The following is a 72,089-nucleotide window of genomic DNA, read 5'->3' as shown; positions in this document are numbered from 1 at the left end:
GGTGCCCTGCTCCCATAACTTTGGACCTTAGCATTCATTGTGCTGACTTTCAAATGCTAGCATCTGCATGTCTTTAACTGCAGGCTTCCTTTGGTGTCAGAAATCTGTTTTAGCAATGTACACAGCAGGTCAGAAATGCTAGAAGATAACATTTTGGGGGCCATCCCTCAACCTAACGCTGATGGGAAAGGCCCCTACCATCCTCACTCATTTGTTGGGAAAACTCCAAGGTACATGTATTAAGCCATTCTCACACTGCTATAAAGAAATCTGTGAGACTGGGTAATTTATAGAGCAAAGAGGTTTAATTGGCTCGTGGTTCTGCAGGCTGTAGAGGAAGCATAGTGGCTTCTGCTTCTAGGGAGGTCTCAGGAAACTTACAAGCATGATGGACGGTGAAAAGGAAGCAAACATGTCTCACATGGCCAGAGAAGGAGGGACAGACAGAGAGGGGGAGGTTCTACACACAGTTAAACAACCAGATCTCAGTGAGAACTCTATCTTGAGAACAGCACCAAAGGGGAAAGTCCACCCCCATCATCCAATTGCCTCCTACCAAGCCCCATATGCAAATTAGAGATTACATTTCAACTCAAGATTCGGTTGGGGACACAGATCCAAACCATATTGCATATATTTTAAATTGCCTCTTACTGTTTTGTGTGCAGGATTAAGCACCAGTAACTTGCTTGATAACACATTGCTATGAGCTTCTTCTACCTCACTTTTCATGTCAGCAATCCTGTACCTTTATTGGAGGTTTCTTGGAATGACCCTCAGAATACGTTCATTTGAATCTTTGTCTGATGATCTGCTTGGGAGAACCCAAATAAGACCAAAGAGAAATGAATAATGTATAGGAAAATAAAGATAAAAGGCCTGGAGGCACTCCAAAATAAACGATTAGGTAGAAGAGCTTTAGACTACAAAGGGGACATGATGCATAGATCAGTTATCAGCCTAGGGCACGATCACTCATTCCCATGAAAAACAAGAAAGCAACAAATGTGATCATTCATTTTATCCAGACCTTTCTGTTCCCATTCCTCTTGGCATAAGAAAGATATAATTCCATGAGAATGGAATTATTCTAAATAGTAGAATTTGAGTAAATAATTAACAAATAAATATATAATGAGTGAATTAACATAAAAAGTACTTTGAAGTATATTTTACAGTTGACAAGGAAGTATATTGGAAATACTGAACCCACATAAAGGAAAACTTATTGTCAATGACATTTTTCTCCAATAAGAATTTTATTTCTTAAAAAATGTTAAGAAATATTAAAGAGTTTTAATATTGTAGCATACATCATGGATATATAAAGAGTAAAAATCTTGCTGCTTATAATACCTGACTCTAGAAATCATGTACAGTATATATTTAGGAAGAAGTGAGAGATGTCAGAAGTTATATTTTAAAAGTGTAGTTTTGGGAACTTGGAGTAAAATTTCCGAATGTTGGCTATCTTTTCCATACAACCAAAAAAGAGTACTTTCCTTAGAGTCAAGATATAAAATATACCTATTCTCAGACTTAGGAAGGTAAATTTTTAGTTGATCTCAGAGCCACTTACCAAATCATATGTAGGTTGAAATCATTTAGAATACATATGAACTTGGTATGAGTGCACAATTCAAGCAGCTCTAAATGACTAAAGTAGCTTTAGATAGGTTCAGGGTAAGAGTACATATTAAAGTTATTATGTCTAAGAAGTATATATCTCAAAGGTTCAATAGTTCGAAGTTCCTCAATATTCATAAACCAATGTCAAGTGACAAATTATCAAATCCATTAGTAATAAAATCCTAGCCAGTATTTTATGCATTGCTACAAACACGAGTCCTCACTTTTCTCTTAAGGCTAAAAAATACATTATTTAAATACCAAATTATTTTTTGTGTCATTATAAGCTAAAGCTTCACCTAACAACATTATTGAAGAAGAGAAAGTCATACAAAATCACAAATAAAAAGTCATTTTCTCATTGCATTTAGAAAACAGTTCTTTCCCTTCACTACAATATTTGTTTCCCATTTCCTTTATTTTCTAATAGAGAGAAAAAATATGTTGTTTTGGGTATCCCAATATTTTATTACAATATTTTGATTCAACGTATCTTGAGCTTTCCAAGAATGTGGATGACAGACTTATTTATGTCTATATATAAAGTCTCTCAAAGGATTACTGGATACTACAGTAAATCAGGCACTATTTATAGGACTGTAGGTGTCAGATCCCCTGGTACTGAAAAGGAAAGGAAAGGAAATTGTTACATGGCAGTAGAGAGTCATGGTGTGGAAACAAATTTGAACTTAGGATGAGCATTAGTCAGTTGTGAGCAACTTAAGGCACAGGCTGGGAATAAACCCGTTGGCCCCATCTCCTGCTCTGGCTACCATTTGGCCAATCAAATATATGATTTCCTGCACAATACTCTCTAAATGTCTGGTGAAATAAAGATGGAAGAAATGAAGACATTTGCATCTCCCTTTAATTTATGGAATAATGATTATTTCTGGTCACTTTTCAGCCGTAGATATTAATATATATTCTCCTTTCTTTTTTGTCTCTTATTATAATTCCCCTAGAGTTAGTTGAGAATTTGAAAGAATGCTATATCCAGGATGCTTTCTGAAGTGGCAATCTTATTCTGAATGCCAGAGACTCTTACCTGATAGTCTTAGCAGCTGCACGACTATCTGCTAAGGATGGTAGAATCAATAAAATATTTCTCCTTAAACAAGAAGTCACAATCCTCCTAAACTTAAAGTATCTTTGTCTATTTTGTTAGCAAGCAAATGAATGAGAAGGGCACCATTCAAGATCCTGGGGTAATCACTCTGAATTATTTAGTGAAATAATATGAGGTGGATAAAAACGTCTGAGTACTTGGCACTCAAGTATTGACTTAACTCCAGCACTCCATAGTCATAGAGTAGCCAGTTTAAAATTAGCATACAGAAAGATTTTTCTTTGAAAGCTACAGTATAAAATAAGTAATGTTGGGAAGACTAGGCCAGTTTGTCTGTGATTCAATGCACCTTAGCGCCTAGCCAAGGTGGTAAATTTGGGGTAAATTCCAGCATAGGCATAGTTTAGTAAGTGCCTGTATTAGGACATGCCAGGAAGGAGTATCCTTTGCAGTTTTTCCAAAGAGGCAATTCCTTTCTTCTCATAATAATACAGAGAGCACATTTTTCCAATCTGTAAGAAGGCATAAAAAATAGGAACTAGCAGAAGTCTTTCCGAGAATTCATGAAAAATGTAAGGGAATCTGAAAATAGGGCTAGAGAGAATTCCTACTATAATAGTAAAGAAACATGTGGATTTATAATACCTGAAGATTGCAAGGCCGAGAAACTAAGTTCTTAACTGTGAATGGAGCACTTATGCTATCTAATATCTCTAGCAGACAAAGCTAAGACACTTTGAAAAACTTACATCAGTTCTTGAAATTAAAGATAAACTATAATACAATAAAACGAAAACATTTTCTATCCAAGTCTAAGCTCCTCATCTTAAGGCCAAGCAAAAGGAAATGAGTGCAATGAAGTGAGACTCTGAAGAAAAGTCAAGTTATTACTTCTTCCAAAGCTTCAGGTTATTTATAATCAAAAAGTCACATCTACTTGAAGATTAAAAAAAAAATCAGTCAACCATGTATTCAATAAGAGACAACAGAGCTATTCTATTTAAGACAGACTTAACAATGTGGAAAACCAGGAGGTCAAAACGTTTCTGATTTGTTTATTATTGTTTTTTATTATTATTTTGTTCTAATATATGCTTCTTGATAATTGGTAGATGAGTTTACTTTATGCTTAGCTCTCCTACAATCAAGAGTTCATGTTTATTGGTGAACTTATTTGATTGTTAACATAATCAAAACCAGATTAAAAGAATATAAAATATAAAATGTCTTAAGACATCATTAAGCCCACATTTCTGCTTTCTAATTTTTACTTTCAGAACCATAATTTGAAAGGAAAAAATCTCTCCTAAGAATAAAAATGTATTTGGAAATCACTTCTCATTTAGATTATTTTTGAGAATCTAAAGAGAATCTGAGAGATTTCAAAATCACTTCTCATTTAGATTATTTTTAGTCATAACATAACATTGAATATATTTTAATTGAGTTATACTGAGTTACAATTAACTCAGTGTATATTAATAGTAAAATTGATAAGCCATTATGCTAGTTAAAAAGCAAATTTGGCCACATTTGAAAGATACTTCACAAAACATCTTAGTTTCCTAACTACATGATAACTTTATAAATTGATCAAGGAAAGATGAATGAATTATGGTTTTTTTGTTTGTTTGTTTGTTTGTTTTTTGAGGCAGAGTCTTGCTCTTGTTGCCCAGGCGTGAGCTCAGCGGCATAATCTTGACTCACTGCAACCTCTGCCTCCTGGGTTCAAGCAATTCTTCTGCCTCAGCCTCCCGAGTAGCTGGGATTATAGGCATGCACCACCATGCCCGGATAAATTTTTTTGTATATTTATTAGAGACGGGGTTTCACCATATTGACCAGGCTGGTCTCAAACTCCTGACCTCATGATCTGCCCACCTCAGCCTCCCAAAGCTGCTGGAATTACAGGTGTGAGCCACTGAGCCCGGCCTTCATATGTGCATTTTCAACTAGCCACTTTTTCCTACTTATTCTTCACATTTGGATACATTTTCTTCTTAATAGTGAGTTGTTCCTAAATTGAAGATTAGAATTGATTACATTCCTATCTTGATAATTGATCTTAATAGCTAGAAGGAAATTAAATATTTCATAAAATGAAGGCAAAAGGACATGGAATATACCTGTAAATTTCCTCAAAATATAACTTTTCTAGTTAAATGAAAATGATGTAAATTGTATAATGTGTTCCTGCTTTTTTAATAAGGAACAACACACAACATCAGTTTAAAAAGAGTTGGAATTTAATCACAATTGAGCTACTGACATTTTCTATTTACCCGTGGAGGTGGTACAAAGCTTTATACAGGGAAAAATAGTGATGTTAAGTAACCACCACTGACACCAGTATCAAAATAACTGAAATGAGAATTTTTGTGAAATGATTTTAGGTGTCGGAGGAACTTTTAATAAATGGGAAAATAAGACATTGAGAGTAGAAAAATGAATAATAATAAAACGCAGTGTGGTATTAAAAGTTGGGAGAGGCCATGTACTTTGGATATGTTTGGTGTGGAGAGATTTATGCTAGCTGCTTTAATTAGGAATAGCTTAATGAAGAAATTGAGATATGACTTACATTTTAAAAAATGGTTGTCAAAAAACAAAAAATAAAACAGAAAGAAAGAGCATCTGTCAGTTTTTAGTATTGGGACTGGAGTGATTGAAATATGATCCAGAATGATGTGAAGTGTCCCACCATACAGAGTCGGTGCCTTACATACTCTCCTTAAAAGTCAGCAGAGAAAGCTACTTAGTCTGCTGTAACCAGCAGAGAGACCAGAGCTCTTAGCAAATGAAAAAAAAAAGGAATGTCCAATTAATAGAGTTCATTAGACTAATACCAAAAGGAGTTGCTTAAAACTGAATACAGAGAAGGTGTAACACCCAAGAAAACATAGTAAAGAAAGTGAAAAAAAATTAAATTAAATACAATTAATATCTGGGAAAAGGCCAAGATACATGAAATTAGATATTTGAGCATTTAATGTAATTTTTAAAATAAAAAATTGAACTGGGCGTGGTGCCACAAACCTGTAGTCCCAGCTACCTGGGGCTTAGGTGGGAAGATCATTTGAGCCTAGAAGATTTAGAACAGCCTAGACAACATAACAAGACACTTTGTCTCAAAAAAACAAAAATTCAAAAATAAAAGCTATTGTAGATTACACTCATTAAAAAAATAACATATGACTAAATAAATGTATCAGCTGACAAAGGATAGGCAGGAATTTCACAGAAGGGGAAAAATAACAATTCTTGAAGATGATTTTGTCTTTATCTAGCAAAACTGAAGACACACATTGCACACAGGAGCTAACTATTAGAATATTCACAGCAATATTATTGATAAGCACTAAGCACTTTAACCAATAACACTGTCCTTTTTCATTTGAGTAGGTAAATAAATTGTAAGTATTCATAAAATCCTGAGCATAATAACACCTAATATGTTAAGTGGAAACACTAGTTGAATATTCATAAAATCCTGAGCATAATAACACATCGTATGTTAAGTGAAAAACACTAGTTAACCAAGGAAATACTCAAACTTACCCATGTAAATTTTTACAACTTTTAAAATTAAATGAACAGTTTAAGAATACACACATATTTGGTGTCCGTAAAGAAAATAAAGCCCTGATTAGTAGAGAATAGAAGATAGTACTTATTATTGAGGGTGTGTAAATGCAACCAGATAATGGGAAACAGAGAAGTTCAAAATTATTAGTAGTATTTCTTTACTTATTCTGAATTAGGGATGTGATGATTTTAATTGATAAACAAATTTGGTGCATTAAAATTGAGATAAGCTTTTGATTGCATATTTAATGTACATCTAGAGTTATCTAAAGTAAATGAAAATAATATGATAAATTGAAAAATATATTAGGTATATGAAGATGGATTCTAATAAGATATTCAAGCTAACTGAATAATAAGTGAATAATTGTGTAGGAAATTTAGAATAAAATAAATCAAATATCTAATGATAAGAGTAAATTACTCATGTTCCTAAATCTGAAAAGTGCAAATTAATGAAAAAATAAAATATGTTTTATCACTTGTCAAAATGGCAAAAATGAAAAAAAAATTAAACTCTTGCAAAGATAAGGAAAAAGGAGGAAGAAATATGATAAATGAATTTTGGAAAGCCATCTATCATTATTTAATTAAGTTATAAATACACCAAATGTTAAAGTGAGTAATGTCATGCCTGGGAATCAGATTCAAAGAAATAAATCTACCAGGTTATAGTGAAAATGGAATGCTACATACTGTGCTAATCTAGAATGCAGGTGCTAGAATCCAACACTAGTTATATATTTGGTCTTGGAACATGTACTTATCCTTACAGTATTTCATCTCTTTATCTGTTACATAATTATAGTACTTTGTGAACAAATTTTAGTATTTCATTTTAACACCGTTGGGAGAATTATATATAATGATATCACACATATACATGATGTTGTTAATGTTGATAATAGAAATGGAGATTTTGATATCAAAAACATAGATGTTGATGATTAAAAATAGCAGGTATAATAGCATTTATAAATGTTTCATATTCAAATATGACGCATTTATGTACACATATGCATAAATGAGATGTATAAAAGGATAGTTACCAAGAAAGATAAAAGTAAAAATAATACAAACTTAAAATAAATAGATAAGTTTGGAAAAATTGAAAGATGGAGGATATGATCAAAGCAAAATAATAAAGATAGACAAGGTTTGTTGAATGATGTGCTTCTAAATTTTTAATTTTTAAAAACATGTACCCCATAAATACATTTAATTGTAATGTACCAATAAAAGGTTTACATTTATTTTAGATTGCTGTTTTCTTTAGTTTATGTGATAACTGACCACTACATAGCAATTCTTTTCATGTGTCTTCTCTTTTGACATCTCTGTCTAACCAACACAGCAAATCATTTAATTTCTACTCCCCTCACATTCTTCGGAAAGACTTCTCTTACTTTCTCACCTAATGCTTTTTTAAATTTCTTTTCATGCCATCATGTTTTTGAAGAAAACCTTAAAACAATAACCACGAAATTGACTAAAACAAAGAAAAATTACGACTAACAAATAATAATGGTCTGAAACTGTGCTAGAGCTGACTCGTAATGGATTGTGAGAGACAGTATTTAAATTTTCAGAAATTCTGCAAGCCAGTTGATATCACAGTGGTAGCTTGAAATCAACAATAGTGAGTATATTTATTTCCTAAGGCTGGTGTCACGAGTAACACAAATTGAGTGGTGTAAACAACAGAAATTGATGATCTCACAGTTCTGGAGGCTGAGATCATGGTGCTAGCAGAGCAACCCTCCATCTGAAGCTTCTGGGAAAGGATTAGTTCTCTTCCTCATTCCTAGCTTCCTGTAATTCCTTGACTTGTGGCATCATAATTCCAAACATTACATGGTGTTTCTCTGTGTATGTATCCGTCTCTGTGTCAAAATTTTCTTTCTTTTTCTTTTTTTTTTTAATAAGGACAGCATTCATATTTAATTAGGGCCTACTCCAATGATCTCATTTTAACTTGATGATTGCCCTAAAGACACTATCTACAAATAAGCTCACATTCTGAGGTACTGGGGGAATGGACTCCAACATATCTTTGAAAGGAAATACAATTTGACCCATAAAGGTGAGAATATTTACACTGTGGATATTGGCAAACACTACACATAATTGCTTTTTCTTCTCCCAAAGCTGGTTACACAGAGTTATTCATGCTTTTATTAAGCATTGGTTTTCCTCCTGGGGCAAAAAACAATATGAGAAACAGAGAACAGATTGAGTATTAAGAATCTAAAGCCACTGGTGTGGTCTTCACGTTATTTAGAAGCACATTCTGTGAGAGTAAGTGAAGAGTCAAATATCTGTAGATTAAATAAGTGTCACACAATTCTTGTATACATAGTCACTTTCTATTCTGATTGTAAAATATTTATATTGGATTTTGATATATTATAAATTAGTCCTGAATTTCAACAATATACTTATCTGGTTTTTGTAAGTTTGTGTTGTTGTTGTTGTTCTAACCTTCTTGGCTTTTGAGGCACAGCACTAGCCAAGTTTATTAAGCTAGAGGATATATAATAATGGTGAAATAGACTAGAATACAAAGGAAAGAATAGAATTGAATAGAATGAATATAATATAAACCAACAAAACAATGAAGTATAACATTGATAATTACTTGTATTTCTATTACAACTCATTTTTTATGAACACATTTTGGTGTTATTAAATAGTTACAAAATACATTGTTGACACGTAAGAATCAACACAATCTCTTCTCAAAGTATTTTTTACAGGTCAACACTTGAAAATATCTTATTTTCTTCAATTTCCTTCAACTTTTGCAGTAGTAAAAGATTGACATTATGCAGCCTTCTTGTTAACTTGTTAACATTAATCATGATTTTTTAAAGAAGTTGTGCTTTCCACATTTCTTTTTAGGATATACATATAAAACAGTTAAGCTGGAGGTATTCTTGATTTATCAGAATATTGCTTATACACTACTTCAAAAATGCCTCCAACTAAGAAATGATTGGCACAAATTCCATTGTTTGCTGAACTATGCGGAGGAAGACAAGAAATAAATATATAGTCTCCTGTGGAGAATAAAATGTATGTATAAGTGCCAAAGTTTCATGTTGGTTGCCAACAAAAGCAATTTCCTGGTAAAGTATTTTCTTCCCCATTTCATCTCTTCACATTCATGTATCTTATGGATAATAATCTACTTATTTTTCCTTTCATTTAAAAAGGCATTGAAATGAAACTCCTATATAAAATGAATTTGTGAATTTATAAATAGGATGAGTAATTTATTGTTTCAATAAATATGGAATAAACACCTTCTATTTGAACACCCTGAGCTAGTTCTATATACACCAAAATAAAAGAGATTATCTTATTCATGAGAAACATACTGTCAATTTAGAAAGGTAAACAACAAATAATTACAATGTAACATAAAACAAAATAAGTACCATCAAGTAAAACATTCTATAATGTATGCTTACTAAATAAAACCAATACTTCAACAGAAAGCAAATAATTAAAAACCAGATGATAAGTGTTTTTTTTAACTCAAAAATAAAGATTTATGGCTCTTATTATACCATAGTGTTGATCATGGTAGCATTTATTCTTCTGAAAAAACATTTTTGTTTTATTAAAATTATTTCCCTTAGCTACCATGTTAATCCACACAGGCTTCTCAGTATGGGTGTTAAAGAAAGTCAATACAAAACAAAAGATTGTAATAAAAGGGCTCTTTTTCTTCTACTATTTGTTTTCAAATGCATGAAATAGAGAGAGACTCAGAAAAGATGCTTTGTAATCAGAATATCCATAAGAGGAAACTAGGAAGCTGTATGGAGGGAAGGAGACCTCTGGGAAATAGATAGGTGCTCATTCTTGCTCTCACCTTTACTCTGCACCTCTCAGAGTTAAGAGATTTGTGACATTTGTCTACTGAAATTACAGTTTCTTCCCATACTCCCACTTAATTATCTGCTCTTCACTCAGCCTCTGTCTGTTATTCATGGTTCACACTTCTTTCTAACTATAACCGTCCACATATCTATAATGGCTGCTCTTGCCTTTCTACTTATGAAGACTAGTTCTCTACATCTCAAACTTCCAGAAACTATCCCCTGTATACTGGAGGGCAAATTCTAGAAAAAAGAAAATTGGATTTATTCTGCTTTCAACCAACCTCGACACTTTCCAGTATAGCAGTGTGCCTCTGGCAGAAACAGATTTCATTAAAATGGAACGTGAGTCCGGGAAATAATAGATACTTCCCCAATACAATACCTCAGGGTAATCTTATTTATTTTAGAAATTTAAGAAAGCATGTTATTAGCATGTACTTGAACAAATAAAAAACAATTTCCAAAGTATAACTGGAAAACTTCAGAAGAGACATATTACAGAGCATACATTCTTGTAACTACAGAGCCATGAAATCAGTGCCAGTTGGACATACATTTGGAATCGACCAAAAGATTCTCAGAGGATGTGTTCATTATACTAGCTTAGTTAGCTTAGAGAATATAAAGAAGGCAAAACAACCCAGAGGAAAAGAGTTGTGTTGGGAGGTCCTACCTTTGTCAAACGCAACCTCTGCAGCCCTCCACACCACTGGTCCCCTTGTTTTCCCCAAAAGATGATTCTAAAGCAGGTACAGACCACTTCAGCTCAGGGAAGCCACCTCTCCAACTACGAACTTTCTTTATATGCCACACTCGTCAGGAAACCCCTGGAGGCACATGAGCCAAGACCATACTACCAGTGTAGCCGTGACTCCTTCATCAGGAGTACTCCAGAGAAGAATTCTAAAAACCAGAGAAAAACTGATGGTGGTCATTCCACTTTTCATTCAGCTCACTCTATTCTGCACATCAGTTCTAGAAGCATGAAAATTCAGGGACATCCCATGCATCCCTGGGTCTGGGGTAAACCTTTAAACCAACTATTAGCACAGCTTTAAAAACCAGTTGTAGCCACTCACTCCAGGATTTCTGTAATGATACATGGATGAACTTTGTGGGTTGCTGGTGAACCCACTGAGACTACCTGCTCAAAGGCGTGTACATATTTTGATTTGTTTGGGGAAAGAAGAATAACTTTCATTAGTTTTTCAAAGGGATTTACGATGAAAAGAAAAAAAAAAGCAGCAGAATTCTGCATTTAATACCGAAGGAATTGACACAAAGGTTTATATGAGGCAGTCTCAAAGGAGCCAAAGAGCACGCTCAAAAGTCCAAAGCACTTATCCACATTGCTTTCTGGGAGAAACATAAGCCCAGATAGAAATTAAGCAAACACTTCTCATTTCACACCTAACTAGTACAGTGGCTCCAAATCTCTCTGGAATTAACACTGGCATGGAAGATAGTAATGTCATTTAATTGTAATTCAGAGGCAATTCCCTATGGTGTTGATTTTTGAAATTTCTATATATTTCTCTTTTTCCTCCAAAGGGAATGTCTGACAGTAAGTTAATTTCTTAGCCACAAAAGGCCCATTAATATTTATTTCTTCTGTGCTCATACTGAAGCATGATTTAATAATGATGTTTGTGTCTTCAGAATTCTCCGGCCCTCTGTCAAAAAGATCACATCTATCATGTTGATTTGTCTCTAAAAACCAGAGGTTAATGAATAGAGGTACCAAAGGTGATACAACTTCTAGTATCTTGTGTTGCAACTATTTTCATTGAGGGCAATTTAGCAACAAAGATTTCGTTGATTTAAATTGCCTGTAAATACATAACTCATTATTCTTCAATTGACTGAACTCACTTGGGAAAATTTACAAAGATAAAGCCTGGAAAAATGATTGATTACCCTTTTTCATGGAGAAGACGTGTTGATGTTTTTAATGAACAGAAGTCATGCATACTTGATAGAGCACGTTTGTGATTTAAAAAAATCTTTTTGATTTTTTTGAATGGTACTAATATATTTTTAATTAAAAACCTAAATTATTAATAGTTATTGAAACCTTTAAAACTAACATATGCATCTAAAGTTCATAACACCTCTACATAAACAGACATGTTGAAAGTCTAAATTGTGACATTTTATATCACTGCATAAATTTTTTTTAAATAAGTTTGAATATGAGTGTTTTAGCAAAGTACAATTCATTGAACATTTTTTCTAAAAGGTTTCCTATTGAATTTGATCAAAGTTTAGCAATATACTTTTTCTAAATTTATAAATGACAAATTAGAAAATTTACATTAATGCATACAGCATGTGAGGAAGAGTCTTTAGGGTGTAATTTTGTTATTTTACTACTCATTGTATTATTATTATTATTGTTTTTAATTTCATTTTATTTAGGTAATATTTATTATTATTTTATTTTCCTTTTTTTTTCTTTTTTTCTTTTTATTATACTTTATGTTCTAGGGTACATGTGCACAATGTGCAGGTTTGTTATATACGTATACATGTGCCATGTTGGTGTGCTGCACCCATTAACTCGCCATTTACAATAGGTGTATATCCTAATACTATCCCTCTCCCATCTGTCCACCCCACAACAGGCCCCAGTGTGTGATGTTCCCCTTAGTGTGTCCAAGTAATCTCATTGTTCAATTCCCACCTATGGGTGAGAACATGTGGTGTTTGGTTTTCTGTTCTTGCGATAGTTTGCTGAGAATGATAGTTTCCAGCTGCATCCATGTCCCTACAAAGGACACGAACTCATCCTTTTTTACGGCTGCATAGTATTCTATGGCGTATATCTGGCACATTTTCTTAATCCAGTCTTTCATTGATGTACTCATTGTATTATTTGTTTATTTCTATTATTCTTAGAAGCCACACCCATTTCCTAAAATATGATACACAAAATGTATTACAATGGCATGCTTTATCATATTTAATCTAAACAAAAAAGAAAATTAATTTTTAATATTTTATGTGCAAATCACTGTATCATATAATATTCAGCTTAAGAAGGAACTGGAAACATGGGCTCCATCTAAATGTATCAGACTCAGTTTTATAGTGATGCATTTATTTGAGATTTGGGAATCTTTCTGATGATCAAAAGTTTACATGCATTGTTTTCAACTTTTTAAGGTATGATTTCATTTCATTATGATTGACTGAGTTATGCTATGACAACAAAGCAGTTTCTAAATTTAGTAACTTAAAACATTAAAGTTTACACAGTATACATGAGGCATGCCCATACCGTGTCAGCTGAGGACTCACCTTGCTGAAATCACTGAAGAAACAAGGCTGATGGGGCTACAAGTAGCCACAGGCTTCTGTGATCACAGAGGTGGGAGTAAGAGGATAAACTGATGCACAAGGTGCCTCCGTAAGGCTTCTTCCCAGAAGTGGGATATTTTACTACTGTACACATGTCATTGATTGAAACAAAACATGTGATCCACTAGGATGGGATGAGCAAACTTTCCTTATCAAAGAACATCTAGTAGTTTATTTTTTTTCACAGAAGTACAGTCTATCCCAGGTAAATTACTAGAGAAAATCATCGAATTCTTTCTACTTAATTAAAATGGTAAGTTTATTTCCCCACTGTTAAGAAAAGAATATTGTAATGATTCCCATGCATATTTATCCATAGTGAATAACATAAAGAGAGCTGCAAAGTGAACTTATGAAATGATCACTGGATTTCATATATAATTTCCTAGTTTGGGTCATAGCTATAATACATATAAACCCTTGATTTTGGAAAACCTGGGTTATATTCTGCAATCTTTGGGTTCTTATACCTAAAATGTGACTACTTGTATTTATCTTACAGAGTTGTTCCGAAGACCACATAAATTGATGCGTACAAAGCCAGAAACTCTAAAGACATGTAAATTAGGCATGGTGTTATATTTTACTGTTCAGATAATCTCTCTATCTCTGTGTGTGCACATACATACACATTCACATATTCATATATGTATATATACATATATGTACATATATACACACATTCACATATACATACATACATATGTAGTTGTGTGTGTGTGTGTGTGTGTGTATACCTCCAGTTTATCTTGAGAAAATTGAGAATATGTAACTGAATCCTATCAGACAAAGAATAATTCACCAATCCTAGGTGAAATATATAAAAGAAAAAAAATCTTTGATATGCTATGTGGACATGATGTGGTTCATAAATGATTGCCTGATGTCATATAAGAGCAAAACCAGTCATTATTCTACCAGCTTGTTTCTCTACAGGGGCTAAAATCCTAGTGAAAGAAGTATTCCAAATTTCATAATGGAATGATTGCAAGCTGTAAAGAGTCAGAATGGCATTGAGTGATAAAGAACAGAGGAACAACTAAAGCAATGAAGAAAGTACTTCGGGGACTAGATGAAATATGTCTTCATGTCACTTGGTAATCACTTCAGTGAGATGCACCACTTTCATACCAGTGGAAATTCTAGGAATGACAACTAGAAAGAAAATGAATCCTGTAGAAACTGTTGCAGGTATGCAGTATCAGAGATTCCTCAGCTTTATTTTCAGAGCAAAAGCAATAAGTAAGATTTTAAAAACTGTTCAAAAGTTATGTGGGTGCAGGAATGCTAATAATGTTAGCAGTGTGAGGAATAGCCACTGCCATTAAATATCTTAAACTCTACATGTGGAAAAAAAGTTTAAAGACATTCAAATTTAAATGAAATACAAGACTCACATTGAAGAGTTGTTGTAATACACTACTAACTTCTACCTGGGTTGTATATATGCATACATATTCATATATGAGAGATATTACCAGGAAAGGGGAGATTTTTTTCAATTATGTATCACATTAACAAATATTTTTGCATATCTGCTATGTACCAGTAACTGTAGATTTTAGGATCACAGTGAGAAGAAGAGCAGGCTATGTCTTCATTGAGCATTGAAGCTAATGGGTGATAAAGTTAAAATAAGAAGTACACAAATTAATAAAATAATTATAAATCTGAGTAAGAACTATGCCTAAAATAAACAGACAAATAAAAAGATACAATGTAATGTGAAAACCCCCAAAAAGGCACAATTGGGGTAATGTATAAGAAAGCTGTTTTGCTTTTGTTTTGGTTTTGGTTTTTTTGCAATTACAGACAGTGTGTGTGGGTACAATCACAGACACTCATCTCTCACTCATGATTCTGCAAATTGGCAGTGGCCCTATTTGGCTCTGCTCATTATGTTTTACATCTTAGATTTCAGGCTGAAGAAGCAGCTCCCAGCTAGTACATGGTGTTCTGATTGCAGAAGGCAGGAACAAAAGGCTGAACAAATGCACAGAGGTGCATTGAAAAGTTAAGCTATGAAATACACATAACCCCCTGGAAAAAGACAGACACACAGTGAAGTTCAACAAGGGGCATGTCAAAGGTGGTATGTAAAATACTCTTCCAGGAGAAGATGAAGAAAATTGGAGAAAATTGTACAATATACCACTCTGCTCTATTAGTCCTAAGTATCCATTTATCTCCCGTATGAAAATGTAATCTTCTTCTCTGCAGGAATTAACCCCAAAAATGTCTCATCTAATCATGATACGAGGCTCAAAGTTCAGAGATTTTTAATATGCCTCAGTTCCAGATGCAGCTCTTCCTGCTGTAGCTGGCTAACAAGTAATAATACAAGTTACATAACTCTCTTCAAACACAGCATTCAATAATACAGAATAGCTCAAATGAGCACATTCAGAAAAGAGAAGAAGTGCACCTTTGTTACTGGTCCATAACAATTTTGAAATCCATCTGGGATAATACAGTACTTTTCTCCTATTTGTGGGTAGGGAATATTCTCCTATTAAGCCCATTGTGCTCCCTGGGAGCACATACTCTGCCCATTTTTCTCTATGGCTCTTGTTTCTGCCTCTGTGAGACTGTCATTTTTCCATTCATCTCCTTGGTAACATCTGAATTTGAGAGACTATGTTATTTCTGGAAGCTAAGCAAACTTTTTAGTTGAACTTCTTGTAGTTAGAAATGAATGAAAATACAGTGATTTTTTTCCTGAAATGGTCACAGATATTCTTAATCAGATGACAGAGTGAAATATACAATAAGGTCAAAATGTTAACTTTTATAAAAATCAGTAAATTTGGGGAAATTTATTATTTATTATAATTTTTTATTCCACACAGCCCCATGTGCCAATCGTCATACTTATTTGCACACTATTTTCGTAGTTCTCCTTGAAGAGGTCCTTCACTTCCATTGTTAGTCATACCTATGATTCTTTTTGAGAATCTTGTCACATGCTTTTTCTGTTTTTCTCTCAACTTGGTAAAAAGTATGTCGAGCCTATCAGGTTTCAATGGAAGTATGGCAATGCTCTAACTTCTCTGTGTGATTTTGTATAACTGAAATATTTACTGGGGACCACATTAAGGTAATTATGTGTCTTAGCAAAGGGGACACTAGCCAGTCTTTTGAATTTCTGTCTTTCCTGAGTGTAAGTTTCATTCTAAATCTTAATAGGCATTTGTAAATAGTAGCACTTAATAACTAATAATTTTAATTAGTCATCATAGATATGACTAACAGGGAAGTGAAGGACCTCTTCAAGGAGAACTATAAACCACTGCTCAAAGAAATGAGAGATGACACCAAACAATAGAAAAACATTCCATGGTCATAGATAGGAAAAATCAGTATCATGAAAATGGCTGTACCGCCCAAAGCTATTTATAGATTCAAAACTATTTTCATTAAACTATCATTGACATTCTTCACATAATTAGAAAAAAATATATTTTAAAATTCATGTGGAACCAAAAAAGAACTCAATTAACCAAGACAAGTCTAAGCAAAAAGAACAAAGCTGAAGGTATCATGCTACCCGATTTCCAACTATACTACAAGGCTACAGCGACCAAAACAGCATGGTAATGGTACAAAAACAGACACATAGACCAATGGAACAGAACAAATTACTCAGAAATAAGACCACACATGTACAACCATCTGATCTTTGACAAACCTGACAAAAACAAGCAAGGGAAAAGGGGAAATAATTTTCTATTTAATAAACAGTGCTGGGAGAACTGGCTAGCCAACATGCAGACAATTGAAACTGGACCCCATCCTTACACCATATACAAAAATCAACTCAATATGAATTAAATACTTAAATGTAAAACCCGAAACTATAAAATCCCTAGAAGAAAATCTAGGTAATACCATTCAGGACATAGGCACAGGCAAAGGTTTCATGAGGAAAACAAACAAGCAATTACAGCAAAAGCAAAAAATGACAAATGAGATCTAATTAAACGAAGGAACTTCAGCACAGCAAAAGAAACTATCATCAGCGCATACAGACAACCTTCAAAATGAGATAATTTTTTTTTGCAATCTATCCATCTGACAAAAGTAAAGTAATATCCAGCATCTACAAGGAATTTAAACAAATTTACAAGACCCAAATAAATAACCTCATTAAAAAGTGGGCAAAGGACATCAATAGACACTTCTCAAAAAAAAAAAAAAAAGACATATATGTGGCTAACATATTTTTAAAAAGCTCAGCATCACTTATTATTAGAGAAATGCAAATCAAAACCACAATGAGATACCATCTCATACCAGTCAGAATGGCTATTACTGAGAAGCCAAAAAAGCAACAGTTGCTGGTGAGGTTGTAGAGAAAAAGGAAGATGTTTACACTGTTGGGGAGAGTGTAAATTAGTTCAATCATTAGAGATGACAGTTTGGTAATTCCTCAAAGACCTGGAGGCAGAAATACTATTTGACCAAGCAATCCCATTGTTGGATATATACCCCAAGGAATACAAATTTTCTATTATAAAGATATATGCACACGTAAGGTTCATTGCAGCACTATTCACAATAGCAAAGACAAGGAATCGACCTAAATGCTTCATCAATAATAGACTGGATAAACAAAATATGGTACATATACAGCATGGTGAAACCACCTTTGCAAAATTAAAACTGAGACAGTAAAAGAGATCTAACATAACCAACTCCATCTTCCTTCTAACCTCCAAGCTGTCTTTGTTCATTCCTGGAGGCAGGCTGAACTAACTTTGGAAGAAACTCAGTTTACAGTTTATAGTTTAAATCAAAGACAATAACGGTCCTTTCCCAAAGCAGACCTCCTTCTTGCCTGGGGACTAGATTTCCTTTGTAGGACCAACATTATCCATGAGATTAGAAATTATGGTTTAGGAGTCATGTAGCTGGAGACTACAAGATTCTGATCCTCCCTTAACTGCTCCTAAGATCAGTGTTTGAGATATTTTGCAAACTCTGCACTTGACGGATCAGTTGGCACCACCCACATGGATAAACTGACTCATCTGATCTTATGACCCCCACACAGGAACTGATCTATTGCAAGAAGACAGCTTCAACTCCCAATGATTTCTTCTCTGACCTAAACAATCAGCATGCCTGACTCACTGGCTTCCACCACCCACTAAGTTGTCTTTAAAAATTCTGCTCCTTGAATGCTCAGGGAGACTGATTTTAGTAATAACAAAACTCTGGTATCCTGCCTAGACAGCTGTTTGTGAATTAATCTTTCTCTGTTGCAATTCTGCTGTCTTGAGAGATCGGCTTTGTCTAGGCAGCAGGCAAAGTGAACCCATGGGGCAGTTACAATGGAATACTATGCAGCCATAAAAAGGAAAAAAATAATGGTTTTTGCAGGGACGTGAATGGAGCTGGAAGACATTATCATCAGCAAACTAGCAAAGAAATAGAAAACTAAACACCACATGTTCTCACTTATAAGTGGGAACTGGACAATTAAAACACATGGACACTTTGGGGGGGAACAGCACACATTGGGGACTGTCTATGGCAGGGTGGATGGGAAGAGGGAGAGCATCTGGAAGAACAGTCAATGGATGCTGGGCTTAATTCCTAGGTGATGGGATGATCTGTGCATCAAGCCACCATGGTCCACGTTTACTTATGCGTTTACCTATGTAACAAACCTGCACATCCTGCACATGTATCCCTGAACTTAAAATAAAAGTTAGAAATCAAAAAGTAAATACAATTATTTACAAATAATGTATGAGAATCAATTATTTTTCCAATCACACAATATCCAGAATTTCTGGTATTTATCTCTACTTTTCTTTTAATTCTTTCCTGCAATTAGACCAATTACTATTTTAGCTCATATTTTTATAGCACTTCATCACATAAAGTAAAGAGAGGTTCATTAGTATGTTCAAAAATGCAGTTAAATAAAAGGAATAAGTTCTAGTGTTTAATAGCGCAGCAGGGTCTCTAGTTAACAATCATTTGAAATACTTTAAAATAGCTAAAAGAGAAGATTTGGAATGTCCCCAACACAAAGAAATGATAAATGCTTGAGGTGGTGGATAGTCCTATGACCCTAATTTGACCATTACACATTGTTTGTATGTTATAAATTATCACATGTATCCCATAAATATGTACAACTATTATGCATCATTTAAAAAATGAATCAACCAACGCTCACTACCAGCATTCTACTAATTTCCAGGTTTGGTAGATACGATAAATTTTCATACTACAGGCAGATTGTATTCCTGGTAGAAATTTCTGTTTAGTCAGGTTTCAATACAGAAACAACACACACATGTGTTAGCTTATAGAAATGAAAATTCGTTTCTCATTCAGCTGTTGCCAGTGACTCTGCTAGGTTCTGGTTCTGTGTGACTCCGCTAGGCTTTACTAGACTCTAAGAAGTTGACCCAAATCACCCAAGCTCATTTAAAGTGCCCTCTCAAAAGGGGTGGCATGAAGTCTGTTCCAGTTTCATCTCATGCGACAATCAAATGGTAAACACATATGATGAATGTAGTGATAATCTGCCTATAGGAAGGGATAACGGACTAAATGTCATACCAAATCCATGACCTAAAAATCATTTATGTATACTTAAAATTTGTTCAGGATAAATCATCAAAACTAATTCTATGTTAAGTGTATTCATAGTTAGTGTAAGGTAATAAGAATAAAGTATTAGTATTTTAAAATAGAAAGTGCAACTAAATTAAATGATGAGTGCAAAGAAAGATAAACTTGCATTTTTTTAGTAATAAAAATTCTGTCACTTTGTTTTTCAAACTGTTTGACCTAACAAACAGTAAAGTATAGTATTAGTATTGTGATGTAAACTATACACACGTATATGAATGTATGTATGAACATACATATACATGTAATTCAAACAAAAAAATTACAAAATAATACTTATTTCTACTATATTTGATGTATTCTATTTTATTTTACTCTCTTTTATATTATGCTTTATTTTATTATTTAATAATTTTGGATGAACTCCATCCAGCATTTGCAATGCTCACCAATGGGTAAAAATCAGCAGTCTAAAACTCTCAGACTTTGATTATAAATTGATAACACACACTGCCACTCCTAACCAATGCTCTCATTTATGAGACAAATGTTTTCCTATTCAATTTTATATTTTAGTAAAAATGGACTGAAAAATTACGTGTTTCTCTGTGCATTCTAGATGACTCATACTTAAAATCATTATAGTAAAGACCATCTAAGAAACAAAATATTACGTTTTTAGGTCCTTAAATTATATGAAAAATTAAATATATTTCATATATTAGTCCAAGTAAAATCAGAATAATAAATACATTTTAAAGCAATTCATGTAAATTAGCTTCTTTATGTTTTATAAATTAATAGTGACTTTCAGAAAAAGATGAATTTCCTTTTAATGTCAGCCTGTCAGCATTAGATGCTGTCTAAGGTGTTGCATTGGCACTTACTAGTTAATTTTTAATCTGTACCCAAATTTTGAAAAGTCTTTAAAATAATATATTCTTATGCATTTATTTTCCTTATAGTTTATATAACCTTTAAATATATAAATTAAAAAATATTAATTTTGCAAAAACAGCTTAAATATACCATAAGAAGAAAATAATTATATTAATTATCTAAAACAAAAAGTAAATGATATGAAACATTTAAAGAATTAACTTTTTAATGTTTTGACTTGACAAATTATAGCATATTTTTATCAATCATTAACAATCATATGAATCCTGGTTATATTATCTATAACAATCATATGAATCCTGGTTATATTAAGCAAGAGCATAGTATTTCAACTCTGCTCTTAAAGAAATAGTTAAAATGGTAATAAAGTCTTTCATTTGTTTAAATAAGAAGTCAATTAGTTCTCTTAGAAAATAAGTAAAATTTTATTTTGAAAGCATACTACAGTTAAAAAATCAAGAAGGGAAAAGAATATAGGTTTTTTTTTATTTCAGAGGTAGTGTATACGAAGGGGCATACTAAAGAAACATCAAATGGTTAGATACAAAGCATACAAATTTGTATCCTTACAAATTTGTTAGATACAAATTCTCAGACACCAAGAAAGAATTGTGTCTGAGAATTTCTCTCTCACTGCTGGACACTCCTGAATCCCTATGTTCTGACATCTGAGCATAAGTATTATCTGCTTCCAGAATACGAGTGTTTGTGCTTGAGTCTCATTGCTAAATTTATCAATTCATGCCTTCTGCATCTTTTCTGGAGTGGAGATATCAAAAGGTTCAACAATGATTCTAGGTCTCCAAATTGCCCTAACATCATAGTATTTTGAAAATTTATTCAATTTAGAAAAAATAAAACTAAATCAAATTTCGTGGAAGAATCTATTTTTAGGAATAATAATATTTGAAAATAATCAGTTATATCTAATCAAGATAAACAGCTCTCCATATGACAGTACTTTAAAGAAGTTAAATAATACAGAGATAGCCAGTGTATAGTTCAGTGCATTCGAGAGACAGGATAAATGCTTCTAGAGAACATATGACATAATGAGATGTAATTTGGAAAATGATATTGTATTAATTCCAAGTGCTAGAACAAAGTGTCATAAACTAGGTGCTTTGAGCAACAAACATTTATTTCTTGCAATTCTTGGGACCAAAAGTCTGTGATGAGGCTATCAGTTTGGTCAGGTTCTACGGAGGGCCAACTTCCAGGTTGCAGACAGCCAACTTTTTGTATCTTTACATGGTGGACAAAAAGCAAATTAGCTCTCTGGCTTCCTACGTGGATACTAATCTCATTCATGAAGGCTTTAGCCTCATGGTTTAATTGCCCCCCAAAGACCCAACCTTCAAATATCATCACTTTTGTGAATAGATGTCAACATTAAATTTTGGGAGAAAGACACAAATATTCAATTTATAAAAATTATCTTGGTAAGTAATTTTGAATTTTCTCTTCAAATGCTAGCCCCTGAAAATGTTTCGTATATGTGAACAAAGAAAATTTGTAGAGAATTAAGTTCAAATATACCTGACAAATCTTGAATGCAACATGTTAAAATTATTATATCCTATTTTTAGTATATAGATTTCTTATATATTAATGCCCATTATTAATATCTGAGAGGGAAACATGTTTCTTTGGATTAATGTTGTTCATGGTACACATTAAACACACACACACATACATGTACATACACAAATATAACTTAGTTGTTAAAAATTGGATGCAAATGAATGCTTCCATCAAGATCCACTGGAAAGATGAATAAATACAAATAAAGCTGTTTGAAGGAACTGGCAATCAAGGCAAACAATTGGCAAATAGCCAAGGCAAGATTTGATAAATAGAAAACGCAGAGAGCACACTAATCTCCCACAGATGCATTTTCTCTCATGGAATTTGCCAGTTTGGGACAGAGTAGAGGATCAAGAACCCAAGCCAAGGTGCAGTGCTGAGAAGCAGAGACAGCAACAAAGAGTTGTGCGCTTTGGACTGAAGAGATGACACCTAGTATTTGACATGGGAGGACATGGGATGGTCAAGTTCCCAATAAAAAGAGACACAGAAAAGTGAGTATGAACATTTGTCTTTTTTCCTTTGTTTTATTATCATTATTTAACTGGGCAGAAATCTAGACCAGCAGCTAGGGAAAAAGGGCGGATCACGAGGCCAGGAGATCGAGAGACAATCCCGGCTAACACGGTGAAACCCCGTCTCTACTAAAAAATACAAAAAACTAGCCGGGCGAGGTGGCGGGCGCCTGTAGTCCCAGCTACTCGGGAGGCTGAGGCAGGAGAATGGCGTGAACCCGGGAGGCGGAGCTTGCAGTGAGCTGAGATCCGGCCACTGCACTCCAGCCTGGGTGACAGAGCAAGACTCCATCTCAAAAAAAAAAAAAAAAAAAAAAAAAAAACCTCTAAAGTCTGAATGTTGTCTTGTGAATTTCACAATCCTGAAGAGACAAAATTGACATTTATGATTCATAAAGTGGTTAGGCACTAATAAACAATACAAGATCTCAGTTGGGTTCCATGAACATTAGAAGCAGTGAAATAAAGAGTTAGGTAAATCTTTGTGAATACTATAACCCAGCCATGAACAGACTCAATCTCTAATTGAAATAAGACGTTTGCCACAATTCTCTTTGCTGAACAGACGAAAGAGTGAAGGTTCTCTGACAGAAGTAACATCACTGAGCACCTACAATATATCATACACAATGGCAGGATTTAAGTAAAAGTTACCAGGCATGACAATAAATTGGTTATACAGTGTGCTCCCACATGGTATCAAGAGGAAGACAAGTGGGTAAACAAGAAATGTCAGTGAATGATTACATATCTTGCCCCACAAACGGAACACATAAAGTTGACACGTAAAGAAAAACATCCTGGTGGAGATTAATTCTAAGTTTATAAATAGGGCTTTGCCATATCAGGAAACCTGTAAGAGAATCCTAGGTAAAATTCAGGATTCAAAGAAAACATGAAGCTCAGTATGGCCATCAAAGTGAAGGCTGGAGATGGCGGTGGCCCCAGAGGAGAGTCTGGAGACATCTGTGTAAAACATACTGAGGAGGGTTAGTTTTATCCTGGCTGTCATGTAGGCGGGCATAGGAAGAAGTTAACAACACTGGAGGAAGAAATGCTCGTACACTGTTGCAGCCATTTTAATAGGAGATACTATGGTCTGAATACTTGTGTCCCCCCGTGCACCCCACCACCCCAAATTCATATGGTGGAATCCTAACCTAAGGTGTTGTTATTGGGAGGTGGAGCCTTTGAGAGGTTATTAGGTCACACAAGCAGGGTCCTCAAGAATGACATTTGGTGGCCTCATAAAAGAGACTCTAGAGAGACCCTCACTTTTCTACCACGTAAGGTTGCAGTGAGAGGACAGCATCTATGAACCAGGAACTGGGGCCCTGACCAGCCACCAAATCTGCCAGGACTTTCAATTTGAACTTCTCAGCCTCTAGAACTGTGAGAAACAAGATTCTGTTGTTTAGATGCTACCCAGTTTACATTATTTTATTATAGCAGCCTAAATAGACTAAAACAAGAGACTACAGTAGTTTTTGTTAAGGTAGTGGTGATGTTACTTGAGATCAACAATGAGTTGAAAAAGGCCAGGCTTGATCAATGATTTAATGCAGGAGTTGAGATGGGAGATTCCTATATGACCTCTAGGTTTCTTAAAAAGTGTTCGTTTTATTATACTTTACTACTTACATACATTTCACATGTATTATTTCATGTGTATAAAATATTACCTACTGACATCTTTAACCCATTTCCCATTTATAAAAAAAAATGCAGCTCACTGCCAGTGCTCATTTAATTTTACACAAACATGCTCTTTGAGGCTGAAGCAAATCTGACTGATTATCAATGTGAAAATAAAATATAAAAATTGTTATGGGTGTTATTTCTAAACAGAACATTAATCATAATGCAATAGAAATATGTAATATTTTACATTAGGATTAGAGATAAGAGTGTTCACAGGGCAAATAGGAAATGGGTTAAGAAAGAATAAATCATAATCAATTCATGAGGACTATTTTTCTCAACTTAAAAGAAATATTTAGGTGGATGCTACATAGTCCCAGGCAAAATATAACTCCAGAAAAGTACACCACCCTTTCTCCTTGAATGTGGTTCATTTCTTCCCGTTCACCTTTTGGTGGCTGTCTCATTCCTCTGCCCATAAACAGAATCCTGAACCCAGTTTGAACACACAAAGATTATCAGTCTTTCGATCTTATAAGCATGTTAATGAGAAGTAACAGAATGATGGAAGGAGTGGGTGGGAGGAGATAATTTAACTGAATAGCCTTTGACATCAGTACCACAGTTTAAAAAATTAAATACATGAAAGTTTGTTTGGGGTCTAAATAGATAAAGTAAATCATGAGGTTAGTAAAATAATTAAAGACAGAAAAATAGATAAATAGGGATAATTGTATGGGGGAGGAAATTAAAAAATGGTTATATTTGTTGTATCAACTTAAGAAACTTAATAGTAAACTTTCCACAATGAGTGGATTTACATATTATAAAATCACGATTCAAAGCCAATTAATAATTTTTGGAAAATTAAGAAAAATAAGTTTTTGGGCTGTTATGTCTTCCATGATTCCAACTTCCTGATATTTGCACCTTGGTATTTATACCATGGTATTATCCATCATGATTGAATATGGACAGGAACTGTGACTTGTGTTGAGAAATAATATGTCTGCAAGTTGAAATGACATATGTCATTATGCATTTATGAAGATGTAACATAGGACTGTAACACTTGTATAATGAACAGATCATCATGCTTGGTGATTGTGAGGAAGTAAGCTGCTGTATAGGAAAACCTCAAATGGCAACAAACTTAGGTGACCTCTAGGAGTTATGACTAGCCTCCATCTGACAGCCAGCAAAGAACAAAATCCCCCAGTTCTATGATTAAAAGAAACTGAGTGCTACCAGCAATGATGTGAGAGAAAAAACAGATCCTTTCCCAGTTAAGCTTCCAGTTGAGAACTCAGCCCAGGCCAACATTTTTATAGACCTCTTTTCCTTCTTATTTTTTAAATTTATTTAAATTTAAGGGGTACAAATGCCATGTTGTTATGTGGATATATTGAGTAGTGATTAAATCTGGGCTGAATAGTGTACATTTTACCCATTAAGTAATTTCTCAGCCCTCACCTGCCTCCCACCCTTTCAAGCCTCCAATGTCTATCATTCTACATTCTATGTCTATGCATACACATTATTTAGCTTCCACTTACAGGAGAGAACTTGTGGTATTGGACTTTCTGAGTTATGTCACTTAACATAATGGCCCTCTGGTTCCATCTACATTGCTGCAAAATACATCATTCTCTTCTTTTTTATGGCTGAGTAGTATCATCCCATTATATATATGAATATATATAGGTATGTATATCTTTAATAAATCATCCATTGATAGATATATTTGCTATTTTGGAGAGTGCTGTGATAAACATATGAGTCCAGATATCTTTTTGACATAGGATTTGGTTTCCTTTGAGTAAATTCTCAAAAGTATTATGGCTGGATCAAATGATAGTTCTATTTTTAGTTCTTTGAGAACTATCCAGTAAAGTTTTAGTATACAAAATCAATGTTCAAAAATTAGTAGCTTTTTATACATTAATAGTGATCCATCTGAGAACAAAATCAAAAAGTAAATCTAATTTACAATAGCTAGAAAAATAACTATGGCTATATTTAACCAAGGAGGTAAAAGGTTTCTACAAGTACAAACTTTAAAACACAGATGAAAGAAATTGTAGATGACATAATAAATGGAAAAAACATCTCATGTTCATAGATCAGAAGAATCAATATAATTAAAATTGTCATACTGGCCAAAACAATCTAAAAATTCCATGCGATTCCTATCAATATCGTTTTGCACAGAATTAAAAAAATCCTCAAATTGATACAGAACCAAAAAAAAAAAGTTTACATACCTAAAACGATCCCAAGCAAATATAAGCTGGAGGCATCACAGTACCTGACTTCCAAGCATACTACAAGGCTACAGTAACCAAAAAAAGAAACCAAGGTATTGGTATAAAAACAGGCACAAAAACCAATGGAACAGAATAGAGAACCCAGAAATAGGACCACATAACCACAACCATCTGAAATCTCCACCCTGATTTGAGATTTCTCAAATAAGATTTTTATTGTAGCCTTCCAAGACCCTAAGTTGTGAGAGACTAAAGCTTGACCAGACTCAAGAACCAGGAAAAGCGTGAGATAATAAATGCATTCTTTAATATACTAAATTTGTGGCAATATTGATACATAGGGATAGAAAACAAATGCAAGTTTTCAGAGATTTCACAGATATATTTTTCCAAAATAAGTAACTGACTTAATGTTTTCCTTAAATTATTTAAAGATTTGTGTTCATATTGTATCTTTAAAGTTGAAAATAGAAGTAATTAACCAGATTGGACTATTAATTCCTGTTCAGTATTCTGTGAACGGTTCTATTGCGTTCCTTTTCTCTTGAAGTTTACTTTAATATTTTTTGACATGAAACGAGAAAAAAGTTATTTTCTCCAAATTCATTTGGCATTCTATTGAGGATCTTCTTCCTTTTTTTGGAAAGAAGCATAAGTTAACCAAAATAATTTTATTTTAGCTTCCAAGTCTTCAGGTACAAAATGAGATGAACATCTATTTTTTCCCGAGAATTCTCTTGATATTGAGCATAGAATTGCAGAATAAATACTCCTAAATTCCACCAAGGTAAAATAAAATATTGGTGTTTGATTCCAATGGTAAATATCTTTTTCTTCTCCTCCCAACTTTGGAACTAGTGGAGAAATAAGACAAGACTGTCCAAGGAAAACAAAATACCATTTTTTTAATGTTGATAAAACTAGTGGAAGAAGATGTCTCTAGATTTTCAGACAGTGTTTTCTTAAAACCCATCAAATTATAGGAGCAATGATGCTATTCTGCATGGAATAGAAAAGAAGGATGGCTCCAAAAATGGACCAGAGGAACTGAAACTCCTAGGTCCATGTTCTTCTGTCAAATTTCTGTCTTGTGTGTAAATCACTTTGTGCCTCATATAGTACGAAAATTATACATAACCTAAATTATCTTCACTATTATGAAGTTTAAAAATTTCAAACAATTGGGATATTACCGAAAATCCAATGCACTCTGAAAAATTTTAGCAAAGCTAAATTTAATGCGGCATTAGATTTCCCCTTTAAAATAAAATATATTTGAAGATTATTATGTGAATAAATTAAAAAACAGAAATAGACGAAACTGGTAAATGAAAACACTAATATAGACCTTGTATATAAGGCAATGGATTGACATTCCAGGTTTAATTTTGTGTTGATGGTTTTATCTTCACATTAAGTCAATCTAATTTTCTTGGCTGGGGAGATAGCCAAAGACAACTGAGCCACATAAAGTTGTTAATTTTATTGTCCTAATCATTGCTTTCAATTTAAATTAAACTGAATGGTTGGAATAGAAATTTGAAATGGAATCCTATCATGGGTACTGCTATTTCTAATCCTATAAAGGGAAAGAATGGGACTTAATTTCTGTTAATATAGCCACCAAAAAAAAAAAAAAATCCCTTAAACTTTGTTTTAGATGTATTACTGGACAGAGAATATTCAAACGTTAACTTAAAGCTTGTCTATTGCATACCATTAATTAGAACTTAATGTGCAGGTTCATTAAGAAAAGGCAACCTCTAGATTGACTTTGTATTTTTTAAATTGCAGTAGCTATAATATAAAAATATATTATCCTGCATTTTTAATTACAATATATCTTTATGTAGTTTGAATTAAAAAATGATCAGGAATGCATGTAGCTTTCTTAATTGTCAAGACTTGTTATGCAAATCTGTTATCTCACATATTCTTAAAGATAGGTTCATATTTTACATCTCATTAAATTAAAAATAGAAAGGCACAAAACTATCAACTAAGAGTAATGATTCTTCTTCTCTAGTTTCATCTGAATAACAGACATTTATTGTTTACTTTCTGTTTTAAATTGTAATGTGCTGACTTGAATATTACAATAGGCTTCATTTAATTTGGTTATGTGCTACCAGAGGTAACTACAGGTACATGCTTTAATGCCTACTCTGACAGTTCCTCTTATGATGAAACTGTTATTCCTAGATCAGTACATTGTAAGCCAGATTCTGATTTATAGGTCTTAAAAGGACAAAAAAGATAAATTAAAAAAAAAAAGTCACCCTTATTAGAATTCAGCCAAAACCATTCTACTCTATTCTAACAGCATAAAAACAGGCAAGATAAACGCAATATAATTGTATAAAAGTGGGATGATTGTATCAAGAAAGAATGCTCTTCTGTTTTATTTATTCCTATCAAATTTATTAATGGAATTTATACTTTAATTAAAGGGTGATTATTGTCAGTCACTTTGTTTCCCAGTTTTGGGAGCTACAATTCAAGATGAGATTTGGGTGAGGACAAAGCCAAACCATATCAGCCTATTTTAAATTAATATACTTCTGTCCATGTTTCAGATAGAGATTTTTTAAAATCCATATGTGGTAACATAAAAAATTATCCCTGTTTATTATAATAAAAACTTAAAATGAGTTCTGATGAATATATAATGTGTATATGTTTTAATGCCTTATTCATTAAACATTAAGATGTTGCTCTCAATACTCTGTTGTTTACTCTTTGTTGATTGTTCAAGTCTATATGTGAAAATATCTTCATAAACATCGATAAAGACTATGAACTTTGTAGTTTTATTATAGTCTTGCTTCATTAATCTATTTGAAAAAATAGACCTGAACAAAATTATGCTCCGTGCAACACTGACCATCTGCAGTAGCTGCCCCGCTTTCTGTTTTAAATTTTCTATTTTCATTTGGAGTTTATCTTAACTATATATACACAAGCTCTTTATTTTATCATCAAAGGTCCTTCTCTATACGGACTTTGTTACCTCTTCTGCATACCTGTATTATGTTCATTTCCACAGTTTCATCCTTTGCTAAATGATTTTTTTTTTTTTTTTTGAGATGGAGTCTCCCTCTATCGCCCAGGCTGGAGTGCAGTGGCGTGATTTCTCTCACTACAACCTCCACCTCCTGGGTTCAAGCAATTCTTCTGTCTCAGCCTCCTGAGTAGCTGGGACTACAGGTGCACACCACCATGCCCGGCTAATTTTTGTATTTTTAGTAGAGATGGGATTTCACCATGTTGGCCAAGTTGGTCTCGATCTCCTGATCTCGTGATGGGCCCACCTCGACCTCCCAAAGTGCTGGGATTACAGGCATGAGCCATTGGGCCCAGCCTAATAATGACTTGTATTAGGTGCTTTCAAACCCTGAATTGACATTTAATAAAGAATTATTGCTTTATTCCAATGAAAATAGACAACCTTTTATTTCATACAGTATGGTAGATATTGCATCATATGGAATCTGACATAGTAGCCTATCCCTGAATAAACCTCTTCACTCTGTGCTGGAGGGTTACCTTACATGTATGCCAATTTTACTAAAAAACATAATCCTATACAGTATGGACTAAAAACATTCTACCATACATTACATAATGTTATGTATTCATAATGCCAAGAATATTTTAATCTGGCCAGAATGACCTGTCTCCTCAAAGTTTTAACAACTATCTGTGTTACAAACACCATGTCCAAAATTTAGGCCTACAATAAATTTAACAGTGTTACTTTTACACTTAGTGATTAAGATACTGATTGTTCACATGTTGTAGTCTTAGATTCTTAAAGAAATGAAGAAGGAGGCAATTAGCATCACAAAATTATAATACATTCTGCAAAATATAAGATGCATGCATGTGTAAGTACTGTATTAATGGAGTAAGAGTTTTCCAATGCTTCTTGCATATACTTAATGGATTTTATATTATTTGTAACATTCACAGTTACTTTCAGGAGCATGATTCACATTTTTAAATTTTTCAGAGCACCAATTCACTGTGTTTTATAGAATATGCTTGTATCATGTGTGTTTTCTGTGCCTGTGTATGTATCTATGTGTGTCTGTATGCTTGTTTTTCTTGGTGTGTGTTTGTGTGTCTTGGTGTATATTTGTATATTAGAGTTACCTACACTAGATACCAAAAAACAGTGTGCACACTCAATTACTAAAATTAAAACACACACACAAATTTGATGCCCCCAAATAAAAATAATCCTCAAAAATAAATTCTAAAATTCTGAAAAATAAAAATCTTTGTATTCTGATTCCTTTGTAAGAAATGTTTCCACATTAGCCATTTTTCCCTTTTCTGTTGCTTTTGTGTGTTTCTTGGCAGTTGTTTAATTTTCTCAAAATATGTCAAATGATAATTTCCTCCAAGATATTTGGAAAGAGAACATCAAACATAGATACTTTGTAAGTACCACCATCTTATGCAGTTATGCTTTTCTTTCTCCTTCAACTTGAACATTGTGTGGCAAATGAGTCCCTGAACACTAATGGGATTTGCACTATGCTTGATACCCCAGAGCATTGCTTTTAGAATTGACACTTCGCAGGAAATGAAGCAAAAACTCATTGTGAACAAATTATACAATTAAAGGGAAAAGTAACAGCTGGGCAATGCAAAGATTTTATATGAAAATCATAGCAAACATTGCTTAACTTTATGGAACCAGATTTGCAATGGATTTGTTATCTGCTGTGGAGGATTTAGTGGAAAAACACAATTGCTAAGACTCACAGGGAACTTGCATTTCTGCAATATTTTCTCTTGTGGGTTGAAACAGCACCTCAATTATGACAAATAAGTAGAAAAAATGCATTCATTTGGAAAAATATATTTATTATAACCTGATAATATACACTTTAAAAATTCAAAGTTGTTTACTAGAATTTAAGCAAAGCATTGTATGTTATTTTAAAATTTGTTATATTCAAACTGTTTGTCGTTAAACTGGTGTTTAACAGGAATATTTACTTAAGATCAATTGAATATATGTAATACATATATACACACATATGTTCATATATATAGCTATGTATACACTGTTTCAAATATAGCATACCTCTATCTCAGAGTTCTCACAAAAAATTTCATATGAATCTTGCTGTAAGTACTTACATTTTGTAATACAAATTGCTTTTATTTTATTTGGAAATATAACATAAAACAAGATTCCATATTGATTGAATAAAGCTCATTTCTTCTTCTTCTTCTTCTTCTTCTTTTTTTTTTTTTTTGCACAAACCTAATGATAGTAATAATACTTGATTCTAAAACAAACTTCTTCAGATTTGAGTATTTCTGAAACTTAAATTCGCAATAAATTTTTTATAAAAACTAAAATTGTTGGCACCTTTCTTTTATCCTTTCATTATAAAATTATAGCATAATAAAACCAGTATTAGTAGTTTATTTTCTTAATAGAAATATGGTAAATAATAATAACTTTTTTTTCTTTTCTTTCTTTCCTTTTTTTTTTTTTTTTATGGACTCTTGCTCTTTAGCCCAGGCTGGAGTGCAATGGCATGATCTTGACTCACTGCAACCTCTGCCTCCCAAATTCAAGAGATTCTCCGCCCTCAGCCTCCCAAGTAGCTGGGATTACAGGGATGTGCCAGCACGCCAGGTTAATTTTTTTGTATTTTTAGTAGAGACACTTTCACCATGTTGGTCAGGCTGGTCTCGAACTCCTGCCCTCAAATGATCCACACGCATCTGCCTCCCAAAGTGCTGGGATTACAGGTGAGAGCCACCGCACCCAGCCAATAATAATATATTTGAAAACACTTTCATATTCATTATCTTTATCTTTAGTTATCTTAAATTATCTTTAGTTACTTCATTTAGCAGATTGTCCCTGAATATTTAATATATAATCTGCACCAAGTATAACAATAAATTTGGCAGAGGTCCAGCTTTCATGAAATTCTGAAACCAGTGGCAAAAATATTTAAAATAACTGTTTAATATAATACAATGTTATAATCAAATATAATTTGTGGCTCAATCTATACAACACATAAATGATCAGAAAATGATTTTTGGAGGAGAAAACAGTTTAGTCCTCAGATATGACTATGCATTAGTAGCTTAGGGCTTGACATTTTGATATTACAAAGAGAAAGATTATTGGTCCAATTGTTTACTTGAAATTTGACAAGAGAGCAGATTTTAAGTGTTCTCACTGCACACACACAAAATGGTCACTATGGGTAGTGACGGATGTGTTAACTTCACTGTGGTAATCAGTATACAACATATGCTTATTAAATCATCACACTGTCCACCTTGAATAAATACAATTTATTTGATTTTTAATTGAAAAATAAAATTGCATATATTGATGGTGTACAACATGGTGCTTTGTTCTATTTGTACATCGTAGAATGGGTAAATCAAGCTAATTAGCATATATATTACTGAACATATTTATGTTTGGTAAGAAAACTTAAAATCTACTCTCTTAGCAATTTTCAAGTACACAATATATTGTTGTTAACTGTAGTCACTGTAATGCATAATAGAGCTCTTGAACTTACTCCCCCATGTCACTGAAATTTTTGTCAGGTAAGCATTTTAAAATAATTATTTTTAAAAGGCTTGGAAATGAGAAAGATTACTCAAAGCAGTTTGGGACAACTGAAATTAAAGTAAGGGGAAAAGATAATCCTAGAAAAGAAAGAAGGAAATAGAGCATTGAGAGTGTTGCATGTTCTGACAAAGTGCTTGGACCTGACTCTTTGGACAACTGGGAACTGAAAATCTTGTCGTTTCATCCAAATGAAAAATTTTACTGGATCTTGCCCCTAAGATAATTTTTCAATCTTATCTCATATCCTTTCATGGGACAAGACAGGCAATGATTTCAGTCTCACAAGGCCTTCCCTTTTTGAAATCTATTTTCTTCCTTTTTTTCCCTCAAAAACTAGCCAATTCTTGTATGTGCTCACCTTGTAATATCCAATAATAATACACATTATTATTTTCATTTTTTTAAAATCACTGCTATCTAGAGGCTTCAGTTTTACCAGGTTTTTTTTTTGTTTTTTTTTTTTTTTTGTATTTTCAAGTTTCTAACACGAATCTCCAGCTTTTCAAACTCCAATTTCATTTTTCTGTCTCTAATCTCCAATCTCCCATATGCTATACTACATATTTAAGGTTTGGTTTATGAATGAACCCAATTATATATTGATAAATATTTAACAAATAGCCATCTAAAAAATCAAAAAACCGTGATTTGTAGTATTTGATTGTTTCTTTGGTATAAATATTCCCACCATGGGTGATTTGGTGCTGCCACTTTTCTGTTTATGATTGGAGAGCTGGGGTTTCTAGAACCAGCAACACGAAGTCCAATCCAAGACACCACTTTCTGTATGAGTTAAGGCAACGATAACAAAATTTCGATTCGTCATCCTGATTATATTAGTAGATTGAAAATGGTCTTACTTTTTTCATGCACTTTAAAATATAACTTGACTATAACTTTGTTCTTTCTCCCATGAAGAGGGAGTTTATTTCTCAGTTGCTCGAATTTTAACTCTCCCGTGATTTGCTTAGCCCTCTGGAAGTTACTCCGTGTTGTAGAAGTTACTCTGTGTTGGTTCTGGTTCCGAGTCTAGGTCTCAAGAGTCTTTGCATGCTTCCATCCTCTACTTCATTCCTCTGCCTTCACCTTGAGAGCAAGCCCAGACAGACCAGATGAGAGATGTTAGAAACAGGAGAAGAACTGAGTCATCAGCTAAGAATAAGCAGGAACAGTCCGTTTCCAGCAAGGTCACCACCCAGAAGCCACAGCAAGCCCTGCTGGGTCCAGCCATACTCGACTTACGTGAGCAAAACCATACAACCATTCAACAAATGACTGAAAATTACTAATAGTGTTTGTTCTAAACCAATAAATGCAAAAGTGGTGTTTTATGGAGGAATCGTTCCAGTATAAATTGCCACCAATTCCAACTATGATATTCATAAATCACACTACATTGATCCCAATGTGAAGTTTAAACCTTTTCTCGCTTGCTTTGCACACTCACGCATGCGCGCACACACACACACACAAACACAGACACGTAATTGCTATGCAGCAAACAAAATAACTTGTGCTATGTGTCTTCAGTGGTTGAAAAAGAATGTATTTTAGGGAACTTTTGAGGAAAGTCAGAAAACAATAATCAGACTAACATCTTATGAGGTACCTGTATTCTTATAACTTTCCATAATTTAATTAGCTTGATTTCATTATTTCTTTAAAGAGTTTTTTTGTATTTCTGACGTGTCACTTTTTTGGTTATTAAAAGTTTATAGAAGCTTTGTTTTTAGGATTCATTTTGGAATAAAGTGTTTTATTATTAATACTTTCACTGACAAGTGCATGAAAAGTTTAATTTCATTTGATCAATTGTAACTCTGAATTGGATTTTCAGAGTTGTTACAGTAGTAACATAAATTGAGATGTATACTATTGTTTCTTGGCCAGGCGCAGTGGCTCACGCCTGTAATCCCAGCACTTTGGGGGGCCGAGGCGGGTGGATCACGAGATCAGGAGATTGAGACCATCCTGCCTTATAGGGTGAAACCCCATCTCTACTACAAAATAGAAAAAATTAGCCAGGCAAGTTGGCGGGCGCCCTTAGTCCCAGCTACTCGGGAGGCTGAGGCAGGGGAATGGCGTGAATCCAGGAGGCGGAGCTTGCAGTGAGCTGAGATCCGGCCACAGCACTCCAGCCTGGGCAACAGAGTGAGACTCCGTCTCTAAATAAATAAATAAATACATAAATAAATAAATAATATTATTTCTTTTAATTTTCTGCTTGTGTGGATTCTATAAAATTATATAGCCACAAGCGATACAGTGATATTCACTAATATCAGTTAGCTGTGATTATGATTATTGTTCATGTCAACCTAAAAGGAAGAAGCTGAAGCACAATTAATATAAAGAGTTTATTTGGGCCAGGGTTGAGGACTGCAGCCTGGTTGCCTTGGAGAGTGTTCCAAAGAAAAAGGAAGAAGATAGAGTTTTTAAAGAAAAAAAAGAAAAAAAGAAAAATCAGGGGAGGGACGTTTACAAAAGTTGTTTTTCAGGAATGTTCACTGGTTTACAAAAAAACATTGGTTTGTGATTGACTGTACATTGTGGAACTCTAGGGTGTATGACATTTCATGGCTTCTTGACATCAGTTTGTCTAGAGAGCCTGGATAGCAAATGCCTTCAAGAGGTAATTATTTAGCTCAAAGGTGAGTGAGACATGACTGCTGTTACATTTTAAATGCCTCTCTGGGCCTGACAATTTAAAGTAACTCATGGCCGGGAGCGGTGGCTCAAGCCTGTAATCCCAGCACTTTGGGAGGCCGAGACGGGCGGATCACGAGGTCAGGAGATCGAGACCATCCTGGCGAACACGGTGAAACCCCGTCTCTACTAAAAAAATACAAAAAACTAGCCGGGCGAGGTGGCGGGCGCCTGTAGTCCCAGCTACACAGGAGGCTGAGGCAGAAGAATGGCGTAAACCCAGGAGGCGGAGCTTGCAGTGAGCTGAGATCCGGCCACTGCGCTCCAGCCCCGGCGACAGAGCGAGACTCCGTCTCAAAAAAAAAAAAAAAAAAAAGAAAAGAAAAAAAAAAAAAAGTAACTCATATTCCTCAGATAACAATTCTGGTATTTTTTCTTTCTCATTAATTTAAATGATATTTATTGAGCACTTACCATATGTAAGACATATGTTCACCTGATGCTAGAGATGAAGTGGTAAGCAGATTTGTTTCTGTTTTTGCAAAGATTAATGTTGACTAAGAACGAAACACACACAATAATCAAATATTCATCCTAAAAAATAGTTCTGAAAATTGGAATATGAAAGCTATAGGGAAAATTTGTGCTCTCATTCGAAACTATGGATTGTTTAAAGCACATTCTTAGTTGTCTGATTCTGTTTCTGTGAAGGCTCTGGGCTTTCTTTGCCTTTGAGCTACTTTGCAATTCCATAAATTGGAGATGACTGATAGCAAAGACTGTAATTCTGGTCTATAGATATGCAAATAAATTCTGTTCTGTGGAGAAATTATTCTTTTCTCCCTATGCTTCTGCTGTAGCTCCTGACCCTGATGAAAAAGCCAGGTTTGCAGCCAGCCATTTGCAAATTGATTTCAGTGAAGTCGAACTACAAAAGTCTCTGCTTTTCTGACACGTGCTCATCTCATGTCTGCGTAAGGTTTGTGAATTTAACTTTTTTGAAAGCACCTTTTAACAAAGCAGATTTCAAAGTAGCTGGACTTACATGGTGGTTGGTGGTGTTGGGGCAGTTAAAGCAGGATTTCCTGAGAATATTGTATTTTATCTAAAATATAAAGGTTTAGTAGGTGCTAATTAATGTCACAGTGAAAGAGCACTGTACACTTGTTAAAGACAGCAAGCCGGGTTTTATTCTGAGTACTGCAGTGATGGAGAGATCCCAGTACAAACTGAGCTCAACTCCCACTGAGACAAAAGTAACTAGGTTTTTAAAGGGAGAACAGAGAGAAAACAGAAAAGATCTATGGAAAAGCAAAAGAGGGAACAAAAAGAACTGGGGGACTATGGGGAAGCGAATGGGGCAGAGTGAGGAGGAAATAGAAAATAGCGAATGGGGAGTAAGTGGAAAGTTACAGAAAATGGATAGCGACAAAATACATCTTGTGGTTCAGCAGCATTGCTCTTTCTTGAGCGAAGACTCTGCATGGGGGTTGGGGTTGTCTTTAGTGGCACAACCTAGTCAGGTTTTAGCACAAGCTAAAGTCAATCTCTTAGCACAGTGTTGGGGAAGTCGTTTGTGCCACATGAGACTTCACAGTTCAAATTAAGCACATTTATGGTGGGTGCCTTCCTAGAAAGAAGGAGCTAAATGTGTAAGGGCTCTGTGATTGGGGGACCATATATATTCAAGGAAATAAAGTGAGGTCATCTTGGCCACAGCAAAGAAAATAATGGCATGATTAGTGAGGACGCAGGAGTCATACCATAGACGGGTCTGTAGCCCATGTTATAGGTTTTGTTCTAATAATCTAAAATTAAGTTCTAGTGCTTCATCTATGAAGAATTAAAAGTTATTAAACAGGTTAGGTTGAGTTTGTATTTCTGGTTTTAAAAAACCAAGCAAACAACATCTATAAAATAGGATGTCTGAAAGTGGTTAGAGTAGACAAAAGAAGATCAAGTAGAACTCTGTTGCAATTATCTAGGGAAAAATAAAAGTATACTTTGACTAAAAGTCAAGATCATAAAATTGTGGGAATCTCTAAAATATTTAAGAGGTAAAACCAACAGCCTTTGGCGATAGCTTGAATTTGGAAAAGATAAGGAATAAAAGTATTCCCGCATGAACAACTGGTGTGACAGTTGTGTTTGTTCGTTTGTTTTTGAAGCTCAGGAAAAATATAAAGGACACAGTTTAGAAAGTGAAGATCATGAATTAATTCTTAAACATTTTGAGGTACCATGCATGGCATGTAGAGATGACAATAGGAAATTGTGTAAGTTTGTCTATCAGAGTTGAGTCCTGGATTGGGAATATAAATTTGGAATATATTCGTGTAGGTGATAACAGAAGCTACTGCAGGGTTGTGAATAACTGGGGACTGTTACAAGGACAGCATGGGAGGTAAAAGAGAGAAACTCTGCTGCTAGAAGAAACTTCAAAAATGTAAAGACTAGTAAAGAAGGGTAAGATTTTAAAACAAAGTTGAGAAGGAACAGACAAGGTAGAAAGAAAATGACGTATGTGTTATCAAAGGAGCCAAATAATAAAATATTTTAAGGATGAGAACATTTTCAACAGTGTCAAAGAGGAGCACTTTAAAATATTCCATAGGATTTTTGCACTGATGTTCATCAGGGATATTGGTCTAAAATTCTCTTTTTTTCTTGTGTCTCTGCCTGGCTTTGCTATCAGGATGATGTTGACCTCATAAAATGAGTTAGGGAGGATTCCCTCTTTTTCTGTTGATTGGAATAGTTTCAGAAGGAATGCTACCCGCTCCTCCTTTACCTCTCCTCCTTGTACCTCTGGTAGAATTTGACAGTGAATCCGTCTGGTCCTGGGCTATTTTTGGTTGGTAGGCTATTAATTATTGCCTCAATTTCAGAGCCTGTTATTGGTCTATTCAGGGATTCAACTTCTTCCTGATTTAGTCTTGGGCGGGGAACATTGCACACTGGGGCCCCTTGTGGGGTGGGGGGAGGGGGGAGGGGGGAGGGATAGCATTAGGAGATATATCTAATGTAAATGACGAGTTAATGGGTGCAGCACCCCAACATGGCACATGTATACGTATGTAACAAACTTGCACGTTGTGCACATGTACCCTAGAACATAAAGTATAATAAAGAAATAAATAAATAAAATGTCAATCCTTTAAAAAAAAATTCAGGAGGCCAATCAGTGCTTCTCAATGTTTGATCCCCAGAGCAGCAGCATCTGAAATGGTTAGAATATGTAATTGTTAGAAATGCAGATCTTAGGTCAAAGCCTAGACCTACTGAATCAGAAATTCTGGAAGTATTTTTGCATAATCAGTGTTTTGTTAAACTCTCCCAACAATTCTGTTGCATAGCAAACTGTGGGAACAATTGTGTAGGTGGTGGAGGGTAGGAGATGGAGGATGCAGGTGAGCTTAACATCAACTATTTTCTTGCGGAGATGGAAATTAGAGCCAGATTAATACTGAGTGGAGGATTAATAAGAAGTGGTAAAATAGATGTCAGGAATAAAGAAAACTGAGATAATTTTGGCTTGAAAGGAGAGGAGATCATTATGATAGCAACAGGAAGATACATGGTGAAAGGCTGGTTGGTTGCTTAGTTGATTGGTGATGTTTGTTGAAGCTTTAATATTGAAGATATTTGAGAATAGTTAAAAGGCAACAACAAAAAAATCTAGCCTGAAGAACAAGTTTGAATATAATATAAAATAAAATAAATGTATTATAAATTCAAAAATGTCTTGAGAAGATTGAAAATAATAAAGCCCAAAGCAAATATTTTGAAGTTTAGTATTAAATTGTTAGTTGCTTTAGTGCAGATTTGGTAAACATTTTCTGTAAAGGACCAGTGTAAATATTTTTGGCTTCCAGGAACACACAGTCTCTGTTAAAACTACTCAACTTTGCCATTTAAGTGGGAAAGCAGACATTAACAACAGGTAAGAGAATGGATATTATTGTGTTCCTGTATAATTCTATTTGCCAAAACAAGCAGACAGCCATATTTGGCCCATATAATACAGTTTGCCAACTCTTCCTTTAAATAATCAACAACAAAGAAACAGAGGCTGTTGCAGCTACAGTTGCAGGTAGGCTTTTGTGTTTGTATATTTGTGGAATGAAGATGGAAGAGGTTGGCTTTTTCTGGTTGTTTCTACAATATCTGTAACTGAGGAGAGATAATAATGTGTTGAACTTTTATATTTGGGAGGAATGATTAGATGATGACAACGGCATTTTTACAAAGTAATTTCAAAGTATGAGTTGATTTGGGAAAATTAACAGAATTCTCAGGTGTTGGGGGTCATTTGAATTTTGTGATAAACTTTGCCTAACTGCTCTGATGAAACTTTCTGCAACAACTCTCACCTGGAGAAAAGGGAAAGTTGAGTTTAGCCAGAGTGAGGATATTGCCAGTCAAGTACCAAAAAAAAAAAAAAAAAGTCAAAGATATAAGGGAGTTGGCGGTATTTTAAGTATTGTTGGTTAGCTCACAATCTGTGAAATCTAATTAAGAAATGAACAATAGAAAATACTGCTGAATTAGGAAGTTTATTCTATTATAAACCTACATGCACATGTATGTTCATTGTAGCACTATTCACAATAGCAAAGACAACCCAAATGCCCGTCAATGAAAGACTGAATAAAGAAAATGTGGTACATACACACCATGGAATCCTACGCAGCCATAAAAAAGAATTTCAACACAGAAACAGAAAACCAAATACCACATGTTCTCACTTGTGAGTGGGAGCTGAACAATGAGAACACATGGACACAGGGAGGGGAACAACATACACTGGGGCCTGTCAAGAGGGGTTTGGGGAGGGAGAGCATCAGAATAAATAGCTAATTCATGTGGGACTTAATACCTAGGTGATGAGTTGATAGGTGAAGCAAACCACCATGGCACATGTTTACCTATGTAACAAACCTGTATGTCCTGTGCATGTATCCTGGAACTCAAAATTAAATTAAATTTAATTTAAAGTAATTAATTAAACATTTTAAAAAATATCTGATGTCAATGGACTTGAGGTACCCCTGAAGTAGAAAAGCCATCCTAGTGATAATCCTGGTAGAAAGCAAGGAGCTGTGGCTTCCAAACAAATTAGTGAGGGCGAACAAGTATCCATAAGGGTTCAGTTATTTTTACTTGGAATTTATTGAAATTCATTTTGAGTGTACTTTACATGATTTAATTAATCATCTTTTAACCAAATGTTGCCAAGTTATCCTTTGATACATGTTTCAGACTGTGTAGATAGCTTCAAATAGCAGTGCTAGTAGGAAAAAGACTGAATTCATGAAACATTTGCCATTAGTGAAGTACAAGTGGTACAAGATTGTGTTGAACTAAGAAAAATATCACAAAAGTTGCAATAGAGAAGAGAGAAAATTGAAAAATCACACATTAGACTTAATTAGCACAGAAGAATTTGATCTGTATCAATGATTTATTGTTAATTGGGCAGCATAAGCCATCGTATTAACTTTATTATTCTAATTAAAAATGTGTTTTTGTAGTTTTCTTTGTATTAAGTTGATCACATATGTTAATATCACAGTGTTATGATGTGGCTAAAAAATTGTTACTATTGTCTTGCTTACACATATCTCACTGGTATAATTAAAATAGTTTCATCAGAGAAGACGGTTCAAATTTAAATAATGGTATTACAGTTGATATAAACATTTTGGATAATATAAAGATGCTAAATAATAGTTCAGATGATAATTACGGGCCATATAGTGAAGATTAACATTTGTATGTGAAGTAGAAAATAAACTCTAAAATAATTTAGGCTAGCTTTGGCTGCTGTGTTCCACCATTCTTGGATATATTCAAATCCCTTTGGAGTCCAAAAGCCCTAATTAAAGCTATGATTAACTAGTTACATTTTCATAACTGAGGTCTAATTATAAGTTCAGACATTTCCCTGCCTAACAAAGAAAAAGCCATTGCTGCTGACAGCTGCACAAGCTATAAACACTGAGAAATAAGTAAGGGAATTTGAAACAGCTGTGTGACATTGTCAGGGTAAAACCCTGCCGTTTCTTTTATTAGAGGTGAGAGAAGATGTATCACTAGGCACACAACAAGACACATCTTTATATGAGGATCAACCAGTCCTCGTAGGTTGTAAACTTGTAACTGACAATTAAAAAAAAAAAAGACTATAAACTATTGAAGTTTTAAATAAAAATAGAAATATTGCAATCACACAACATTCACAAAACTTTTCTGGGAAAAATTGTATTCCTAGGGTTCTTGAGTTCTTTATGTAACATGACTAGATTCTTTTGGGTTGCAAAGGCAATTAGCTTCAATAACAGAATTTAGAGGTAGCCCTGCGGCAGTATGATAACTTAAAAATATTTTATAATGTTAAACATCAACATTTAAATTTCCAAATTTTGATGGAAAGAGTACAACAGACTGAAAATTGATCTCTTCATCTCATACATAAGTTGAAATTCTGAACCCAATGTGCTGGTGTTTGAAGGCCTGGTCTTTGGGTAGTAATTAGATCACGGGGTTAGGGACCTAGTGAATTGCATTAATGCCCTTATAAGAAATGGCTGAAGAGCTAGCTAGCTCTTTTTCCTCCATGTGAAGGTACAGGATAAGTAGACTGTCTGCAACATGGAAGAGAGTCCTCACCAGAACTTAACCACAGTCATACCCATATCTTGTACTTCTAACCTTCAGAACGGTAAGAAATAAGTTTTTGGTTTTTGTAAGCAACACAGTCTATGGTAATTTGTTATATAACAGCCACGCTCACTAAGACAGAAGTTGGTACCCATAAGTTGGGTGCTTCTGGAAAAAAAATCTGACATTGTGGAAGAGCTTTGGAACTGAGTTATGGGTAGAAGTTGGAAGAATTTCGAAGTGCATGCTAGAAAAAGCCAAGATTGTCACTGAAGGGAATTAAGGTGGATCTGGTAAAAAAGAAGGAAAAGATGGGAGCTTCAAGGAAAGCTTTATTCATCTTAAAGCATACATGAATGCTCATGTAGAGAATGTTGCTAGAAATACAGACAATACATTCTTTTTTTTTTTTTTTTGGACAGAGTCTCACTCTGTTGCTCAGGCTGGAGGGCAGTGACTCAATCTCAGCTCACTGTAACCTCCGCCTCCCGAGTTCAAGCAATTTTCTGCCTCAGCCTCCCGAGTAGCTGAGATTACAGTTGCCCGCCATTACGCCATGCTAATTTTTGTATTTTTAGTAGAGACAAGGTTTCTCCATCTTGACCAGGCTGGTCTTGAACTGCTGACCTCGTGATCCACCCGTGTCGGCCTCCCAAAGTGCTGGAATTACAGGCTTGAACCACCGTGGCCAGGCTCCTTCTTTATTTCTCCATTTTGGAATGGGAATGTCTATCCTATTTCTGTTACACCATTTTTTTTTTCAGAGGAGCATAACTCGTTTAATGTGATGGTTAGTTTTAGGTATCAACTTGACCAAATTAAGAAATAGCTAGAGAGCTAGTAGAGCATGATATCTGGGTGTGTCTGTGTGTGGCGGTGTTTGCAGAGGACATTGGTGAGTGAGTCAGTGGACTGGGTGGGGAAGATCTGTCCTTAATATGGGCAGGCATCACCCAATTGGCCGTGGGCCCAGACAGAACAAAAAGTCAAATGAAAGGCAATTTACTTCTCTCTGTCTTGGAACTGGGACACCATTCTTCTCCTATCTTTGAACGTTAGAACTGCAGGCTTTTTCACTTTTCAACCCCAGGACTTACACCAGTAACATCCTGGGGTTCTCGGGCCTTCAGCCTTGGACTGAGAGTTTCACCATCACTGCCCTGGTTCTGAGGCTATTGGCCTTGACTGAGTCATGCTACTGGCATTTTAGGATCTGCAACTTGCAGACAGCAAGCTGTTATAGGACCTTTTCAGAATCAATCACATCAGCCAATTCCCCTCATAAATTTGTTCTCATAATTTTCCTTCCTTTCTTCCTTCCTTCCTTCCTTCCTTCCTTCCTTCCTTCCTTCCTTCCTTCCTTCCTTCCTTCCTCTCCCTTTCTCTTTCTTTCTTTCTTTTTCTTTCTTTTCTTTCTTTCTTTCTCTTTCTTTTTCTTTCTCTCTCTCTTTCTCTTTCTTTCTTTCTTTCTTTCTTTCTTTCTTTCTGTCTTTCTTTCTTTCTTTCTCTCTCTCTCTTTTTCTCTCTCTTTCTCTCCTTTTCTTTCTTTTTCTTCTTTTCTCTCTCTCTTTTCTTCTTTCATTTTCTATCTATTTACCTGTCCATCTATCTATCTTATTTGCTTTTTCTCTCTGAAGAGCCCTAACAAATACATGAGAGTTTACAGTTTCACAACTAGAGAAGAATTTTGTCTCAGCAAGAATTGTACCTCAAATCTTAATCATATTTAATTCAGACAAGACTTTGGACTTTTAACTTTACAGTTGATGTTGGAGCGAGTTAATTTTAGGCCTATTGAGATGGAATGAATGCATTTTCATGTGGAAAGCATGTGAATTCTGGGAAGCCAGGAGTGGAATCCAATGAACTGAATGTTTGTGTTCCCCCAAAATCCATATGTAGAAAATTTAATATCAGTGTGATGGTATTTGAGAGTACGGACTTTGGAAAGTAATCAGGTCATGAACGTAAAACCCCCAAGAATAAGATTTGTGTCCTTAGAAGAGGCCAGACAGTTAACTTCCTCTCTTTCTAACTTGTGAGGACACATGAAGAAGACGGCCCTCCAAAACTAGAAAGAAGTTCCTCACCAAAAGCCCAACCATGCTGGAACCCTGATCTCAGACTTCCAGCATCCAAAATTGTAAAAATTAAAAATGTTTATTGTTTAAGTTATCTGTTCTATAGTAATTTGTTATAGCAACCTGAACTAACACATATGGTGAAGTTTAATAAAATAATAAAAGTACATATTGTACATGACTATTTCATTTTCATATTAAAATCTTTTTACTAAAAAAATGAAATTTTCTTTACAAAAACCAAGAGTCCTAAGATTGATATAATTTTATTTTAATTAGTGCATTTGCTAATTTCATCATTAATAAATCAACTCATACTTTGAAGAGTTTTCCATTATGAGGCTTTATTTATACATTTATTCAACAAATATATGTGGAATTTGTTCAACAGTTAATATCCATCAGATATTATCTTAGTCTGTTTGATCAAAGTGAATGCAACAGACACAGCCTTATTCAACTTTCAATCCAGAGGGAGAGCTAGCCAGTAAAAAAATGTAATAAAAAAGATATTCTTTATTTCACCCATACTAAAATATACATAATTTTAATTTACATTTTAACATCTCTGAACTTAGTATTCATTGCCTGATTAATAGCTTCCTGTTGTTGTGGTCCAGGATGCAGTCTTTTAGTAAAAGTAGTTGTTATTATCTACCTATTTGTATATTGGTTTAGGCTGTTTGTATATCATCAAGGCAGTGGAATTAGGTATTATTTTATTTGAAAAACGTCCCATATATTAGGAAAAGTGATTCACAGATATAGAAGTGCCTTTCAATAAAGTTAAAAATAATAATAATAAAATAAAGGAAAGGGAATTTCCCTTCAACTTACAAATGAGAGAAAGAGCTGCCTACCAGGCAAAGGATAAAGGAGGATGATTGAACTTGCTAAAATTGATAATAAGTGGATGTGATAAGGCAGCCCTGCTTGGTACAGACAGAGGTGTCAATAATTAAAGAACACACTCATGAAAAAGTGTGTCTGCTTGTTACTCCTAGTGTAATATCTGGAAAGCTACATCCATTGATATTTCAGTACACAGGATGTTTCAGAACTATTTGAAGAAGAAGTAAGAGTGCAGAATCTTGATGACTCCTGCTAAGATTCAGAACATACTGACACCAAAATTTGCAAAATGTGTGCCAATAGCTGACTTAAAAATTGGGAAACAAAGGCAAAGCAATCTTTCAATAAATTATTTATTTCCTGCATTTGCCAATCCCTTAACAGCAGGAAGGACATTGTTGCATGGAAAACATGAACAGCAATATCTGAATCAAAATACAACTTAGGAAAGTTGAACTTCGAATTCAAGGTTTAGGTTAAGGTTAAGGTTAAACTTCACCATTTATTTTACATATAGTTACAGTTTTACATGGATAAGAGTAATTGTTGAATAAGAGTCAAAGTATCCTTTTCTAAAGTCTAAAAAATTATGGGTGATACAAAAGCAATATATCATTATTTAGCAAAGTTGTTGTTTTCCTAGTAGCATATACAATAAATCTGGGCCACCAATGAGATACCAGCTTAATGAAATATATGATAATTAAAATATCTGCTTGAAGGAAACTGGGTAAGGGATAATATTCCAAGATGGAGAATGCTTTGTAAAGAACTATTAGGCAAGTTTTTTGATAAAGTGACATTTATTTTTAAGAACTGAAGAATAAGAAGAGTTTGCTTTAAAATTATAGATTTGCCATAGAATTATCCCAAATGTAGTCAATTCTGAGGAAAAAGGGGACACTCTTTAAAACGTTGGATCTTACCGAGAAAATCAATGAGCATGATCATGCTAAACAAAATGGAAGTGAAGACTGTGGACGGCAGAGGAAAATCTTCAATAACGGAGAAAAAGCTTGGCATGAGAGAGTAACCCAAGACCATTTTCCCGGACTGTAATAGAAATGGAGATAGTGCTACTGAGATGAAGTACCAATGGCAAATGGGACAAGAACAAACATTGATCTTACTAGCTTAATGTAAAGAGCCAATACTTTATTCCAAGTGTAGTATAAAAATATTTTTGTTGAAATATTCTAGTTACTCTGTGGAGAATGGATTGGAAGGATCAAGAGAGACATCTAGAGATGAGTTTGAAGGCTATTGCAATACGCCATAGAAGAGATCAACCAAGGTGAAGACAGTGGAGATCAGAAAAAAATGTACAGATTATAAATAAAATAATAAAATATAAGAAAGACTGATGCTTGAATATAATGGCTGAGGTAGAAAAATTAACTGAAAAATTGCTTCAATTTTTCTTGCCTGAATATCTGGATGAATTCCAGCACTGTTTTCTGATATGTAGTATTTTCAAGGAGAAAAAGATTTGGGGAGCGAAATGAACATTTCTACTTAGTATATGCTTACAATGCATGAAAGACATCTACATGAAGATGTTAAGTAGAAATTTAGATATATGAGACTGGTACTCAGAGGAAAAGTTAAGGCTAATGAGGTAAAAGTAGAAAGCATCAGCACAATATGTTGGCTAAAGCGACAAACTGTTTATTTTACCTAAGGAGATAGTAGAAAAAGATAAGAAAACAAAGATCTGAAGTATGCCAATGAAATATGGAAATGTGTAAAAAGGTCTGGCAAAGTAGGGTGAACAAAACATATATGTAAAAAAATGAAAGATCTTCATTTCAGGGAACCCACGAAGATTATTGCAAGAGAAAGAAAGAATGGTTGAATAAATCCTTTGTTGTTGAATCATTAAATAAGATGAGGTAAGAGGAATTTCTAATCAATTTGGCAATAAAATTAATATGGTTTGGTTCTGTGTTCCCACTCAAATCTCATCTTATATTGTAAACCCCATGTGTTGAGGGAGGGACCTGATGGGAGGTGATTGGATCATGGGAGCAGTTCCCCCATGATGTTTTTCTGATACTGAGGGTGTTCTCATGAGATATGGTGGTTTAAAAGTGACAATTTCCCCTGTGCTATCTCCCTCTCCTGCTGTCCTGTGAAGGGGGGTGCTTGCTTTTCCTTCACCTTTCACCATGATTGTAAATTTCATGAGGCCTCCCGAGCCATATGGAACTGTGAGTCAATTAAACATCTTTTCTTTATAAATTACTCAGTCTCAGGTAGTATGTTTATAGCAGTGTGAGAATGGACAAGTACATAAAATTAGTACCTTTGGAGTTGGGTACTGCTATAAAGATAACCTGAAAATGTGGAAGCAACTTTGGAACTGGCTAACAGGCAGAGATTGGAACAGTTTGCAGGGCTCTGAAGAAGACAAGAAAAGGTGGGACAGTTTGTAACTTCCTAGAGAGTTGTTGAGTCATTTTGACCAAAATGCTGATAGTGATATGGACAATGAAGTCTAGGCTGCGGTGGTCTCAGATGAAGATGAGGAACTTACTGAAAACAGGAGAAAGGTCACTCTTGCTATGCTTTAACAAAGAGACTGGAAGCATTTTGCCCCTGACCTAGAGACCTGTGGAACTTTGAACTTGAGAGAGATGATTTAGGGTATCTGGCCAAAGAAATTTCTGAGCAGCAAAATGTTCAAGATGTGACCTGGCTTTTTCTGAAAATATTCAGTCACATGCATCTACAAAGAAATAGTTTAAAACTGGAATTTATGTATAAAAGGGAAGCAGAACCCAAAGGTTTTGAAAATTTGAAGCCTTTCTATGTTGTAGAAAAGAAAAATCCATTTACTGGGGAAGAACTCAAGCCAGTTGCAAAAATTTGCCTAAATAACAAGAAACTGAATGTTAATAGCCAAGAGAGTGTAGAAAATGTCTTTAAGGCATGTCAGAGATCTTTATAGCAGCCCCTCCCATCACAGGCCTGGAGGCCTAAGAAGAAAAAATGGTTTCATGGACCAGGCCCAGGACTCTGCAGCTCTGTGCCACACAGTGACATGGCACCCTGCATCCCAGCCACTCCAGCTCCAGCGGTGGCTAAAAGGGGCTAAGTACAGCTCAGATTGTTGCTTTGGAGGGTGCAAGCTCCAAGCATTGGTGACTTCCACGTGCTGTTGAGCCTGCAGGTGTGCAGAAGACAAGAGTTGATGTTTGAGAACCTCCACCTAGATTTCAGAGAATGAAAGAGAATGCATGAATGTCCAGCCAGAAGTTGCTTCTGGGGTGGAGGCCCCATGGAGAACCTCTGCTAGGGAAGTGCAAAAAGCAAATGTGGGGTTGTTGCCCCCACACACAGTGCCCACTGGGACACTGCATAGTGGAGCTGTAAGAAGAGGGCCACCATCCTCCATCACCCAGAATAGTAGATCCACTAACAGCTTGTACCCTGCACCTGAAAAAGCTGCAGGCACTCAATATCAGCTGTGGAAGAAACCACAGGGGCTGTACCTTCCAGAGCCACAGGGGTGGAGCCGCCCAAGGCCATTGGAGCTCACTGTTTAAAATCAGCATTCCCTGGACATGGGATATGGAGTCAAAGGAGATTTCGGAGCTTTAAGATTTAATGACTGTCCTGCCATTTGGACTGGTATAAGGCCTGTGGTCCCTTTGCTTTGGCTAATTTCTCCCATTTGGAATGGAAACGTTTACCCAATGCCTGTACCCCCTTTGTATCTTGGAAATAATTAACTTGACTTTGATTTTACAGGATCATAGACTGAAGTGACTTGCCTTGGCTCAGATGAGACTTTGGACTTGAACTTTTGAGTTAATGTTGGAATAAGTTAAGACTTGGGGATTGGGAAGGCATGATTGTTTTTTAAATGTGAAAAGCACATAAGATTTGAGAGGTACCGGGGTGAAGGTGAAATGATATGATTTGGCTCTGTATCCTCACCAAAATCTCATCTCTAATAGTAATTCTCATGTATTGAGGGAGGAAACTTTTGAGAGGTGATTGAATCATGGTGCCGGTTTCCACCATGATGTTCTCATGATAGTAAGAGAGTTCTCATGAGATCTGATAGTTTTTTAAACCAGGTATCAGTTTCCCCTATGTTCTCTCTCTCTCCTGTGACCCGTTGAAAAAGGTGCTTGCTTCCCTTTCACCTTCCACCAAGATTGCAAGTTTCCTGAGGCCACCCCACCCATGTGGAACTATGAGTCAGTTAAATATCTTTTCTTTATAAATTACTCAGTCTCAGATAATATCTTTATAGCAGTGTGAGAACTAATACAAAGTTATTGAAAATATGCACAAATAGTAGAATCTGAATCAAACTAGCTGAACAGATAAATAAAAGGCAGATTGAGAAGTTAAGATATGATAGTGTGGGTAGCAGTTATCTCAGTGTCAACAAAGACAACCGGAAGAATGAGGTCTAAGATGGAAATCAATTCAGTGTCAAGAGGGAGAATTATATTTATTATCATCACTACTATTATTTGAATGGGAATGTCCTAGCATAAAGATACATTCTTAGATGAGAAGGGAAGGCAAAATATAGCAGATAGAGAGAGCTCAATTGAATATGAGACAGCAAGAAGCAAAGCTACTGAGAAAGTAAGAACACTCTAAGTATAAGAGCAAAGGTTGTTTCTAGGCCATGGAGACACTGGTGTGTGGGGAGAATTGCACCTCACAGACCTCCAACTGCAAAACCCATAATTGAGTAAGTTCCCCTATTGCTGAGTTCCGATACCCATCACTGCATGTGCACCAAGGCTAAGCCTTTTCATGGGTGCTTCCCAGCCCCTGACTGAGTACAGGAGCAATGTGTGAATGCAGGCCCATTCCTGGCAGGTATGGAATTGCTTAGGCTGTGGACTTTGGCATGAGGACCCCTCAGTGGTTATTTTCCAAACCTTCTTTAGACCGAAAGTCCTGGAGATGTCACCTTCGTTTCCTTCATTTAGGGTTAGACTTGCATTGGTGTTTAACAGTTTCCCTGTCATCACACATCCCTCTTCTCATTTCCTCTCACACAGTTGGTTTCAGGTTCCTTTGATAAAATCTGTGGGTAAAATTTAATAAAAGTCCTGTCTTGTGTTTCACAGGATGTGGACTGATACAAGTAGCACTGAGAGTATTCCGAAAAAACTAAGAATAAATGTGGAATTGAAATGTAGTTTCTGGACCTATGTATTCTATTATGAACACAGCACCAAATAAAGGCCCCGGACTTAACAATACACTTGTCTTGAAGGAGAGCACTTTGTTCTTTCAGGATGTTGCCTTTCAGTTGGTATTTCAGCACTGTCTTTAGAAGGTTGTTCAAGCATTCCGTAAGGGCACCTGTCTCTGGATGTATTAGTCAGGGTTCTCTGAAGGTGAGAGGTGAAGCTGGCTGGGCTTCTGGGTCGGGTGGAGACTTGGAGAACTTTTCTGTCTAGCTAAAGGTTTGTAAAAGCACCAGTCAGCACTCTATAAAAACAGACAAATCAGTATGCTGTAAAATGAACCAATCAGTGCTCTGTAAAATGGACCAATCAGCAGGATGTGGGTGGGGCCAAATAAGGGAATAAAAACTGGCCACCCAAGCCAGCAGCAGCAACCCACTCGGATCCGTTTCCCTGCTGTGGAAGCTTTGTTCTTTCGCCCTTCACAATAAATCTTGCTGTTGCTCACTCTTTGGGTCTGCACTAACTTTATGAGCTGTAACACTCACTGGGAAGGTCTGCGGCTTCACTCCTGAAGTCAGCGAGACCACAAACCCAATGGAAGGAACAAAAACTCTGGACATGCCAGCTTTAAGAGATGTAGCACTCACTGCAAAGGTCTGTGGCTTCACTCCTGAAGTCAGCAAGACCACAAACACACTGGGAGGAACAAACAACTCTGAACGCGCCACCTTTAAGAGCTGTAACACTCACTGTGAAGGTCTGTGGCTTCACTCCTGAAGTCAGCGAGACCACAAACCCACCGGGAGGAGAAACAACTCTGGACATGCCACCTTTAGGAGCTGTAACACTCACTGCGAAGGTCTGTGACTTCACTCCTGAAGTCAAGTGAGACCACAAACCCACCGGAAGGAAGAAACTCCGGACACATCTGAACATCTGGAGGAACAAATTCCAGACACACCATCTTTAAGAACTATAACACTCACCATGAGGGTTCGTGGCTTCATTCTTGAAGTCAGAGAGACCAAGAACCCACTGGAAGGAACCAATTCTGGACACAAAGGGACAGGACTAATAGGATAGATGTATATATAAAGAGGAGTGCATTAAAGAGTATTGACTCACACGATCACAAGGTGATGTCCCACAATAATCCATCTGCAAGCTGAGAAGCAAGAAAGCCACGGCGAGTCCCAACACTTCAAAAGTAGGGAAGCCAACAGCGAAGCCTTCAGTCTGTGGTCCAAGGTTTAAGATTCCCAAAGCTGAAGAACATGGAGTCCAATAATCGAGGGCAGGAAGCATCCAGCCTGGGAGAAAGATGTAGGCCAGAAGACTAAACCTGTCTAGCCTTTTCATGTTCTTCTGCTTGCTTTTATTTTGGTTGTGCTGGCAGCTGGTTATATTGGGAAAAGCAGACCCACCCAGATTGAGGGTGGGTCTGCCTTTCCCAGTCCATTGACTTGAATGTTAATCTCCTTTGGCAACACCCTCACAGACACATCCAGAATCAATACTTTGCATCCTTCAATTCAATCAAGTTGACACTGAATATTAAACATCACACTGGATAAAAAGGGCAAATTTTGAAAAAAGGAAAAAATTACAAAGGACATGTATGTACAGTTTTAAATTATGTATTTTAATTATCAGCATAGATAATGCAGGAATTCTTGGTACCTGTCTTGCAAAGAGCTGAGCATAAAAATAGCTTTAAATTTTTTGACGTATTACTGAGATAAATTAATGTTACCAATGAAGACTAAGATATTTGAGGTATCCCCAATCACTGAAAGAGGGGTTGTCAAAAGATGTGCATATACATGTCAGTGGTGGTGATGGTCATGGGAGCAGGGTGATTGGTGAAAGTTAGTCAACATAAATAAAGATTATGTATCAAGCCAAATATGACCATTCTCTGGCTATTCCAGAGGCTGTGGAGAAGATTTTGCAATTACCTATTCATCTTTCCACCAGTGCTTCTCACCCCAGATCCTCACTCTTTGGAGGTGGAAGTGAACGAATTACCCATCCACCATGTCTTCACAAATTGAAGAATAGAGTCTCTCCCTTAATTTATCAGAGTAATATTACAAAACAAGATGATATGGTTTGACTCTGTCCCACCTCCAAGTCTCATCTTGAATTGTAGTTCCCGTAATCCCCACGTGCTGTGGGAGGGACCTGGTGTGAGGTAATTGAATCATGGGGACAGTTACCCTAATGCTGTTCTTGTGAAAGTGAGTGAGTGCTCAGAAGATCTGATGGTTTTGTAAGAGGGTTTTTCTTCTTTTTTACTGGATAATTCTCCTAGATGCTGCCACGTAAAGGAGGACATGTTTGCTTCCCCTTCCACCATGATTGTAAGTTTCCTGAGGCCTCCTCAGCCATGCTGAACTGTGACTCAATTAAACCGTTTTACTTTATACATTACCCAGTCTCGAGTATGTCTTTATTAGCAGTGTAAGAATGTATTAATACACAAGATGAATTTAGGGCATATACAAACCAACTAATATCTGAAACAATCAGTGTTCAATAGTCCAGTATAGCTTGAAGAACTATCACCATGAGGGTTCGTGGCTTCATTCTTGAAGTCAGAGAGACCAAGAACCCACTGGAAGGAACCAATTCCGGACACAAAGGGACAGGACTAATAGGATAGATGTATATATAAAGAGGAGTGTATATATAAAGATGTATATATAAAGATAGATGTATATATAAAGATGTATATATAAAGGGAGAGGTGAAAGAGAGGGCAGGCATTTTAGAATGCTTCCCAAGCACTCCTGTCACAATCCCACCACTCATCCCTGGACAATTTAGAATGTTTTTAGTAGTCTACTTCGTAGAGGGTAACTATGTTTCTTACCAAGTGACCCCCATTGTTACTGTCAACATGAACAATATTCAAATGTTACAATCAAATGGGCTCATAGAACATTTGACCCAGTTGTATCTACTATCTTGCCTTACAGGGGAAATCGTTGAATTATATATTTCATATTTCTATTATATAAAGAGATATACTAAGCTAGCACTGCCTAGCTAAAATGTTTGTAGAATGATCAGGGTAACCTTTCCTTAATAGACACAGAATTGTTCCTTTGGCTATAGTAATAGGTGCTTGTCACAAATTGATTGAGACAATACAGATAAGACCTGATTCAGTGGCTAAGACTGAAATAACCATAAAATTGCAAAGTCAATTAAATTAATTTAACAATCCTAATGACTAAATTGGATTGCATTGATGTACATAGGTTGGGGATGATCTGATTCAAAGCAGTTGGCTATTACATTTGTTGAGATGAAAATTAATCAGTTGTGGAAGATCCTCATATAAACGGTCCTATTGAGCTAGTTGGAATTGAATCTGTTACTCTACAAAATTAAATGCAGGCTTTTTTCTGCCTTAGAAAGTTGAATAGTGGTGGGAGAACAATGCAGGTTTTCAGAAATCGAAACATTATATTATTTTTATGGGTATAGAAAATAATTCAGAAAAATTTCGTTATGTAAAAATGTTCTCAAAGTGTTTTTTTTTTCTGGAAATCAGATAGTAATACAGATTTTTTTTTCCTTCTGTTTTCAATCAGCTGCTCTCAGTATCATAATAAAAGTCAATCAGTAATGATGATTATTAATACAAATAGAACTCTTCAGATTGTGACCATGAAAATGATTATTGACTTGTCAAACTGCAGCCCATGCTACCATTGGTGACATTGGGGGATTGACTAAGTAAAACTCAATTAAGGAAAACTTAATTGGAAATATGTATTTTTATTATATTTCACCAATATTTTGAACGATAATGATGAAGCCTTCTGACCTAACCAAAATTAAACTATAACAGCTGTGATATCTCAATCCCAACCCATGTCGAACGAGCCCAGCATTTAGAACATCTGTTCTGCAATAAAAGAAGGCTAATTACTGCAATTTCAATGACAGTCGAGTAGAATTGCCAGATTCCAACAGAGAGAAAGAAAAAGTAAGTTGGAAGAATTTAGCATTCCCTAAAGTAAAAGCATTTTTTTCTAAGACAAAATATAATTTTACAGTAAACTATTTTATAATTTTCAGGTGTTTAAACATACTTGAATTATATATGCTCTCTCTCTCTCTTTATATATATATAAATATATATCAGTTCAAAATATATATAGTCATATATATATATATAAATAGATAAATAGATAAGCCGACATAGTTTGTGGATTTCTCAAAGTAGAATCAGAAGACTGGGTCATAGCTGGGTCACAAGCACCTCTGGAAATCTTATGCATCATTTTCAAAGGAAATAAAATATACATTCAGAAAATAGTTTTAAGGCATTCCTTATTCTGACATTCTCATGCTCCTGCATGTAAGATTAAAACACCTGTTTTAGAATGCAGGTTTTATTTGTGTGTGTGTATGTGTGTGTGTGTGTGGTCATGTTTGGAAACAAGAAAAAATGAGTAAAAAGGAGCATGATATCAATAACTAAAATTAATTCTATTACAATGCATGGCCCCTTGATTCTGAACTTCCTGTCATTGTTCTGTATACATCATGCTGTTTATTTCCTCCAGGCTTCCCTCTAAAGTTCTTCTGTGTGAATATTTGTCATTCTTAATATTATTATCACTCATTAGTTTCTACAAAAAGAAGGACCCTCAACCTTTTCTCTCTAAAAACTACTTGTAGTCATATATTCACATCCCAATCATATATGACTAAAATTTAGCACTTGTCATTCTCTATTGTAGTTAAATTTAATAATTACTCCCCTCCTACCCAGTTGACTGTAATCTTTTCTTAGCAAAAACTGGATTCTAATCTATTTTGTAAACCTGGCAGCTAGTAGAAAACTGTGCACTCAACATATGTTGACTAAATGGATAAATTCAATTGAGAGGATCCCTGGTGTGGTGAAAAGCATATAGGAGCTTTGGTGTTAGAGCATTCTGGGTTAAAATGTCAACTCTATTGGTTAATAGTTCTGTGGCATTATGTAAGGAAGCTGATATTTCCCTGTCAGAAGTATTTACTCATTTGGAAAACTGGGCTAATGTTGAACATAACTTTATGAGATTGGTTTTCATAATAACAATAATGTATTTTAAAGTAACAAACGTGGAGAAATTAAATAAATATTATTTTTCTCTCTTCCCATTACTGGGGTCACATCAGTTTACTGAAAGTAGAAAGGGAAAACTTTAAAGGGATATCTGACCTTTTAAAAATTAGTTGATCAAAGTCAGTAACCAGTATCTATTTGTAGTTGCCTTAATTTGTGGTTATTTAATCACTGCTTTGGAGTCTGGTAAGAGGGCAGTTATACTTCTTATTCATAACACAACTACATGAAAATTATAGTTCGTAGTAAAATTATACTTTTCAGTAAAAAAGTGAAATTATTTTAAAGCTTCTAATTTTAAGAGATGTACTTTAAAATGCCCTTAAATTTATGAGTATTTTTAGAAGTTTAGGCTTTGCTGATGTACATATTAATTCAAGCAACTCTTTAAGAAATCAGAATAATTTACAAAAACAATAGCATAAATATAATGAGATAGGTTTTATGAGAAAGTAAAAACAAACTTTGAAACTGAATTTGGTAAGAAGTGATTAAGAATATATAATTTTAGTCAAAACATGTTTGCAATACTTTTTAAAGTTTGAGGCAATACAGAACTTTGGTCTAGCACATAATATGGTTGTTTATAAATAATTTTCCTCACTGTTGGATGCCAATAGACTCATGGCCACTCAGCCAAAAAATTTCAAAATTACTACCTTACATGATCATTTTTGTCATTTAGGTTTTCAGAGAAACTTCTGTAAGTACAAATGCTACTTTGACAAAAATGTGTGTTTGTCAGAAGTCACCATCTTAAAATTTGAACCTCAGAGTTTCTGAGTTTTTTCATTTTATTTTAATTTCAAAAGCAGATCCTGATCATTCTGGGTGATTAAAAATGTTTACATTATCAAGTCTCTTAAAAATTATTCTGCAGAAGTTTTGGAAGAGTAGTTTTGTTTTCCTGTAGTTTTATACAAAGCAAATTCACTCATAAGGATATATTTTTGTTAAACATAGAGATAATAATATGAACCAGCAATTTTATTCCTAGGTATCTACCCAAGAGAAATCAAAACATATATCTACACAGAACTTTTACACAAATGCTTGTAGCAGCATTATTTGTAATTGCCAAGAAATAGAAATAGCTCAACTATCCACCAACTGATGAATGTACAAATAAAATGTAATGTTTTCACACAATAGGTTACTATTTAGCAATAATAAAAATGAGTGAAGGATGTATGCATGCTACAACATTAAGGTATGTGAAAGGAGATAGTCACTGAAGACAACATACCCTATGATCCTATTTGTATAAAATTTCTAGAATTGACAAATCTACAGAAGCAGAATATAAAGGCATGATTTTCAGGAGTTGAAGGAGTGATGTGGGGGAAGGACATGATTATTAATCAGCATAAAATTCATTTTTGGGGTGACAAAAATGTTCTGAATTAGAATGAATTAATGATTGAACAACTCTGAAAATACACAAAAAAACATTGAATTGTATACTCAAAACAGGTGAATTTTATGTTATAAAAATTATATCTCAAATCTTTTAAAATATATTTTAAATGTATATATGTATGTCTTTCAAAGATTAAAGCAACTTGTACTGTGTAGTATAATTGTTTTATATTTTAATAGAAAACACAAGAAAAATAAATATTAGTTTCCAATGATAACAGTAAGTCACCTCCTCAGACACTTTATCCTAAAATATTCAAGGTTTAAAATTTTAATGATCCTATCTTTATGAATATTAAAATATAATCATGGTAAATAAAAACTAGTTATTAGTTGGAAATATATAGAAGTTTAAATGCTTTAAATATTACTAAAATCTTTCTGTTTTAGATTTTCTAATTTTTCTGTTTTAAATTTGCTAAGATTAAGATTTGCTTTTTTCTTTTAATATACAACAAGGTAATTTCTAAGTTGGCTTTTTCATCATTGGAGTAATTTATTAAAATAAAATAATACATTTTAAGGAATTATAATTGGCTATTACACAGACACTTGCATAGCAAAGGAAGCTGTATTCAGCCACATTTTATTAAAGATTTGTATTTACTCTTTCATCATTTTCTAATTCTTCCATGGCAAGTTAGCCTCGTTCCTATCAAAACATTAACTTTATTGTTACATTATCATGAACTACTTATTCTTCCTGGTATTTTCAGTGTTCGTTGAGTTGAAGACGTATTTGCATCATCTCTGTCAGAGTCTGTGACACATTTCCATGTCCCATGAGGTCACCATTTCTGGATACAGCTTAGTTCTACTTGTTAATACTCTGAGGAAAGCTCAATTTCAAGGACATCATCTCAGTTTGTCACTACATTCAGTTTGGACACAGTTTGACTGTGTCCTATCATGTTGGACTGTGTCCTACAACTGTGTTGTAGGTTTCTAATCCCATGAGAACTCTCCTCCCGACAACCAATGATGTCAAGGACAGTCAAGTCAATGTCTGTCTTTTCCAATATTAACACATTCACCTAAGATTTTCTTATCTTTATTCTCATACAAACAAATATTCTGTCTTTATGAACATTCTTTCCAAGGCTGATATTCTATCTAACCACTTCACTCTGTTCATAATTCCTTATCCGCTATTCATCTTTTTTATTTAAAATGTATTTTATAGGTAATTGTTCTCACAGTAGGATGACAAAAGGCTGAAACATTCTGAGATATGGCACATATCCCTCCCAGGTTATTATGACTAAAGAACTTTGTGAGAAAGTTTGTGAAAACCGGAATCTGTATGCAAAACTTGAACTAATAAAATTTCCCCGAGATTTCAAAAGAGGGGGCTCTGCAGTGAAAAGTTGGCTCTGATTTATAATTACATTTTAGTTGAGCTCTCTATTGATTTTTACATAGGATGAAAAAATTAAAAGAAAAAACAACAACAAAAAAAGTTTAAACTTTTTTCAACAATCTCTGTGAAACTAAAGGCACAATGCCTTAAAACAGTGGAACACTAAGGCAAGTGAGATATAAATATCTCCCAACTTTTCAGATTGAATATGCCTTATCTTTTCAATGACACTAATATATCCCTAGGGATAAAAGTACCCATAGCTTTGGAGGTTAGCCTGTAGAGTAGTCGAAGTTTGGAGGGTAGATACTAGAATAAGTCAGGGATATTGGGGGTTCCGCTTCAAACCATCACAATAAAGCAAATATTGCAGTGAAGTGAGTCATACAAAGTTTTTTTTGCTTCCTAGTGCATATAAAAGTTACATTTACACTATAACATGGTCTACTAAGTGTATAATAGCATTATGTCTATTTATGTCTATAAAAGTAAGGTATACACGTTAAATTAAAAAAAAAATACTTGACTGCAATAAAATGGTAGTGATTACATAAGCCTTCAGTGAGTCCTAATCTTTTGGCTGGTGGAAGATCTTGCCTTGGTGTTGATATCTACCAATGGATCAGGATGATGGTTGCTGACGGTTGGGGTAGCTGTGGCAATTTCTTAAAATACAACAACAATAAAGATTGCTGCATCAAACTCACTTTTCTTTTTACAAATGACTTTTCTGTAGCATGTGATGTTGATAGCATTTTACTCACAGTAAAACTTTCAAAATTAGAGTAAACCTTCTCTTACCTTACCCCTGCTTTACACACAAGTTTACGTAATATTCTAAATCAGTTATTTTTCATTTCAGTAATGTTCAAAATATCTTCACCAAGGGTAGATTTTATCTCAAGAAACCACTTCCTTTACTCATCTATAAGAAGCAACTTCTCATCTGTTTGTTTCATTTCAAGACTGTAGCAGTTCAGTAACATGTTGAGGCACCACATCTAATTCTAAGTTATCTTGTTATTTTCATCACATCTGCAGTTACTTTCTCCTCTGAAGTCTTGAACCCTCAAAATTACCCATGAGGGTTGGAATCATCTTTAAAACTCCTGTTAACATTGACATTTTGATTGCTTCCCATGAATCACTAATTTTCTAAATGGCATCTAGAATGGCAAACTATTTCCAGATTTTCAATTTTTGTCACCCGGATCCATTAGAGGAATCACTGTTAATGGCAGCTATAGCCTTACAAAAAAATATTTCTTAAATGAGACTTGAAGGCCAAAATTATTCCTTGATCCATGGGCTTTAGAATATATGTTGCTTTGGCAGGCATAAATACAACATTAATCAACCTGTAAATGTTCATCAGAGCTTTTGGGTGACCAGATATATTGTCAATGAGCAATAATATGTTAAAAGAAATAATTTTTGAGCAGTAATTCTCAACAGCGAGTTTAAAATATGTAGTATATCGCGCTATAAACAAATGTGCTACCATTCAGTCTTTGTTTTTCTATGTATAGTGCACAGGCAAAGTAGATTTAGGGTAAGTCTTAAGCATTCTGTGATTTTCAGAATAGTTAATGAGACTTAGGTTCATCTTAAAACTGCTAGTTGCATTAGCCCCTAACAAAAGAGTCAGCCTGCCATTTGCAAGTATGAAGCCAAACACTTCTCTATCTATGAATTTCCTAAATGGCATCTTCTTCTAATAGAAAACTATTATTTCTACATCTGTTGATTAATGTGGCCACCTTCATCAATTATCCTCACTAGATCTTCTGAATAACTTGCTCCAGCTTCTGTATAAGCAGTTGTTGCTTCACCTTGCACATTTAGATTACAGAGATGACTTACTTTCTTAAACTTCATGATCCAACCTCTGCTAGCTTTAAGCTTTGCTTCAACAACTTCTTCACCTCTTTCAGCCTTGATAGAACTGAAGAGAGAGTTGGCCGGGCGCGGTGGCTCAAGCCTGTAATCCCAGCACTTTGGGAGGCCGAGACGGGCGGATCACTAGGTCAGGAGATCGAGACCATCCTGGCTAACACGGTGAAACCCCGTCTCTACTAAAAAATACAAAAAACTAGCCGGGCGAGGTGGCGGGCGCCTGTAGTCCCAGCTACTCAGGAGGCTGAGACAGGAGAATGGCCCGAACCCGGGAGGCGGAGCTTGCAGTGAGCTGAGATCCGGCCACTGCACTCCAGCCTGGGCGACAGAGCGAGACTCCGTCTCAAAAAAAAAAAAAAAAAAAAAAAGAACTGAAGAGAGTTACAGCCTTCCCTAGAGCCTTCCCCTAGATTAGGCTTTGGCTTACAGGAATTCTGTGGAAGGTTTCACGTTCCATCCAAACAACTAAAAATTTTTTCATATCAGCAAAGAGGTTGTTTAGCTTTCTTATCATTTGTGTGTTCACTGAAGTAGCTTTTCTAATTTCCCTCAATAGCTTTTCCTTCACATCACAACTTGGCTAACTGACATGATGGTTCTAACTTTTGACTTCTCTTGGCTTTTAACATGCCTTTATCAGTAAGATCAATTATTTATATCTTTTGATTTAAAGGAAGAGATGTATGTCTCTTTTTTTTTACTTGAACACTTAGTGGACATTTGTACAGTTATTATTTGGCCTAGTTTTAATATTATTGTGTCTCAGGGAATAAGGAGGCCCAAAGCGAGAGAGATGAGGAAACAGCTGGTACATGGAATAGTAAAAACACACACAACAGATATCAATCATTTTGCTGTCTTACATCACCAGAGTTTCATGGTGTCATAAAAAATCAATATAACATTAAAGATTGCTGATAACAATAACAGCTGAATGCAGAAGTTTGAAATATCATAATAATTACCAAAATATGACACATAGACATAAAGTGAGTACATGATGTTGAAAAAATTTCACCAATAGGGTTGCTCAACTCAAGATTGCCAAGACCTTCAATTTGTAAAAAACTCTTAATTTATGAGGAAGGAACCAGGCTAAGACTTCAAGATGGCTGGCTAGAGGCATCCGGATGGAACTGGAGGCCATGTTAAGTGAAATAAGCCAGGTTGGAAGGACAAATGTTGCATGTTCTCATTCATGGGTGGGAGTTAAAAAGTTAACCTCTTGGAAGTAGAAAGTTGAATGATAGGTTTCAGAGGAAGGGAAAGGTACACGTGTGGTGGTGGCAATGAAGAAAGACTGGTTAATGGGTACAAACATATCATTCAATAAAAGAAGTAGATTCTAATGTTTGACAGCAGAGAAGAGTGGCTCTAGTTAATAACACTGTATTATATGTTTTAAAATAGCTACAAGAGAAGACTTGAAACGTCCAACACATAGAACTGGTATGTACTTGAGGTGATGAATACCCTAAATTCCCTAACTTAATCATTGCACATTCTATGCACATAAAAAAATCATATGTACTTGATAAATAGGTACAATTATTATGTATTAATTTACAAAATAAATTCTGTGAAGTACAACAAAGTGTAGCAAAATAAAATGAGGTATGCCTGGAAAATGTTTTTAGAAAGGAGACTATTCATGCATTTGAGGAAAAATTATACATTCAGCATTCATAGTATAGTTGGAAAGTAGATTCTTAAGAAGTTCCCAAAACCCTCCAGTGACAGAGTCACAAACCTGTTCTCAGGGTAACCATTGATCTATTTTAACCTTAAAGGATAACTCTGTTTCCCCACACAAATGCTGCAGTATCCATTACAACCTGCAGTTGAGATGCTACCCATTCCTCTCACACAAATCACAGTGAGTTATAAAAGTATTCCTTTAGCGTCGTTAAAAACGTGAAACTGGATTTTTTCTTTTGTTTATGGCTTTTAGTCATATAACAAGATTCAAAGACTCTTCTTCGGCAGTATTTTGTGACCTCTTGATGACTACTACTAATTGTCTTAGACTTTGAAAAGTAGATTTCTCAGTGGGCGGTTCCAAGATGGCCAAATAGGAACAGCTCCAGTCTACAGCTCCCAGGGTGAGTGACTCAGAAGACAGGTGATTTCTGCATTTCCAAATGAGGTACCGGGTTCATATCACTGGGGCTTGTTGGACAGTGGGTGCAGGAGAGTGGGTGCAGCCCACCGAGTGTGAGCCGAAGCAGGGTGAGGCATTGCTTCACCCGGGAAGTGCAAGGGGTCAGGGAATTCCCTTTCCTAGACAAGGGAAGCTATGACAGACGGCACCTGAAAAATCAGGTCACTTCCACCCTAATACTGCACTTTTCCAATGGTCTTAGCAAACAGCACACCAGGAGATTATATCCGTGCCTACCTCGGAGGGTCCCATGCCCACGGAGCCTCACTCATTGCTAGCACAGCAGTCTGAGATCAAACTGCAAGGTGGCAGCAAGGCTAGGGGAGGGGTGCTTGTCATTGCTGAGGCTTGGCTAGATAAACAAAGGCCAGGAAGCTTGAACTGGGTGGAGCCCACCACAGCTCAAGGAGGCCTGCCTGCCTCTGTAGACTCCACCTCTGGGGGGCAAGGCATAGCTGAATAAAAGACAACAGAGGCCGGGCACGGTGGCTCAAACCTGTAATCCCAGCACTTTGGGAGGCCGAGACGGGTGGATCACAAGGTCAGGAGATCGAGACCATCCTGGCTGACATGGTGAAACCCCGTCTCTACTTTAAAAATACAAAAAAACTAGCCGGGCGAGGTGGCGGCGCCTGTAGTCCCAGCTACTCGGGAGGCTGAGGCAGGAGAATGGCGTGAACCCGGGAGGCAGAGCTTGCAGTGAGCTGAGATCCGGCCACTGCACTCCAGCCTGGGCGGCAGAGCGAGACTCCGTCTCAAAAAAAAAAAAAAAAAAAAAGACAACAGAAACCTCTGCAGACTTAAATGTCCCTGTCTGACAGCTTTGAAGAGAGTAGTGGTTCTCCTAACACAGAGTTTGAGATATGAGAACGGACAGACTGCCTCCTCAAGTGGGTTCCTGACCCCCGAGTAGCCTAACTGGGAGGCACCCCACAGTAGGGGCAGACTGACACCTCACAAGGCCAGGTACCCCTGTGAGACAAAGCTTCCAGAGGAACAATCAGGCAGCAATTTTTGCTGTTCAGCAATGTTCACTGTTCTGCAGCCTCTGCTGCTGATACCCAGGCCAACAGGGTCTGGAGTGGACCTCCAGCAAACTCCAATGGACCTGCAGGTGAGGGTCCTGACTGTTAGAAGGAAAACTAACAAAGAGAAACGACATCCACACCAAACTCCCATCTGTACGTCACCATCATCAAAGATCACAGGTAGATAAAACCACAAAGATGGGGAAAAAACAGAGCAAAAAAGCTGAAAATTCTAAAAATCAGAGTGCCTCCCTCCAAAGGAATGCAGCTCCTCGCCAGCAATGGAACAAAGCTGGATGGAGAATGACTTTGACGAATTGAGAGAAGAAGGCTTCAGATGATGAAACTTCACGTAGCTAAAGGAGGAAGTTCGAACCCATTGCAAAGAAGATAAAAACCTTGAAAAAGATTAGAGAAATGGCTAACTAGAATAACCAGTGTAGAGAAGTCCTTAAATGACCTGATGGAGCTGAAAACCATGGCACGAGAACCATGTGATGCATGCACAAGCTTCAGTAGCCAATTCAATCAACTAGAAGAAAGGGTATCAGTGATTAAAGATCAAACGAATGAAATGAAGTGAGAAGAGAAGTTTAGAGAAAAAAGAGTAAAAAATGAAAAAAGCCTCTGAGAAATATGGTACTATGTGAAAAGACCAAATCTATGTCCAATTGGTGTACCTGAAAGTGACAGGGAGAATGGAACCAAGTTGGAAAACACTCTTCAGGATATTATCCAGGAGAACTTCCCCAACCTAGCAAGGCAGGCCAACATTCAAATTCAGGAAATGCAGAGAACATCACAAAGATACTCCTTGAGAAGAGCAACTCCAAGACACATAATTGTCAGATTCTCCAAAGTTGAAACGAAGGGAAAAATGTTAGGGGCAGCCAGAGAGAAAGGTTGGGTTACCCACAAAAGGAAGCCCATCAGACTAACAGCTGATTTCTCGGCAGAAACTCTACAAGCCAGAAGAGAGTGGGGGACAATATTCAACATTCTTAAAGAAAAGAATTTTCAACCCAGAATTTTATATCCAGCCAAACTAAGCTTCATAAGTGAAGGAGAAATAAAATCCTTTACAGACCAGCAAATGCTGAGAGATTTTGTCACCACCAGGCCGGCCCTACCAGAGTTCCTGAATGAAGCGCTAAAGGTAGAAAAGAACAACCAGTACCAGTCACTGCAAAAACATGCCAAATTGTAAAGACCATTGATGCTAGGAAGAAATTGCATCAACCAATGAGCAAAATAAGCAGCTAACATCATAATGACAGGATCAAATTCACACATAACAATATTAACCTTAAATGTAAATGGGTTAAACGCTCCAATTAAAAGATACAGACTGGAAAATTGGATAAAGAGTCAAGACCCATCAGTGTGCTGTATTCAGGAGATCCATCTCACATGCAGAGACACACATAAGCTCAAAACAAAGGGATGGAAGAAGATCTACCAAGCAAACAGAAAACAAAAAAAAAGCAGAAGTTGCAATCCTAGTCTCTGATAAAATGGATTTTAAGCCAACAAAGATCAAAAGAGACAAAGAAGGCCATTACATAATGGTAAAGGGATCAATTCAACAAGAAGAGCTAACTATCCTAAATATGTATGCGCCCAATACAGGAGCACCCAGATTCATAAAGCAAGACATACAAACAGACTTAGACTCCCACACACCCCACTGTCAACATTTGACAGATCAACGATACAGAAAGTTTAAAAGGATATCCAGGAATTGAACTCAGCTCTGCACCAAGCGGACCTAATAGACATCTACAGAACTCTCCACTCCAAATCAAAAGAATATACATTCTTCTCAGCACCACATTGCACTTATTCCAAAACTGACCACATGGTTGGAAGTAAAGCACTCCTCAGCAAATGTAAAAGAACGGAAGTTACAACAAACTATCTCTCAGACCACAGTGCAATCAAACTAGATCTCAGGCTTAAGAAACTCACTCAAAACCACTCAACTACATGGAAACTGAACAACCTTCTACTGAATGACTATTGGGTACATAACGAAATGAAGGCAGAAATAAAGATGTTATTTGAAACCAGTGAGAACAAAGACACAACATACCAGAATCTCTGGGACATATTTAAAGCAGTGTGTAGAGGGAAATTTATAGCACTAAATGCCCACAAGAGAAAGCAGGAAAGATCTAAAATTGACACCCTAACATCACAATTAAAAGAACTAGAGAAGCAAGAGAAACACATTGAAAAGTTAGCAGAAGGCAAGAAATTACTAAGATCAGAGCAGAACTGAAGGAGATAGAGATGCAAAGAACCCTTCAAAAGATCAATGAATCCAGGAGCTGGTTTTTTTAAATGATCAACAAAATTGATAGACCACTAGCAAGACTAATAAAGAAGAAAAGAGAGAAGAATCAAATAGATGAAATAAAAAATGATAAAGGGGACATCACCAATGATCACACAGAAATACAAACTACCATAAGACAATACTATAAACAACTCTACCCAAATAAACTAGAAAATCTAGAAGAAATGGATAAATTCCTGGACACATACACCCTCGCAAGACTAAACCAGGAAGAAGTTGAATCCCTGAATAGACCAATAACAGGCTCTGAAATTGAGGCAATAATTAATAGCTTACCAACCAAAAGAAGTCCAGGACCAGATGAATTCACAGCCAAATTCTACCAGAGGTACAAGGAGGAGCCAGTACCATTCCTTCTGAAACTATTCCAATCAATAGAAAAAGGGGGAATCCTCCCTAACTCATTTTACAAGGCCAGCATCATGCTGATACCAAAGCTTGGCAGAGACAAAACAGAAAAAAAAGAGAATTTTAGACCAATATCCCTGATGAACATCGATGCAAACATTCTCAATAAAATGCTGGCAAACCGAATCCAGCAGCACATCAAAAAGCTTATCCACCAAGATCAAGTGGTCTTCATCCCTGGGATGCAAGGCTGGTTCAACATATGCAAACCAGTAAACGTAATCCACCATATAAACAGAACCAAAGACAAAAACCACATGATTATCTCAATAGATGCAGAAAAGGCCTTTGACAAAATTCAATAGCCCTTCATGCTAAAAACTCTCAATAAATTCGGTACTGATGGGATGTATGTCAAAATAATAAGAGCTATTTATGACAAACCCACAGCCAATATCAGACTGAATGGGCAAAAAGTGAAAGCATTTCCTTTGAAAACTGACGTGAGACAGGGATGCCCTCTCTCACCACACCAGTGAACATAGTGTTGGAAGTTCTGGCCAGGGCAATCAGGCAGGAGAAAGAAATAAAGGGTATTCATTTAGGAAAAGAGGAAGTCAAATTGTCCCTGTTTGCAGATGACATGAGTGTATATTTAGAAAACCTCATTGTCTCAGCCTAAAATCTTCTTAAGTTGATAAGCAACTTCAGCAAAGTCTCAGGATACAAAATCAATGTGTAAAAATCACAAGCATTCTAACACACAAATGACAGAGAAACAGAGAGCCAAATCATGAGTGAACTCCCATTCACAATTGCTTCAAAGAGAATAAAACACCTAGGAATCCAACTTACAAGGTATGTGAAAGACCTCTTCAAGGAGAACTACAAACCACTGCTCAATGAAATAAAAGAGGACACAAACAAATGGAAGAACATTCCATGCTCATGGATTGGAAGAATCAATATTGTGAAAATGGCCATACTACCCAAGGTAATTTATAGATTCAATGCCATCCCCATCAAGCTACCAATGACTTTCTTCACCGAATTGGAAAAAAACTACTTTTAAAGTCCATATGGAACCAACAAAGACCCACATTGCCAAGACAACCCTAAGCCAAAAGAACAAACCTGGAGGCATCACGCTACCTGACTTCAAACTATATTAAAAGGCTACAGTAACCAAAACAGCGTGGTTCTGGTACCAAAACAGATATAGACAAATGGAACAGAACAGAGCCCTCAGAAATAATACCACACATCTACAACCATCTGATCTTTGACAAACCTGACAAAAACAAGAAATGGGGAAAAGATTCCCTATTTAATAAACAATGTTGGGAAAACTGGCTAGCCATATGTAGAAAGCTGAAACCAGATCCCTTCCTTACACTTTATATAAAAATTAATTCAAACTGGATTAGAGACTTAAATGTGAGACCTAAAACCATGAAAACCCTAGGAGATAACCCTAGAAGGAAACCCAGGCAATACCATTCAGGATATAGGCATGGGCAAGGACTTCATGTCTAAAACACCAAAAGCAATGGCAACAAAAGCTAAAATTGACAAATGGGATCTAATTAAACTAAAGAGCTTCTGCACAGCAAAAGAAACTACCATCAGAGTGAACAGGCAACCTATAGAATGGGAGAAAATGTTTGCAATCTACTCATCTGACAAAGGGCTAATATACAGAATCTACAAAGAACTCAAATAAATTTACAAGAAAAAAACAAACAACCCCATCAAAAAGTGGGTGAAGGATATGAACAGACGCTTCTCAAAAGAAGACATTTATGCAACCAACAGACACATGAAAAAATGCTCATCATCTCTGGTCATCAGAAAAATGCAAATCAAAACCACAGTGAGATACCATCTCACACCAGTTAGAATGGGGATCATTAAAAAGTCAGGAAACAACAGGTGCTGGAGAGGATGTGGAGAAATAGGAACACTTTTACACTGTTGGTGGTACTGTAAACTAGTTCAACCATTGTAGAAGACAGTGTGGTGATTTCTCAAGGATCTAGAACCAGAAATACCATTTGACCCAGCCATCACATTACTGGGTATATACCCAAAGGATTATAAATCATACTATTATAAAGACACATGCATACCTATGTTTATTGAGGCACTATTCACAATACCAAAGACTTGGATCCAACCCAAATTTCCATCAATGATAGACTGGATTAAGAAAATGTGGTACATATATACCATGAAATATTATGCAGCCATAAAAAGGATGAGTTCATGTCCTTTACAGGGACATGGATCAAGCTGGAAACCATCATTCTGAGCAAACTATCACAAGGACAGAAATCCAAAAACCATGTTATCACTCATAGCTGAGAATTGAGCAATGAGAACTCTTGGACACAGGGTGGGAAACATCACACACTGGGGCCTGTCATGGGGTGGGGGGCAGGGAGAGGGATAGCATTAGGAGAAATACCTAATGTAAATGAAGAGTTAATGGGCGCAGCAAACCAGCATGGCACATGTATACCTATGTAACAAACCTGCACGTTGTGCACATGTACCCTAGAACTTATAGTATAATTTAAAAGAAAAAAAATTTTTTTTAAAGTAGATTCTTCTCTACCTAAATAACACCATCATCTTGCCTTCGTTCCCTAGTGATTATCTGGTTAATTTAACTGTTTTAATCACATTTTTATTGAGGTAGCAAAATCTCAGTTACTTACAACAGCACAATTCTTTTTCTTTTGGGATTGACAATGAGTTACAGCTTTTCTGAGATTTGCTTACCTCAAATAAGTTCTTTTTCTTGGACCCACGCTCAAAGAGTTGCTCATATTTGGGATGTGCTGTTCTTGTGGTCAGGTGCAGAAACAAAACGATGCAGAACAAAATCACACAAATGTGTTGAATGCTTCCGAACAAGTGTGGGAAAAAAAATGTCTACTCATATACTATTGAGGAATCAAGTTGTATGGTTAAGCTCAAAGTCAGAAAAATATACTCATCATGCAGGGAAATGTGGCCAGAGTGGGGAGGGAACAAAGAGCAGAGAACAAGCTTACCACAGTGGAGAACATTCATTTTCCTCTAATACTATCTCACTCATCTTCCTCTCAAAGACACCAAAATCTTCATCCAGTTATTTTATCAAGTTATAATTTGTGGCATTATGACCTGCATCAGATTGAGATGCAGCTACGTGTGATCTAAGTTATGTTATCTAAAAGGATAAGATATCTGCTTCTTCTGATCTCTCTCTCTCCATCCCATCTCCCCCCACCACACACACACACACACACACACACACACACACACACACACACACAGAATGATGAAATAGGAGTAAGACAACTACATACGTTCTCAAATTCTCACACTTGGAAAGAAGAAAATAGTAGACAGATACAGGTCACTTGTGAATAGCAGTGTTGAAAATCTGGCAGAAGTTATACTCTTGGTGAAAGAAATAGTCTTTGCATAGATTCTTGTTCATCCTAGAAGGAGCTCCCAGGAGCATTGGTCTCCATGGCTCCTAACTCAGTCCTATATAGGGGGATTTATTTTTTTTATCAGTCTCCTCAGGTATGTTTAAAGAGAAAGGAAGAATACATTTTTCTAAACATGATTCCTGTACCTAGTTATTTGACGGTCTTGGGGGCCATTTTTAAAATCTTGAATAGTTACAATATTTATTTTATTTCATTTTTATTTTTTGAGTGGAATTTCATTCTGTCACCCAGACTGGAGTGCAGTGATGTGATCTTGGCTCACTCCAATCTCCACCTCCCAGGTTCAAGTGATCCTCCCCACTCAGCCACCTGAGTAGCTGTGACTATAGGTGCATGCCAACACACCCAGCTAATTTTCAGCTACTTTAGGCAATAAAACCCACTAACAATTATTTTTTTTCTAGTTGAATATAATTAACTCCAATTGCTGATAGCCACATGCTTCTCTCTATATGATTAGAGATATCTTTAGCTTCTCAAAATTCCATGAGATAATATCTTTGCTGTATTTTTTTTTCCTGGAGCCATTGTGTTTTATCGAAGAGAATTTCAAAGCGCAACATTAATTCAATCAGATATTTTTAATAAAGGATGTGATGATCACATCCTTTATTTTTTAAAACTCTTTTACCATCTAGAATTGACAAGGAGTGTGTATTCAAATCTATCCTTCTAGTCCTAATTGTCTACATCCTCTCAATTTCTTTTTAACCCAGGTTACAAAAATTGTTTTCTTTCTGAGTTAAACTAATTTTTATAATATTTATCAAAGGCAGCTAACAATAATCAACTAATGCTACCAATATTCTATTTTGAGTAAAATCTTATTATCCAAAGCCACAAATTTATCTGACAGTTTCTGCCTTTCAAATTATTATAGGTTTTAGTCATACACAAAGTTTTTGTGACACATAATATGGGTTGCCATCTTAAAATCTAAATAGCCTTTTCTTGCTAATTTGTACCAAGAACCACAGCTTACGTGATATGTTTTAGGTGTTTGCTGTGGCAGATCCCCATTATTGCATACATCTCACTATTAGGCAACTCTGACTGTGGAAACAAACAATACCAATATTTTAAGACTGACAGAAACAAGTATGTATTTATCAATCGCATTAAACGATGGCTGCAGATTAGATGTTGTTTTGTCGAGTTCTGCCAGCACTGCTTTTCCTCACAAGCCTTTTCTTTCCAGAATGCATGCTGAAGGAGCAACCCTGATAGAGGACATGTGGTCTGCATGGCAGAGGACAGAATTTCCAGAGACGGATGCGGAACACGAGTGCATTAAAAGATTATGATTTGTTATGTGGCATATTTCATCTAGGCACACTCCACTGCACAATAAAATCTCATGGCCAAGGTGAAAATTAACTAGCAGTATACTCAACATAAAGGGAAGCATGTCATACTGTAGAGACAAGCAATAATTGTGAATCATTATATATGTAATATTTCTTACCACCTGTTGTGGGCTGAATTGTGTCCCCACCCCTATTCATACATTGAAGTTCTAACCCATAGTTGTTGGAAAGGGCATTCAACCACAGCCTGTCAATCCTTGTATGGTTGCTTAAGGGTGTGACATGAGCCTGAAACATTTTTAACATGGAGATATGAGCCCTCAGATTCTTTGCTGAGCGTATCTCCTTATTTGGAAATATTTCTTCCTATAACGGGTTTGATGCGTACTTCTTTGTTCCATTTCTATGTGCATCATAGGGTACCTAGTGAACTCCACTGCTGTGTTACTAGGGGAGAGGGAAAGGGTCAACGTTCTTTTCCCATATATCAAGACAGCACGAG

The 72,089-nt window shown here is 35.6% G+C and overlaps 1 long non-coding RNA gene across 2 annotated transcripts; it reads left to right on the top strand.

Annotated features, from left to right (window-relative positions):
- The first annotated feature begins 22,968 nt into the window (after window positions 1-22,968).
- On the top strand, window positions 22,969-45,201 carry LOC144341222 (uncharacterized). Of its 2 annotated transcripts, none has more exons than XR_013418096.1 (5): window positions 22,969-23,105; window positions 32,575-32,812; window positions 34,696-34,904; window positions 37,169-37,287; window positions 45,015-45,201. It is a non-coding gene; the product is annotated as an uncharacterized LOC144341222 (long non-coding RNA). The 2 variants fall into 2 exon arrangements; XR_013418095.1 differs by having other exon boundaries at window positions 32,575-32,696; window positions 45,015-45,200.
- The last annotated feature ends 26,888 nt before the right edge of the window (window positions 45,202-72,089 follow it).

This window comes from Macaca mulatta, chromosome 6 (assembly GCF_049350105.2).
Source record: "Macaca mulatta isolate MMU2019108-1 chromosome 6, T2T-MMU8v2.0, whole genome shotgun sequence".
In the NCBI taxonomy this organism is placed as follows: domain Eukaryota; kingdom Metazoa; phylum Chordata; class Mammalia; order Primates; family Cercopithecidae; genus Macaca; species Macaca mulatta.
This window is presented reverse-complemented; position numbering and strand designations above follow the sequence as displayed.